General features: G+C 48.3%; 1 protein-coding gene across 2 annotated transcripts; it reads right to left on the minus strand.

Moving 5' to 3' along the window:
* Positions 1–2,908: 2,908 nt before the first annotated feature.
* LOC120395604 (cystatin-A1-like) lies at positions 2,909–13,673 on the minus strand. 2 transcript variants are annotated; one of them, XM_039520139.1, is made up of 3 exons: positions 13,578–13,673; positions 12,020–12,127; positions 2,909–3,153 (listed from the first exon to the last, which is right to left on the minus strand). In XM_039520139.1, the coding sequence occupies exons 1-3, from the start codon at positions 13,599–13,601 to the stop codon at positions 3,019–3,021; spliced, it is 267 nt and encodes an 88-aa protein (XP_039376073.1). In that variant the 5' UTR covers positions 13,602–13,673; the 3' UTR covers positions 2,909–3,018. The 2 variants fall into 2 exon arrangements, with proteins under 2 accessions (XP_039376073.1, XP_039376071.1); XM_039520137.1 differs by lacking the exon at positions 13,578–13,673 and adding an exon at positions 12,850–13,114.
* Positions 13,674–71,516: the final 57,843 nt, after the last annotated feature.

Below are 71,516 nucleotides of genomic sequence, written 5' to 3' on the forward strand. Positions count from 1 at the left end.
CTTTTTTTATTCTTTAATAAATTCTTTTCTATTAAGGACTTGGTTGATCTTTCTTTGGGTGGATTCTCAGGGAAAGGGGAGGGGGAGGTATCCCTCTGTAGTTAAATCCCGGTGTCTCTCCTAGGAAAAGGAAGGGGGGAGGAAGTAGGGGGGAATGGTTTATTTCTCCTGGGTGTAAGAACTCCATGGATTTGGGGCTCTTGGAATCCCCTAGGATTTTGGGGAAGGACTGTGTCTCAATCCACATTTCCTGATTGAGTGGTGGCAGCTTTTACTAGATCTAAACTAGGATTTTAGTTTAGAGGAAAACCAAGGCAGGTCCCCACATTGAAACCCAACAGCTCCAAGTGGGGGTGAGACCTATGACAGTTATAAATTTAAGTTCCCAGACTTGTCATTTGAAGGTGTTGTGCAGGTTTCCTTTGAGAATGAGTATTGAAAGATCAGATATGGAGTGATCGCTTTGTGAAAAGTGTTTGCCTACAGGTGATAAGGTGACTCTCTTATCATTTTTCAGTGTGAGTTCATTCAAGAGAATAGTGATTGTCTACTTTCACCCACATAATTCTTATTGGCCCATTTGATGCACTGGATGAGGTACACCACATGTTGTGATAGGCATGTGCAGGATCCGTGAGTTTTAAAAGGTGTGTTGTGGGTGGTATTGATCACTGTAACAGTGGAGTTATGTATGCAGGTTTTGCATCTATTGTTCTGGCAGGGTCTGATGCCACGGTGAGTTGGTGTTTCCTAGTCTGTGGAAAGCCTGCTTCTGATGATGAGTTTGGTTAGGTTAGGGGGTTGTTTAAAGGCCAGAAGAGGGGGTTCAGGAAAGATTTTCCAGGATGTGGTCCCCAGTTTGGGATGATTGGTGACAACTGGCGGCTGTGGTCAGTGGGTTTTTTGTTTTCTGAATTAAGCAGTTTCTCCCTGGGTATTTGGGTGGCCCTTTCCATGATGTGATCTACATCTCTGGTGGTGTGTCTTTGTTTAGTGAAGGTGTTGTTAAGAGTGTTTAGGTGTGTATCTCAGAGCATATTCTGTGGTATCGGAGTGCCTGGATGTAGATCAGATTTCTTAGTATGTCTGGGTGGTTGCTGAATCTGTGGAGGTAAGTGTGGTGGTCCGAGGGTTTCTGATGTATTACTGTTTGTAGGTTTCCATTGTTGAAGCTAATAGCATTGTCCAGGCAGTTGATGTTGGTGTGGGAGTGTTCTAGAGAGAGTTTGCTGGATGGGTGATAGCTGTTAACATTGTGGTGGAAATCTATGAGGGAGCTCAGGTCATCTGTCCAGAGGATGAAAATGTCATTAGTGTATTTCAGGTATAACAGTTTTGAGGTGCATTCTTCCAGAACTCATTCCTCAAGGTGGTCCATGAAGAGCCTGGCATATTGGGCGGGGCGGGGGTGGCGGGAGAGAAATCCTATTACCCACAGCTATTTATATGGTTTGGACAGTATTTGTTGTTAAATATGAAGGTGTTGTGGATAAGGATAAAATGGATGAGCTTGTTGATGTGTGTTGGGTGCATTTCTGAGTGTTGTGCATTATTTTGTAAGTATTTGAGGCAGGCAGGGATACCATCATGGTGAGGGGATGTTGGTGTATTAGGGAGGTGGCATCCACAATGGCAAGGATGGTGTTCTGAGGGAGATTATTAATGTTGCAGAGTTTCTGGAGGAACTTGGTACTGTTTTGGAAGAAGCTTGCAGTGGTGAGTGGATTGAGGATGGTTTCTATGAGTCCTGATTTTGCTTGAGTGAGAGCGCCATTGTCAGATACGCGAGATCTTCCTGGGTTCCCCTGTTTGGGTATCTTGGGAAGCCCATAGAAGTTCCATGGGGAGGGTTTGTGGGGGATGAGATTATAGAGCCTTTCTTGGAGTTGTTTGGGGAAAGATTTTATAGTGTCTTTAAATTCCTGTGTGAATTATGGTGTGGGGTCATTTTTAAGTTCTTTATAATAGATTAAAAGAACAGGAGTACTTGTGGCACCTTAGGGTAGGTTTACACTTACCTTCCGGGTCGACGCGGTGAGTTTGACTTCTCAGAGTTCGAACTATCGCATCTGATCTAGACGCGATAGTTCGAACTCCGGAAGCGCTGCGGTCGACTCCGGTACTCCACGACTGCAAACGGCAGTGGCAGAGTCGACGGGGGAGCCGCGGAGTTCGACCCCACCGCGTCTGGATGGATGAGTAGGTCGAACTAGGGTACTTCGAATTCAGCTACGCTATTCACGTAGCTGAATTTGCGTACCCTAGTTCGACCCCCCTTCTTAGTGTAGACCAGGCCTTAGAGACTAACACAAGTACTCCTTTTTGCGGATACAGACTAACACGGCTGCTACTCTGAAACCTGTCATTATAATAGATAGTTTAAGAGACTTGTCTATTGATCGTGTTGTCACAGTTATCGTGATTAGGGACTACAATAGTGCCCTTTGTCTACTGGTTTGATCACTATCTGGTGTTTAGATTTCAGGGACTATCCCCTGGGCAGTACAGAGACTGTGGTGGATGTAATGCATATTTGAGGATTTCAGAGTTGATTTTTTTTCCTGAAGCAATCGATGTAATGATCCAGTGTGGGGTGTCCAGTTAGATGACTGTTTTTCTTATGACTGCAGTGGGGATGTGGCAAGTGGGGATGTGAAAGATTTACTTAAGGCAGAGCTGGCAGAAAAATTCTTCTAGTTCTCTAGGTTACTATTATTAGCAGAAAGCAGCAAACTAGGAGAATGGGAGAGTCAAGCGCATGGACTAAGCAGATTCTAATAGAGGCATGTTTTGGGGAAATGCAGTGCTGAACTGTTGGTTCCTTGCAGGCCCATTGTTAGTTAGCAGCAATTAAGTATTGCTGGAATGAAGACAGACCTTCTGTTACATGCAGCACGGAAACACAAACTTAGTTTTCAAAATCAGTTACATTTTATTTTCGTTCATGTATTGGCACTGGTTGTATGAGCTGGGAGTCTGCAGAAAGAGCAACAGAAGAGCCCGTCCCAAGCATCTCAATCAAATTGGCACCAGTGGATCATCTTCGGTTTTGTTCAGCTGATACTTGGTGAGTTCTGAATCCACTGGGGGAGGAAGAACCACTTGTACCACATACAAGTGTACACACTCATGCGCAGGGTTGCTGACGGAGACCTGAAAGACAAGGAGAACGGGACAGCCATGGACTAAGCACATTCCAATAAAAGGATGTTTGGGGAGATGCAGTGCTGAACCTTTGAATAGCTACAAAATAAGAACTAACTTACACCCACTCTCCTTCAATAGCTGTAGAGACTGTTCCCATTTCCTACTACGTGTGATCAGTGACAAGTCTTTGTGCCTATGTGAGTGTGTTCCTCACGATCAGTAGAAGTAAAAATGTTATTCCCCCATTCACAAGGTCAAATTCAACGCTGCTATAAGAATGTCCCACTTCCATTTCCCTATGTTAAGTTCTCCTCACACCTTCTATGGGCCATCTTAATTATCACTTCAAAAAGTTTTTTTTCCTCCTGCTAACGATAGCTCATCTCAATTGATTAGACTCTGCCTGTTGGTATGCATACTTCCACCTTTTCATGTTCTCTGTATGTATAGATATCCCCTGTCCGTGTGTTCCATTCTATGCATCCGAAGAAGTGAGCTTTAGCTCACGAAAGCTCATGCTAAAATAAATTTGTTAGTCTTTAAGGTGCCACAAGTACTCCTGTTTTTTTGGGTTTTTTTCCACTTCCATTGGTTGCTCTGGGAGTAGCACCTGTTTATCCTTGGGCTGAATTGAGGCCTCAGTCTTTATACCCCCAAAATTATCCTTCCCACTCAGTCCCTTCATCTTCTGCTTTTTGCACATAAACCCAAAAGTTTTCAATCAGTTTTTCCTAAGGCAAACTCTCATTGACTTCAATCAGATCTCTGATAGTGAACGAATTAACCCTTTTTTCTCCAAGAAGGCCATATTAGTTTTCAAAGCCACTCAGGAAAGGGCAAAGAAAGTTCGAAAAAAGGAGATGTTTTCATCAGTCTCTGTATAAGAAGTCAGTTGATGAAAGGCAGGGAAGAGGAAGGAGGCACATAGTGGGAAGAAACCCTCCTGTTGGACTTCCCAAGGTCTAAGAGGGGCTGTCTGAGTTTACAGAATGGACTGAAGACTTGTTTGGAATTTTTGCTGGCTACTTGTCTGGCTACCGACCATACCCAAAGCACCCCACCACCAGAGGGGAAATCAAGGCACAGATGACTGGATGCTGGGATTAGGTAAAACACCCCTCCCACATGAGCTAGGTGAAATTTTTTCGGATTAATATTTTATTCACCAAAAATGCCGTTTCAAATCTACCAAAACTGTTTGTGTCAATTTCGACTGTCAGTCAAATCAAAAAATATTTTTTTAACTGGTGACAAACTGTTTCAATATTTCCCAAATGATTCTTTTTGATTTTGGGGGAACAGATTTACAAAATGGCCAGAGAAGGAGATGGTGATATCCCACCTTATCACTTTTAGTCCTGTGGTTGGGAGTAGTCATGTGTAAGGCTACATTTTAGTCACAGGTATTTTTAGTAAAAGTCATGGACAGGTTATGGGCAGGAAACAAAAATTCATGTCCCCTGACTTGTGTGTGTGTGTGGGCGGCTCGGGGGGAAAGCTCTGGGGCTGTGGTAGGCTCCCTAGCTGGCTCCTGAGCTCCATGTGCTACCTCACTCTGCCCCAAGCCTTGGTGCTGCAGCTCCCATTGGCTGGGAATCACGGCAATGGGAGCTGTGAGGGTGATGCTTGCCAGCTGAGGCAGCACATGGAGCTAGGGGATGAGGGAGGGGATTTCCTGTAGTTCTTCTGGGGAGCCCCCCTCGGTAAGCACTGCTCCTCACCCAACCTCCAGCCCTGAGCCCCTCCACACCCAAATTCCTGCTGCTGCAGAGTGGGGGGGAGCAAGACTGCAGCAGCAGCAGCTGGTGCTACCGGCCTAAGGGCTCCATGAGCTGCTCAGGCGGCCCCCGGCCAAGCACCCAAGCCGCTGCAGAAGTCATGGAGGTCACAGAATCCATGACTTCTGTGAGCTGCATGACAAACGCGGAGCCTTACTCACGTGGGATTTGGATGACCTGGGTTCAATATGATCCTCATCTGATGTACTGGGTCTCCTGTTTCTCAGCAGAGTGCTCAAACCGGTGGGATATGAGTAGAGTTGCCAAATGTCTACTCACACAAACCCAAATACCTTGCCTTGCCACCAGCCCTTCCCTTCCCTGAGGCCCCGCCCCTTCTCCAAGGCCCCGCCCCAATCACTTCATTTCCCCCCTCCCTCTGTTGCTCATTCACCCCCACCCTCGGTCACTTTCAATGGGTTGGGGCAGGAGGTTGGGGTGCGGGAGGGAGTGTGGGCTCTGGGCTGGGGCAGAGGGGTTCAGAGTGTGAGAGGGGGCTGAACCTGGGGCAGGGAGTTGGGGTGCAGGAGGGGGTTCATGGTGCAAGCTCTCGGAGGTAGTTTGAGTGCTGGAGATAGCTCAGGGCTGGGCGAGGGGGTTGGGGTGCAGGAGGTGGTGTGTGTTCTGGGAGGGAGTTTGGGTGTGGGAGGGGGCTCAGGGCTGAGGCATGGGGTTGGGGTGCAGAAGGGAGTTTGGGGGGCTGTCTCTGGGAGGGGGCTCATGGTTGAGCATTGGGGTGTGTGAGGGGGTAAGGGGTGCGGGCTCCAGCTGGGTGGCGCATACCTCGGGTGGCTCCCGTTCAGCGGTGCAGCAGGACTAAGGAACTCTCCCTGCCTGCTGTGGTGCCACACCGCTCCCAGAAGTGGCCAGCACATCCCCGTGGCCCCTGGTTGGGGGAAGAGGGCTCCATGCGCTACTCCTGCCTGCAGGAACTGCCCCCCACAGCTCCCGTTGGCCACAGTTCCCGGCCGGTGGGAGCTGCAGAGTCAGCGCTCAGGGTAGGGGCCTTCCTTAGCTCCACTGAGCCACCAGACTTTTAGCACCTAAAATCTCCTGGGTTGGCTTCAGTAGCCTCCAGGAGACAGAGCCCAATTCTGGGAGGCTCCCGGTGAAATCTTGGCAACCCTAGCTATGAGGTATTCAAGAGGAGGTTTCTCTGCCTGGCTTGTTGAAGTTGTTCCACTGGGTATAAATAATCAGTGGGCCAGAAACAAAGTGATTGATTGACTGTCGAGCCTGCTGGCTAGGGCACTGAGGTGGGAAACCCAAGTTCAAGTCACAGCCCCTTCACGTTGTCTCTTCTTGTGGAAAAGACTCCTTTTTACAGTCTCTCTTTCATGCAACTTGTACTGCTTGCTCTCTTCATTGACCTTTGCTGGGCCTTGTCAATCTCTGACCATCCTCCAGTGCTCCTCTGCTGTTCAGAGTCACTAAGGCAGAGCTAGAGGGGATGTAATGTATTTTCTGATATAAGAGGCACCTAGGGTGGCCACTGACGCATCCCCAGAATACCAGGCCGTCTGGTACTTCGGGGATAGCGTGGGCCCGCCCCCACCTGCGTGACAGAGGATGCCATTTTAAAGAGTATGCTGCTCCACCCTCACGTCCTCCTGCATCACATGTGTGGTGTGTGTGAGGTCACGCCAGCAGGGGCAGAGCAGCGTGCTCTTCAAAATGGCATCCTCTGTCCAGTGCAGCATGAAACCAGACAGACCCACATCCAGTTTTACATCTGTACAGGACAGGGGATAAAACCTCGGGGAAGGAAAAACAGAACTGTCTGGCTTATAACTGGACCAATGGCCTGCCTAGCACCACAGTTACCTGTTAGGTGAAATCTGAATGGCTCAAGTGTTTGATTATGATGCACTCAGGGGCGGCTCCAGGCCCCAGCACGCCAAGCGCGTGCTTGGGGCGGCATGCTGCGGGGGGGTGCTCTGCCGGTCGCCGGGAGGGCGGCAGGCGGCTCCGGTGGACCTCCCGCAGACGTGCCTGCGGGAGATCCACTGGAGCTGCGGGACCGGCGACTGGCAAAGCGCCCCCCGCGGTGTGCCGCCGTGCTTGGGGCGGCGAAATTACTAGAGCCGCCCCTGGATGCACTCTAGTGACTGGACCTTCCCAGAGGCTGAAATCCTGAAATCTGCTCAGAACTAATGATAATTTGCCTTGAATTCATGTGGTGGAGGCCTGTACTCTCAGAGCAGATCAGGCCCAGTTTTCTGTTCCCCAAGTCTGTGCACATGTGTCCAAGGACTGCAGTGGTACAAGTTGGCAATTCAGCAGCAGCAGCTTCAGGCACAGCTGTAACCAACCAATATGCCAGTTTTCAGTAACAAAGAGTCAAAGATATTTGATTGCGAGCAGACAGGCGTCTTTGTTTGGGGGCTCAATGTAAATCTGTGTTTCAGGAGCCAGCCCTTCCCAGAATGTGAATAGCAAAAATACACATTTAATCCTCAAGTCTTGGGCCTACATCTTCAAAAATGGGTACCTAATGTGAGGGTCCCGGGAAAGATTTTCAAAAGCACATACGTCACTTAGAAGCACGAGTTCCATAGGCAGTTTTGTGAAACCCTCTCCCCACCAGCAATAACCTATTTGCTCTGGTGCTCTTGAAAATCCCACTCAGCTCTTACATGCCTACATAAGTGACCTGATTTTCAAAACTGCCGAAGTGATGTAAGAGCACGTGTCACTTAAATCCCTTCAGCTTTCTTGAAAATTCCACCTCAGGAGTTTAATTTTAGGCATCATTATAAATCTTTGTCCTGGTCTGTTAGGATATAGATATTCAGGCCTGTCTGCAAAGACCTGTACTAATATTCTTATCACTTAGCTAGTTATAGAGGTATAAAAGAGAGAATCAAAATCACTGTTTGCCAGTGTAAGGGCCTTGTCTTACTGTAACAGTGTAAGGCCTGGTTCTTAGGCTAAGCCTTTGGCTAAGCAGCAGAGGCAGCCATAAATTGGGAAGTGTGTGGTCACATCCTTACATTCCAAACTAGTCACATTGAAATAAGGTGCTCTTGAGTTGTTAGGAATACAATCCTGTCCTAATATTCCTATTGTTAGGCCTGAATGAAAATATAGCAGATAAAACAGTTATGCTAACCTGACTGAAATCAGGCTAGCAAAGGTTTTGGATAATCCCAGAGTGGAAAAGTATTGAAAAACAGCATTGTTTAACAGAGCCCTGGAAAACATGAGACAAGCCTGAGATAAACCAGGGATTGCATGGCTGGCATACCATTAGCTGTGCTAAGGACAGTGTTTGAAGAGCTGATAAGGAACTCTAGCATCCCACGGTTCAGATTCTAACTTTTGGTTGAGTTATAGGTTTGTTTAAAAACTCCCCTGTATTTCTAACTTTTGGGTGTTGTTAAGAGATAATTAATAATCTAAAGTTGTAGACATAAAGTCTAGGCATGTGTATATTAAAAGTGTCTAGTTTTAAGTTGTTAAACAAAGGGGGGTGGGTTTTGCTCAAGTGAGTGATGTATGACGTAATAAAACTGTCTATATAGGCTAATGCTAAGCTGTAAAAAGGGCCTGGTTCTCACTGGAGACAAGCGGTCTTTTGTTGATGCGTGCACTTGTCAATAAAAGGCTTTTGAACGGACCTTGCTGGTGTTGTCTGTCTCTCTAGCTGAACAGACAACGAATTTCGCTGTCGGGGTTAAAGTCCCCAACACTATCACCTCCAGAGAAAGGGAAGAGCCTAAAAGCTGTAAAAGAAGATTTAGTTTGATAGCATCCTGTCTGGCAAGAACTCACTTATCAATAGCTGGGATGTAAAATCCTCATTTCTGTATTGTTCTATCAGTGTAGTCTCCACTTCCCTATTGTTTGTCTGTAATCTCTGTCTGGTTCTGTAATTGTTTGTGTCTGCTGTATAATTAATTTTGTTGGGTGTAAACAGTGATGAGCTGCTAAAATCTTAACAACCAGTTCTCTATAAAGTTCTGATTTAAGGGATGTGCCAGAGCATGTATTTTTTGTACCAATAGGGTTACCATACGTCTGTATTTTCCCGGGAGGAATTTTTAAATTTTAAAAATTCCGCCCAGACAGCGATTTAAGAACCGAAAAGCCTGACATGTCCAGGAAAATACAGATGTATGTTAACCCTACCTAAAGTTCTTTTTTAAAAAGATGGGCCTGAACTAGAAATGAGCTCCTTTTCACATGTGTGGGTCCCCGCCACTCCCTTTGGGTGTGCTAGGGTGACCTGATGTCCCTATTTTATAGGGACAGTCTCAATTTTTGGGTCTTTTTCTTATATAGGCTCCTATTACCCCTCACCCTCCGTCCCGATTTTTCACACTTGCTGTCTGGTCACCCTAGGGTGTGCACATGTGTGGGTACCAGCTGCTCCCTGCCCCCCTCATTGAAGCAGGTGTGCAGGGTTACTGCCCTGAGAACTGCAGGGCACCAGTGGACATGGGGCTGGCTGCAGACAGGGGCGTGGGGCAGGGCTCGCTGGAGGCAGGGAGTGTGACACGGGCTGGCTGCAACAGGGGCTGGCTGTGGGTAGGTGATGCAGACAGGGGCTAGCAGGGGCTGGCTGTGGGCAGAGGGTGGCTGTGGATGGCTGGGGGCAGAGATTGGCTGTGGCAGGGGGTGGCTGGGGCAGGGGCAGGGGCAGGGGCTGTGGGCAGGAGACACAGGTACTCACACGCGGGGAGCGGCTGGGAGCAGCCGGGGACTCACCAGGCAGCAGCAGGAGCCCCAGGGCCAGAGGTCCGAGGAGCAGCAGCAGCAACCGGGCCAGGAGGCAGCCCACATGGCTTCCGCAGCTCAGTTAGGATTGGTTAGTTAAATTTCAGTAAAATAATTGGTTAAGGTGTAGATCGAGGGTTCTCAAACTGGGGATCAGGACCCCTCAGGGGGTCATGAGATTATTATGTAGGGGGTCGTGAGCTGTCAGCCTCCACCCCAAACCCCACTTTGCCCCCAGCATTTTTAATGGTGTTAAATATATAAACAAGTGTTTTTAATTTTTGGGGGGGGAGTGTCACACTCAGAGGCTTGCTATGTGAAAGGGGTCACCAGGACAAAAGTTTGAGAATCACTGGTATAGCTAAACAAAACTCAAGTTTTACTATACAGTCTGCAGTCAATCAGGAAGTAAGGGTGGGAATGGGAACAAGGAATGGGGGTGGGGGAATTGAAATCATGTTTTGCTAAGGAGGAGGGAATAGGAATAGGAAAAGGGAACAGGGACATAGGCAAGGCTCTGTGGTGTCAGAGCTGGGAAGGGGGACACTGAGGAAGGAAACTGAACTCATGTTTGCTGAAAGTTCACCCCAATAAACATCGAATTGTTTGCACCTTCAGACTTTGGGTATTGTTGCTCTCTGTTCATGCGAGAACGACCAGGGAAGTAAAAGGGTGAAGAAATAAGCCCCCTAACATAGTCTACACTGTAAACTTATTGAGACAGGGACTTAGTCACTTACTGTATATCTGTTCAGTGCTGACCTGGCTGAGCCAGGCCTCCAGGAAAAATAAATACCACAATAATGAAAGGCTTAATGCACTCATCTGTAGACGCATGTCTACACAACAAAGAAAAATCTGTGACTGGCCTGTGCCAGCTGACTCAGGCTCCCAGGGCTCGGGCTGTGGGAGGTGTAGACTTCTGGGCTCAGGCTGGAGCCTGAGCTCTGGGACCTCCCACCTCGCAGGGTCCTAGAGCCCAAGCTCTAGCTCAATCCTCAAGCCCAGACATTAGTTATGAAACAGCCCTGCAGCCCAAGCCCTGTGAGCCCGAGTCGGCTGGCATGGGCCAGCCACAGGTGTTAGTTGCTGTGTAGACATATCCTAGGAGGCCTTGGTGAGTTACCACATACCCAACTATTGGCTATTTCTGCAGTGAGATGAACTTGTGAGTACTACAGTGAACCTCCTCTGTATTTTTCTTTTTTTTTGCCTAAAGCAGGTAAATACACAACACCTGCCTTGACAGAGCAGTGTCCTTACCCAGATAGGAAAGAATCCTGTGGCACCTTATAGACTAACAGACGTTTTGCAGCATGAGCTTTCGTGGGTGAATACCCACTTCTTCGGATGCAAGCTTGTATTCACCCACAAAAGCTCATGCTGCAAAACGTCTGTTAGTCTATAAGGTGCCACAGGATTCTTTGCTGCTTCTACAGAACCAGACTAACACGGCTACCCCTCTGATACTTACCCAGATAGCTTGTGCTGGGAGATTCAGGGCTGGGTGGACAAAGGGGCTCAGGAGCCTAAGGAGTTTAAGTCCAATGTTTAAGCACCACTGGTACTCACAAAACCCCCGCTCAGCTGCCACCTAATACTGGAGGTGCCTATATTCCCTAGAAGCAGCAAAGAATCCTATGTCACCTTATAGACTAACAGATGTTTTGCAGCATGAGCTCATGCTGCAAAACATCTGTTAGTCTATAAGGTGCCATAGGATTCTTTGCTGCTTCTACAGAACCAGACTAACACGGCTACCCCTCTGATACTTGACACCTATATTCCCTGAGCACCTACATTTTTGCTGTAATTTTTGCTAGTTGCCTAAGTTTCTGCCACTGGCCATGTGCACTCCTGTCTCAGGCAGGTGCCTAGACACCTAACTCACAGCAAACCTGCAGCGGGATTCTCATATGAGGCTTTGCCCTGCCTATCTTACCTGCAGGGTCTGATCAAGTAGGTGTGCTCAGAGCACACCTGACACCAGAAAAAATAAAGAAGGCAATAACCTCCCTTATGACCTTTGGCCCAGGGGTAAGGGCACTCACCTGGGCCATGAGAGACCCCATTCAGGTCCCCCTTCTGCATGACAAGACAAAGGGAGTTGGTCCTGGGTCTTCTACCTGTCAGCTGAATGTCCTAACTCCTGGGCTATGGGGTAGTCTGAGGCAGGGGGGCACTTTGACTCTCCCATTGAAGCTGTTCACACGAAAGATAGTCCCTACCTTGATTAAAACTTAAATTGGCCCTTTCCCTGCAATGTTTGATCATTATTTCTTGTCTCAAGCCACTCCAAATGACATCTAAGTTCTTCTGCAGGTAGAACACTTGACAAAATCCCTCACTTCTTCCATCCTACATTGAATACTGACCTTAATGAGGTAGTGGCTTGCACCAACTATGTTTTCCAGATATCTATACTTTTTGGCTACAAAGACTGGATATGTCTTGTGCACTTTCTTTTCCAGCTGTGGCTTCACCTATAGAAAAATGAAAGAGGGTTAGATGGTGTAATGGGATCAGCACATCTTGTCTTGTCATATGTCCACTTCCTCAGTTTCCCCCTCTCAGAATGCACATAGACTTAAAGGCAGCATACAGCATTTCCCTTCTTGGACCTTGCTTATTAAATAAACAACTCAACTTAGATCTTTCAGCCTTATTCCCTAGGCTCAACATTTCCTTCTAACCAGGCTTCACAGCCCTGTGAAAACTAGGATTGCTGCCTGGCCTTTCCTGAAAGTCTCTTTCACCTGAAGCTCCTGCTTTCTGCAAACATTTCTCCTCTCAAACCCTTGTCCATCCACTGACCTCAGTCTGTCAGGTCCAGCTCCCTCTTAAAGGAGGCACCACCTCCAGTTTGCCATCACATGGCACTTGGGCACTGCGACATAGCGACCCGTTGGTGCCAACTGTCAAAGGGTCCACTGTTCTTTACAAGCAACTCCTGTCTCAGACCTGACAAACTCACTACACCTAACACACTGCTTTCATGGTATTCATCCATGAAGGGTAGCATGTGAAGTCTCTGTTGAAAACTTGTAATTGATCAGTACCCATAAGCACTGTAAGATGTGTGTGATGGGGTGGACTAGGCCTTGAGGCCCTCTGTTGGAGGCCTAGAGCAGCTGTGTGGGAAGCAGCCAATCGGGGCCCACAGGTCAATATAAGAAGAGCTGCAGGGCCAGCATGAGTTCTGTACCTTGCTAGAATTGGAGGAGTGTGGCTGGTGTGCGGCTGGCTGAGGGAGCTGCAGCACCATGGGGAAGGTAGTGCTGCCAGAAGCCAGGGAGAGCAAGAAGGAATCCTGAGCTGGTTGTGCAGGTTCCATCAGGACAAGGTGCTGAGGTAAAGGTGAAGATGGTGCAGGGCCGCAGGAAAGTGTCCCAGGGAATTAGAGCAGCAGTGTGATTTAGATAAAGGGACACAGCAGACAGCTGCTATCTAAAGGGTCCTTGGTCTGGGACCTGGAGTAGTGGGTGGGCTTTGGTCTCCCTCCCCCCCACCCCTGCCCATTAGCCACAGTGGGGAAGTGGCCTGGACATTGAGGCACCCCCAGAGGGGGAGAACTGCACTGGCCCAGCTGGAGAGTTGTGGTTGGAAAGGCCCTAAGGGGGCAAAGACACTGGCTCAAGAGGAGGAGTGCTGGGGCACTGACCTAGTCCAGAGCAGGGGCAAACTGAGAGAGACCCCTGTTGTACTTGTACCCTGAAAGGGGTTTGCTTTGCTTTATCTCACCCAGGTTGGTCATGACTTGGCCGGAGGGCTGAGTCACTGAAGACTAACCACAAACAGAGAGTGCAGGCACACATGCTTGGCTAGAGGCGCTTGTGAGAGGTGAGTGTGACTCTGTTACAGGGTGATATTTAAGGAATAATGTAACTATATTGAAAAGTATGCCCTTATGGTCAAGGAGGTAAAGTGACTCACCAGGCAATAATATGTCTCAGTCATGGCCAATACAAGCAGGAGGGAGTTGTTTGTCCTGAGCTAGCCGATTATAACTTTCATTACTCATTGTCTTCTGTGGCACCAACCCAGAAAAGCAATGGGAAATCATCAAAGACAAACTATAAGTATCAAAACCACTAGCAAGTGAAAAGGAACAATATGATAGTGAGTGGATCACCCTTTCTGTGGATAAAGACAAAACACTGATCCAGTAGATCACAGGGTAGAGAAAGACACTCTGCAACCATTCACTGAGGTGGCACCTTGATGAGTGGGGGAGCTTCCTGGAAGTCTGGCTCTTTGGGGCTAGCTAATTCTGCAAAGGACTGAACTGTGGGGTGAGAATCTACTCTATTAGATAGGCAAGGTAACTGTTAACAAGTGTTTTGCATTTTATGATTTTTGTTTTATATAGAACTACTTGTACCCATCACTCACACTTGTTTCTCTTTGAATCTGTTCTTCCTTCAATAAATGTTCTTTACTTTTACTGTAAGTGAACTCAATTGCTAGGTGTGCTACAGGAGCTGTCATATAAGGTAAACCTGGGGTCCACTGTTCCTTCTGGAATGGAGGAACTGGGATTTCTGTGGGTATCCAGGGATCGGGGCTGGCTAGCACAGGGGGACACTTGAAAGGGACTCAGGGACTCGGTGCACTTAGTGTCAATCTGCAGGGCAAAGGCAGGGCTGGCACAGCCCAGAGGAGAGCGCCTGAGTGGCTGCCAGGCTGGTTGTGTTAGGAGCTAACACCCAGCTGGCAAAGGCAAGACTCTCTGGAAGCAGGTTTGGGTAGATGTGTTTATGTAGGGGAATAACTTTAAACACTGGAATTTTAAAACTTATTCAGTACCAGTACTTCAAAATATGTGGCATGAAGAGTGTTTCCTATTGTAACATACAACTGAAGGGAAGGGAAGTTTGGGGCTCATCAGTAAATTGACAGTGACATTATCAATAACCTTTTCCCAGGTTAGGGAGTGATTCTCAAACTTTTGTACTGGTGACCCCTTTCACATAGCAAGCCTCTGAGTGCGACTCCCTCCCCATACATTAAAAACACTTTATAAATGCTGGAGGCAAAGCGGGGTTTGGGGTGGAGGCTGACAGCTAACGACCCCACATAATAACCTCACAATCCCAAGGGGTCCTGTTCCCCAGTTTGAGAACAGGGGCGGCTCTAGGCACCAGCAAACCAAGCTGTTGCCTAGGGCGGCCAAATCTAGGGGGCGGCAGGCTGGGCCGGTGGACCTGCCGCAGTCATGCCTGCGGGAGGTCCACCGGAGCCGCGGATGACCGGACCTGCCGCAGGCATGACTGCGGAGGGGGCGCTCGTCCCGCGGCTCGGCTGGACCTCCCGCAGGTATGACTGCGGCAGCTCAAGCGGAGCTGCCGGACCCGCGAACCGTCCGCAGCCGTGCCCGCGGGAGGTCCGCTGTTCCCGCGGCTCCGGTGGAGCTCCGCAGTCATGCCTGCGGCAGGTCCGCTCGTCCGGGCTCGGTGGACCTGCCGCGGGAGCTCAACCGGAGCCGCGGGAAGAGGGGACCCGCCGCGGGACCGAGGAAGGGCGGCGCAGCACACCGCGCTGCCTGGGGCAGCCTATTTTCTAGAGCCGCCCCTGTTTGAGAACCCCTGGTTTAGGACAACTACACCTGCATTCCCTCATTGTGTCCACCAAGGGCACCCACTTATGGGGGAAGGGGGGCAGCTCCTCAGCTGTCACTTCTTTTGGGCAGGCCCATGTCTCTCTCCCTCCTGACCAACGTGTTCAGGCTGCACAGCTTCTTGCGCTATGCTGTGATACCTCCAGCAAGCCAGAGTGCCTAACGAGCCCAGCACCTGTGCTGCTTTCTCTCCACAGGCTATGAACAGTAGAGTGCCAGCAGTGACAGGTTACCCCACAGCTCTTTCTAAGAAGGCACATTTATTCTTAAGGTAAAAACATTACACAGAAAACACAATAAAAACCCAAACACATTCTAGAAAACTTGCCCGAGGTCACCCCAGCTCTACCCTAGGGCTCTAGTAGGTTAAGCCCTTGCACAAGGATTGCATGTCCCCCCCCGCCCCACCTCCTGGCCTTAGGGACCAGACCTTCTGCCTTTGCTGGATAAGGAAAAGGCCCTAAGTCAGTTAAAACTCAGGCTATTTCTTTGTCTGTTGGGCTCTGGAGAATCCAGTTTGTATCAGTAAATGCAAACTTCTTTCCAACTGGTGGTACCTCTCTGGAGGTGTTGCAACCTGAGTGGATTTGCCTAAGCACCCTCCAGTCTTCTTAGTTCCTTGAGGGCTGTGGTTCACCTCCCCCATGGGTATATGTACAATCCCTGAATCGTACATAAGCGTTTGCATTTTTAATACAATGAATGCCTAAAATACTTAAACTTAATTCCATGAGGATAGTCCCAGTTAGTGTCGTATCTGTAACAACCAAGTCACACATTTCCCTAAGACGCTTGTGATCACCCTCACCTGATGGGGTCATTGGAGTGTTGTGGTACATCAGCCTTTCTCAGATACAGAACTTGTTTGCACACCAGATGTACCGTGTCTCAGAGGAAAGCATTAAAGAAACTTCAGCTGTCAGGCACCCTGGGCTGCAAGAGCTACTGGGTCTCAAAAAGCTCTGACATGCAGCACCAATGAAAAGCTAATGTATTTAGGCTGCCAGAAAAGGGCAAATACCCTGGGCTCACTAGTTTAAACAGTTCCTATTAACAATAACAGAGTAGTTCCCAGTTTAACTCTTGGTGTATGTGTGGAGGGGGGATAATTCAAAAGAAGTTAGTGTGCAATCTTAACATCTGAATGCATTCATGCGGTAGAGGTGATTGGCCAAAGTTCAGGTCTGTGGTCTGTCTCATTGGGGGCCCCCCTGCATTGTTCTTCCACACTGATGCAGCATCTTTTGTGTGAGCACCTAACTCTGGAGCAGCTTCAGCTCTATGTCACAGTGTCAGCTCTGGAGCAGCTGTTCCAGTTCCTCACATACTGACACTCACAAGGTGAATGCTGCAATCACTGCACTCCTCCCAGAACCCCAACACACCCTGCCCGCCTGACCCTCTCTTGACTGACCCAGTTCCCAGGAACCTTCCCCTTTTGCTGCTCTCAGCAGAGTCATTGCGCTACCCCCAGGCTTTCCACTTCTGTGGAAGTGTTGAATTAAGTGTCCCCTCAGCACTTCTTGTCCTTGTCTTAGAGAAATAAACTCTGTCTCCCCTCCCCATTCATAATCTTCCCAACCTCCAAGCACTATTTACCCATCAGTTATTTATTGAGAGGGCCCATCCCTTTGAGGGAGGTCAAGCAGCCAGCTGCCTAGTCCTCAAATGGACAGTTTGTTACCCCTGGCTCATGCCTAGCAGATGTAGGACAAGGAGATTTAATAAGTAAGACATTGCTGGGCAAATGCATTGTTGTTTCTGGACTCAGCTAGGCTTTGGGCAGAAATGAAGGTATCGCTCAGGGTCTATGAGAAGACCTTTCCCAAGGTGATAGGACTAGGGATGTTGGGGCCAGATTCACCAGGGATCTTAGCACCCCGCTGACTAGTGGAATTCTTACTCCTGAGTTAAGCACCCAGGTTCCCCAGGCACTGTATGTGGAGGCTTAAGTGCCTAGGAAAGGGATTCCCAGACATCAGCAGGCAGAGTGGGAAGCCATCTAAATTAGCTAGGAGTAAAATGGAGAGAAAAGGGGCAGGCTTTAGGGCCCAGCTCCACAAATGTATGTAAGCATCTGACTGATGGGCCGGAGAGAGGCACTTGTCTCTGCTCATGAGTCATGCTTCCAGATTGCCCATGAAAAGTGCCTTGTACCTGCTGAGAAAATCAGGGTTAAAATCCTTTCCTTTCAGAAGAGCTTTTGGCAAAGCATCATTTCCATTTGCTGTGATTTTAATTGTCTGCTTTGGAACCTCTTTGAGGAGCATTTGCATACTACAGTGATGTCCCACATAGCAACAGCATTACAGATGGGGAAACTGAGGCAGAAAGCTCAGAAGTGACTTCCCCAAAATCAGGCCACACAATGAGTCTGTGGCTGACACAGGAATCACATCTGTCTCATGACTACCCATCCCAGTGCACCAACTGGGGGAGGAATAGCTCAGTGGTTTGAGCATTAGCTTGCTAAACCCACAGTTGTGAGTTCAATCCTTGAGGGGGCCACTTAGGGATCTAGAGCAACAATTGGTCCTGCTAGTGAAGATAGGGGGCTGCACTTGATGACCTTTCAAGGTCCTTTCTAGTTCTAGGAGATTGGCATAATCACTAACCCATTGTGATTGCCAGAGAGCTAATGCATGAACTTTGACCATTTCTTTAAAAACATGTAGCCAATCAATAATGACATTTGTCTGTTAGCAGCCAGTCTCCCTTTCTATAAAGAGATGCATGAAGAAGGGTGGGATCAGAGCCACCACACTCGGATTCTCAGATTTTTTGGACAGAGACCATCTGTTGCGTTTCCACAGTGTATGCACACAACAGCCATAATACTGTGAAGTTCTATAGTGCCTTTCAAGGAAGAATCTCAATGTGCCTTACAAACATGAATTAATGAAATCGCAAGGAAGAGAAGTATTATTCACCTCCCATTTTACAGCTGAGGAAATTGAAGCACAAAGAGGTTAAATGATTTGCCTAGGGTCACAAGCAAGTCCATGGTCGAGACAACCTTCAAGTGGCCCTAAATCTTATCAGAAAGGCCAAAATTATAAATCATAGGAAAATACTGACAAAGTAGCCAATTTTTACATTCTCGAATACTTAAAATCCAAGATTTTCCAGGGATCCAACTATCCCCTGGACTCATAGAAGGTAATTTTTTTTTAAATAGTGACATCTAGGGGCCCTGACATACCCACTCCCCTCCTCTGCCCCCAGTAATGGGACCCTATGCAAGCCCTGGAGCCAGGAACAAAAGCCTGACTGCCTGGCCTGCTCTGCATTAGGAAATGGGACCTCCAGTTCACTGCCAGTGCAGCTCCACTAACCCAAGTACCAGTGTAGGCAGAACATTGATATTTTTACTGCCCTGTCAGCCAGTTCTGTACAGATCAGGGTGCGATGGCACACTTATAAAGACACCTAAAACCCTGTCTGCACAGGTGCTTCTACCACTGCTACTATCAGTGGAACTGCGCTGGTAGTTTATTAGACAGTGAAGACCTTGTCGTTCATATATTGCTATCTGCACCAGAATTTCTCTAGAGCCCCCAAAAGACTGGAAAGCAGAAGCTCAGAAGACTGGAAGAAAACTAATGTGACAGTATTTCAAAAGGATAAATGTGATAACCCAGACCACTATAAGCCTGCCAGTCTGATGTCGATTTCAGGCAAGATATTGGAGCAGTTGATATGGGACTTGATTAATAAGGAATTAAAAGAGGATAATATACTTAATGCCAATCAACATAGCTTTATGGAAAATAGATCCTGTCAGACTAACTTGATAACCCTTTTTGATGAGATTATAAATTTAGTTGATAAAGGTAATAACATTGATGTAATAGATCTAGACTTCTATATGGCATTATACTTGGTACCACATGACATTTCGATTAAAAAACTAGAATGGTACAAAATTAACATGGCACATATTAAATTGATTAAAAGATTGAAAAGTTCTATGTCTGTGTTATACAAGAGGTCAGACTAGATGGTCCCTTCTGGCGTTGGCAGATACAAATCTAAGAATTTCATGGACTTGAGTTAGTGCAGTCACCTTCGAAGCAATTTTTACCTGACGCATACTACATGCTTCCAATCAATTACGGGGGCTTCCATTTAGAATGCTGGATGTTAGATTTTAAAGTAAGTTGTAGCTTCACTCCCTAATCTCTCTAGAATTTGCTTTAAAGACGTCCACTTTTGTTGTATTTGTTTCTGTTGTTCATCTTTCATTGCACGCCACTCACCTTGTCAACAATTTCTTGGATTTTTGGGGTCGCAGGCAAGGTCTCCGACCATTTTCCAATATCTTCTGATGACATGTTGGGAAACGCTGACAAGGAAGATCTAGAGCAAATGTGATCAGAGAATAGTCAAAGATCTGATATTATGTAGTCACAAAGTCCTATGATTTGTACATGTGGCATTTACCATCATCAGGTTTGAGGAGGGGAGAGAAGGGAAGAAAGGAACAACACAAAACAAAAGCAAAATGTTAGTATTGTTAACAGTGAGGGAAAGAGCATTTTAAGTTAATTTTAATTAATGTAAGCAGAGTCAGGATGAGCCCCACCCTGACATCTGGTGGTAAATTATTGGGGAGTGCTGAAAGAAGTTTCAAGTGTTTGCATTGGCATTTCAGTTATTTGCATTGGGACGCCCACCCCACTTAGCATAGCGCACAGCAGCCTGGGATGGTTATTTTCACAGCTGTGGGATCCCCAATTTCTTTGTTATTGGGGCAGAAGGAATAAAATGTTGTCATCCTGATTAAGTAAATGAGGAACTACAAAACTGTCTTATGATAAAGGGTTTCATTATCAACTAAATAGCACTTGCTAGACAAGGGACATGGGTTCCAAAACCCAATCAAGAGAGAGAGGCTGTGGACAGATATCTGTACTTGGTGGTATAGGCTCCTTGTGTGAGTCAGAAGCACCAGTTCCACCTATGCCTCTCTCCACTGTGGAATGTCAGAGTTAATTTTTGATTCCCTTAAGAATCTAGATACAGGTTACTGAGCTGAACTCACTTTGGACTAGTGGTGCACTGGCACTGGGGCTCCCCTACTATGAGCTGGACTCACTAAGAGCTGAAATCACTGAAGAGCTGGACTTGCTGAGCTGAGAGCACTGTGCTAACGATTGGGGGAGCCTGAAGCAATACTGTGGAGCAGAGCAGCTGGCAGAGCGGAGTGGAGCAGTTGGTGCAGCCACTGGGTGAGTGGAGCCAAGCAGCTCGTGAGGACAGCTGGACTGGCTCACAGGACAGCTGGTGGACCAGAGCAGCTGGCAGAGTGGAGCAGCCCACAGAGCAAGCGGAGCTGAGCTGTTTGTGGGGACGACTAGTGGAAGCAGAACCCCACGGAGAGGCAGGGCAGTTGGCCCCGAACCACGTAAGGTGCCCCTTTCTACCCAGGCTGGGGAGGGGGACCTCTGCAGAGAGACTCTCGAACTCTGGGGCTGCACTGACCCGGGACAGAGACTTTTGGATTGTGGGACTTTGGGGACTGTGGGTGATTTGGGGGTTGCTGGACTCAAGGGCCCAGAGAGAAGGACACGGCCCAATTTGCTGGGGTGGGTCTTTGCTCACGGTTTAATCTATGAACTCTAGTTGAGGTATTTTCCCAATTTAATGCTTGTTGTTTATCTCATGTAATTAAATCTTTTCTGCTACACCAAAAGTCTGTGCTTGTGAGAGGGGAAGTATTGCCTCCTCGAGGCGCCCAGGGGTGTGTGTAAGATTTTCTCAGGTCACTGGGTGGGGGCTCAAGCTGGTTTTGCATTAGGTTGTGGGGAAGGGACCCCTATGTATTGAACCCGGCCCTTGCTGTTATCGTTTCAGCCTGGCAGAGGGGTTACATTAATAAAATGCTCTGGGGCCATGTGAGGGGGGAGGGGTAGCTCAGTGGTTTGCGCACTGACCTGCTAAACCCAGGGTTGTGAGCTCAGTCTTTGAGGGGCCCATTTAGGGATCTGGGACAAAAATCCATCTGGGGATTGGTCCTGCTTTGACCTCCTCAGGTCCCTTCCAACCCTGATAGTCTATGAAAAGCAAAACAAAACCCAACTCCCATGGTTCTGGTAATTGGTTCAGTCTAGGATGGTAATTTCTGAATTTACCACTAGTTTGAACACATGTAATGGGTGGGTGACTCTTTGTGCTTAGGGAAGTGATTGTAAACTCTGAGCTACACTGAAGTATATCCCAATGTTAGCCTTAAAACTACCATACATTCTCCCTCATTTTCATTGCGGCAATTCCTGTTTAACTTAAACTGTGGTTTTCTCTGTATCCTTAGATGGGCAAAGGCAGCAGGCCTTTTAGTGTAATAATTTTATTTCTCTATTTTTCATTATGAAGCGTAAACATTTTCCATCTCTTTAAAGGACAGAGTTAAGAATGCTGGTATATGCTGCCTCCTTACCTCTCCACCCTCACCTCCTTTTTTCCCCCATGTTGTAGTTTTTATTTGCAGAAATATGACCCAGTCTTCAAAAGAAGGATGCAAGTAAATTTCTCCCTCAAACTTTTTGCAAAACCTATGGACATTTAGCAGTCGCCTTTGTTTTCAGTTTTGGGCCAGGAATAAAGTCGTCTTTTTCTGTGTAATTCCTTTAGCATTTATCTAACTGTCCTGATAGTGCCCATCACCACCAGATAAAGATGGTTAAAGAAAACTTAGTTTGATAGCATCCTGTCTGGCAAGAAATCACTTCTCAACAGTTGTGATTGTGAAACTCTCGTTTCTGTATGTTTTATCTTTATGGCCCTCACTTTTCTATTGTTCATCTGTCTGGTTCTCTAATTGTTCCTGTCTGTTGTATAATTAATGTTGATAGGTGTAAGTTAAGTAGGGTAGTGGGGTCTAATTTGTTAGAGAATTATGTTACAATATGTTAGGATTGGTTAGATAGATTTCAGTAAAATGATCGGTTAAGGCATAGCTGAGACTATTACTATATAAATTAGGGGAAACAGGAAGTAAGTTGGGATTCAAAAATAAGGAAAAAGGAACTTGGATTTAAGCTTGCTGGAAGTTCACCCCAATAAACATTGAATTGTTTGCACCTTTGGACTTCGAGTCTTGTTGCTCTCTGTTCATGCGAGAAGGACCAGGGAACTGGGAGGGTGAAGGAATAAGCCCTCTAACATGGCCCAGTTCTCTGGCTTGGGCAGACAGCAGACAAACACAGCCTAGGGGTAGGGTTGGCAGCAGGGCATAGGTGGACCCTTGCCTACCCTACTCCACCAGGTCCCAACCCAGGGCCCTATTAGTGGTGGGGAATCCTGCCACTGGGTCAGTGGGGATCCTGCGGAAAGATGCTGACTGGTTTCACCAAACACAACTGGACTAATGTCTGGTTTCCCTGAGCTACTTTCTATCACTACCTGTTCGTAGGGTTTCGTTGCTCCTGGGTCCTCAGTCTCCTTTGGGTACACGGCACCCAGCAGTCCCAGCAGCTCCTCGGGGTACTCAGCCAACGGCAGGCTTAACAGCTCCCTTTCCTAGGGGTCCTGCTTCACAGGCAGAGGTTGGCACAGCTCGGTCCCTGGTGCAGGGGTCAGCAGCAAAGCAGAGGCATCCGGCTCCTTTCCTGGCTTTGGCAGCTGGAGGTCCTGCCTTTTATACTTCCTGTTCTGTCCCTCTGTTTCCAGCATGAAGGGCGGGCCTTGTCAGCCTTGGAGGGAGGCCACTCCTCCTCACTATGTGTCTTATAGATAAGTCACCCATTCACACACGTTCAATTGTTGTTCAGTGTTATTTTATACCAAGTGCACATACACACAGCTTAATTTAAAAGAAATCTAACTATGTAAAATTGGCTAATACCCCATGTAAACTTGTAAACTCAAAGGGGAAGAGTGTCTCCTCCAGGCCCATCCAGCAGAACTACCAAAATCAGCTGGGCCATAAAGGAACATTACAATACAAGGCGTTGGCGAATGGCCCTATCACACCTTGGAACTGCTACGTGCAAAGAAGCTCGTCTGATGGACTTGGCAGCTGCATGAAGGAAATAAAACAAAAACACAGGGAAAATTTTCCATCCCTTTGCTGTTTGAACTCTCACAGGGCCAGAGACACCAAACTGAAGCCAGAGAGCCCAACAGGTTACCCCGGGTCTGCCTGGAAAGAAACTTTGAATCAACAGATCACTACAACTCTGTCACTCTTAGGATTTAGAGTGCAACTCATCTGTATATATGTTTGTTTGCTTTAACCGGTAAATAATTCTCTCATTCCTTTTCCCTCTTAATAATCCTTTAAGTTAATTTATTACGGGATTGGCTACAGGCATTGGCTGTGGTGTGACATCTAAGATACAAATTGATCTGGGGCCAAGAACTCGTCCCTTGGGACAGGAAGCAACTTGAATATCTTGTGGGTTTTTTTTTTATCATTGACCATTGGTCTCAGTGACCATTTATCACTAAGCCCAGCTTGTCTGGGTAGCAAGATAGACTGGCAAGTCTAGGGGGACCGTCTGTGACTCCAGAATGAGACTGTTTTAGGGATCCAGCAGTTCACATTTGTTACTGGCTTGGTGAAATCTAATTTTAGAACATAGCAGCAGTGTGGGGTGTCTGCCCTGTTTTTGACAGTCTGCCTTGAGGGAGGCAGCAAGATCATGAGGCACTCCAGATAGCGCAACATCATGCTCTAACCACTAGGCACAACCCCTGTTCTAACCACTAGGCACAGCTGTCCCAGTCCCAGTCTGTAACACAGTCTAGATGGAGCATGATTGTTGACTCTCTTGTCCTCACCCCGCTTCCCTTTAGGGAGTCATCTCCACAATTTCCCCTGCCTGCTGGAATCTCTGGCAGGGACCTTGCAATCTTGGACCCTCCTTTCTTTTCTGGTTCTCACACTACAGCAGTTCAGTGAGCTGGGCCTTTGTCAGCACTGGACAGCTAACTTTTCTCACTAGGCATATCTCAGCCAGCTGAATTTTCTTCAGCTGCTCTGTATTCATCTCTCCTGTTTATTCTTCTTTTTTCCTTTCCTGAATAGCTGGGAGACACTTTTTCTTTGTGCTTTTTCCTCCCACTATACTTGCTTTTACTGTCGTTGGCACATATTGGCAATTCCTCTTCACTGTCACAAATCCACACACACTGCCACCGGGTCACAGTTCCTGAGGTAACTACACCAATGACTCCTTCGTGGCTGGCTGGAGGACACCCCACTTAGGTCTCAGGCCTCTAGCTGTCACCTTTCTCATGGCGGACCAATGTTCTTCGCAGTCCAGATCAGAGATTTAGGCAACTCCTCCTGCCCTTCATTGGAGTCACCTGAACAGGTCTGAAGCATGTTTACGCTACAACAGTACAATGGCACAACTGTAGTGCTGTAGCTACACTGCTGTAGCTAAGCAGCTGTAGCACTGTCGTGTAAATACGCCCTACACTGACGGAAGGGGCTTTCTGTCCATGTAGGTAATCCGCCTCTCCAAGAGGAGGTAGCTGGGTAGATGGAAGAATCCTTTCATCAGACTAGCTGCATCTACCCTGGGGGTCAGGTCGACCTAACTAGGTCACATAGGGCACGACATATTTCACAGGCCTGAGAGATGAAGCTAGATTGACCTAAATTTTAGGTGTAGACCAGGCCCGAGTTTGGTCCAGCACCTGCCAACCTGCTGTCTGCGAGGCAGTGACAGAGTTAACCAGTGACCAGCCAGCCTTCATACAGCAGAGTGCTATTTATTCAGAACAAAACTATTACAGAGAAAGGAGATCATAAACCAATAAACTCTTCACGCCCAGGCTTATCACGCAATACCTGTCTGCCACATGAGACCCCACTAGGCTTCAAAGTAATTCAGGTTCTCTCACAGGCCCTGGTTCTGTTTGGGTCACAACCTAATGTCAGATTTTGGATGGGGTGACAGTGGCCCCGTCCCCATTTCCTCAGTCAGTGGACCATTAGATTATTTTCAGGTCTTTGTTTGACAGTCTCCTGAACCAGGGTTTTCACATGTAGGTCACCGGTCTGTATCCAGCCTGACTTGGAGACTTTAAGGCCAGACAGGACCAGGCTGATCATATGTACCTAGGGCCCTGGGTAGGCAGAGCTAGCCTGTCCTGCTGAGACCTCACGGCTGTTGTTACTTGCGTTAGCTTTGATCTAGCTAGGTCAAAGCGCGCTGCGGTCTGTTTACGCATACTGCAATCACAGCCCCCAGTTGCAGTGCAGGGTGCTGGAACAAATTTTATAGTGGGGGTGCTAAGAGTCATTGAACCAAACTGTAATCCCTATATATAATGGAAACCACTTCAAGCCAGGGGGTGCTGCAACACTCCCAGCACCCCTAGCTCCAGTTCCTGTGTTGCAGTCTAGACGTACCCTTAGTGAGAGCTGTTTCGGTGGAGTGGAGAGGGTGAAAGCCAGACTGGAGGGGCTGCGGGATGAGGTTGGAGATGAACAGTCGTAAATGGCTTCCGGAAGCAGAGGCATGTCCCCCCTTCGGCTCCTACATGTAGGGGCAGTCAGAGGATTCTGGTCTGCACATTGCCCCTGCCCCAAGCGCCGCCCCTGCAGCTCCCATTGGCCGGAAACCGCAGCCAATGGGAGCAGTGGGGCAGCACCTGAAGACAGAGCAGCATGCAGCAGAGGCGCCTGGCCGCGTCTCCACCTAGGAGCCGGAGAGAGGACATGCCACTGCTTCTGGAAGCTGTTTGAGGTAAGCGCCGTCCAGAGCCTGCACCTTTGAGCCACCCCCCACCACCATGCCCCAGCCCCCTGCCCCAGCCCTGATCCCCCTCCTGCCCTCAGAACCCCTTGGCCCCAGCCCAGAGCACCCTCCTGCATCCCAAACCCTTCATCCCCAGCTATACTCCAGAGCCCGCACTCCCAGCCAGAGCCCTCCCCCCTCCCACATCCCAACCCCAATTTCACAGTTGCATTGGATGGGGGGACCTCCTGATTATTCCTCTGGGGGAAGGAGGCCAATTCCAAGGGAAGGGTGGGCAAATGCACCCACGAGCGCTTGTGAGGCTCAGTCTCTGACTCACTACTGCAAACAGTCTTAGCTGTTAGTGGGAACGAAGCAAGCGGCCCCTCTGAGGGATGAGCAGCAGGTCCCAATGGTAATCTGGGTTAGTGGAGGTGGCAGTGGGAGTGGAAAGGGGGGGCATCTGGGCTAGCGGGAGGACTCCGTCCCTCTTCCCTGGCCCCCCACAGTGGCAGAGGCTACCACCACCCCAGAAGTAAGGTATTATAGTCACTCAGTCCAATAACTTCAACAAAACCTCTCCACAGTATCTCGCACAAGTCTTCCTCCTCCTCAGTGAAGCAGCAAGCTCAGAAGCAGCATCAAGCAGGCATGGACTCAGGCATGAGAGGTGGTTGTGGGATCCTCACTTCTCCCTCCAGAGGGGTGGGGATGGGGCAGGCCAGCAGGGCCGTCCCTTCCCAAGAACAACAGCAGCTCACAGAAGGGGTCTCAGCCAGCAGCAACAGCCCAGGGAGGGAGCTCCAGCGATCAGGACAGCCAGAGCAGACTGGCCAGTTGCTGTAGTGAAGTGGTGTGGCCTCCCTCCATGGCTGACAGGGAGAAACCACTCCACTGCACTACTAATCATATACAGCTACTTTGAATGTGTGTTTCCAATGGTTTATCTATCAAATAGGACACAAGTTGGCTCGAATGCATGCTGAATTGTTTGGGAAATAAAAGGGCAGAATGGCGGGTGGGCAGGTGTTGTGTTTGTGTGTTGTATGTTTTGCTAAAATATTATTTTAAATTTATCTGTCCTTCAAAAACTTTACTAAAATTAAGAGGCCTCTGATACAGTTTAAGCCAATAGGTGCTAATTTCCAATAAATATAAAAGGCTGTGAAGAACTACATCACTTTGAGTAAATGAAATAAAGGAAATTGTTCTAAAGATTAGGCACCTCTTTCATTGGGGTCTATCTACCAGTTAGACAAACACTAAAGGAATTACGCACAAAAAGAACACTTTATGCCTGGTTCAAAATTGAAAACGAAGGTGACTAATTGCTAAATGTCCATAGGTTTTGTAAAAAGTTTGAGAGAGAAATTTACTTGCATCCTTCTTTTGAAGACTGGGTCATATTTCTGCAAATAAAAACTACAACACGGGGAAACGCAGGCGGTGAGGGTGGGGAGGTAAGGAAGCAGCATAAACCAGCATTCTTAACTCTGTCCTTTAAAGAGATGGAAAATCTTTCTGCTTTGTAATAAACAATAGAGAAAAGAAATAATTTAAATAAAAGGCCTGCTGCCTTTGTGCATTTAAGGATACTGAGAAAACCACATTTTAAGTTAAACAGGAATTGTTGCAATGAAAGCGAGGGAGAACATGTGGTGGTTTTAAAGCTAATGTTCAGCTGTAATTGGGCATAGCTCAGTGCTTACAATCACTTCCCTAAGCACAAGAACAGTTGCCTACCCATTGCATGTGTTTAAACTGGTGGTAAATCCAGAAATTACCATCTCAGGCTGAACCAATTACCATAACTATGGGAGTTGGGTGTTATTTGTTTTCTGCTTTTCCTCTGTCCACAGAGCATTTTACACATAGTGATATTTAACTATTAACTATACTATTAACAATATTGCTTTTGTTTGTTTCTTTCTTTCTTCCCATCTCTCCCTTGTTCAAATCTGATGATGGTAAACTCCACATATACAAATTACATGACTGTGTGACTATATAATATAATATGTCTGACTATTCTCTGATCATATTTGCTCTAGATCTTCCTTGTCAGAGTTTCCAAACATGTCATCTGCCATTATGATTCCTGGAGGCTGCTCCAAGACCGTTCCTGCGACCCCAGAAGTCCAAGGGATTGCTGGCAAGGTGAGTGGCATGCAATGAAAGATGAACAACAGAAACTAATATAACAAAAGTGTACGTTTTTAAAGCAAATTCTAGAGAGATTAGGGAATGAAGCTAAAACTTATTTTAAAATCTAACATCCAGCACTGAAAATGGAAGCCCTCTTGACTGATTGGCAGCATGTAGTACAGGAGTGGGCAAACTTTTTGGCCAAGGGGAGGGGAAATTGTATGCGGGGCCATGAATGTAGGGCCATGTAGGGCCATGAATGTAGGGCCGTTTCGGTGAAGTGAAGAGGGTGGAAGCCAGACTGGAGGGGCTGCGGGATGAGGTTGGAGATGAACAGTCGTAAATGGCTCATTATTTGGATCCCGTGAAGAAGGGAAGGGAAGGTGTATATCCCTGTGATGTACACTTCTTTAGGATTGGTATCAATTATTTATTTTATCTATTTTTGGTCAGGGAGCAGAGTTTCTACAACTGCTCCAAATTCATAAACCTGTAAGTAAAGCTGAGTGTAATGTTCCAGTCCAATAGAACTTCATCAAAAATGCAGTTTTGTGGGAGCTGAAACTGTTCATGAACTTGGGTAAAATTTGATGAGTAGTTTCATCCAAATATAAAATGAGGAAAAAATTTTTGAAAGAACTCAAAATGGTTCATTCTGACATTTGTGAAATGAATTGTTTTCACTTTTCATTTCAAAACATTTTGAAACAATGATTTGTTTCAACTATAACCATATTTTTAAAAAGGCACAAAAAAGATGAAACAAACAAACAAAACACTGATTTCTTTTGTTTCAGATCGAACAAAGTGGTTTGTTCAACCCATATTGATTTTATGTTTTTTTAGTTTTTTGTTTTATGAAGAAAAACCAAAATAATCAGTTTCATAAAATAGAATAATAGAATGTCAGGATTGGAAGGGATCTCAGAAGGTCATCTAGTCCAACCCCCTGCTCAAAGCAGGCCCAATCCCCAACTAATCTCCTGAATTGTTTTATGGATTTTTCAGTTTGGCCACCAGACCAAACCAAAAAAAAAAAAAAAATCTGGTCATCAGACACATCAGTCATGGTAACTCCCCAACCTACCCCTGTTTTTGTACATTAACACCTCATGTGGGTTGCAACCTCAGCTTGTCCTCCACACAGCCCAGCAGGAACAGTCACCTCTGAATGTCCCCTTAATAAAATTCCCCTATTTCAACCATGAATGATATCACTCCCCTGAGGATAACACAGAGAGATAATGAATGGATGTTGCTTGACTGTGTTCCAGTAGCTTTACTGGCCGCAAATATATACCAAGTCTTCAGGGCAAATTAATCATTAAACACACTTGCTGTTAAACCATGTATTATATTTACAAAGGTACACTCACCAGAGGGGCCTTCTCTGCCTTCAAGGTTGAGGATTCTGGATTGGGAGGGTAATGTCTCCAGAGTGATAAACAGTTCCTGGCTGTTGGGGAGAACGGTTTCTCCACTTGCCTGTTGTGCATTATCTTCCTCGTCCCCCAAATTCTCATCCCTCTTGCATGAGACCCCCGTGCAGAAGTCCACGTACAGGGGTGGGGTAGTTGTAGAGGCACCCCTAGAATTGCATGCAGCTCATGATAGAAGCGGCATGTCTGGGGGTCTGAACCAGAGTGGCCGTTTGCCTCTTTGGTAGGCTTGCCTGAGCTCCTTAAGTTTCACACGGCACTGCTGCGGGTCCCTGTTATAGTCTCTGTCCTTCATGCCCTTGGAGATTTTTTCAAATATTCTGGCATTTCGTCTTTTGGAACGGAGTTTGGATAGCATGGATTCATCTCCCCATACAGCGATCAGATCCAGTACCTCCTGTTTGGTCCAAGCTGGAGCTCTTTTGCGATTCTGGGACTGCATGGTCCCCTCTACTGATGAGCTCTGCACGGTCACCTGTGTTGATCAGCTCTCCACACTGGCCAAACAGGAAATAAAATTCAAAAGTTCGCGGGGCTTTTCCTGTCTACCTGGCCAGTGCATCCGAGTTGAGAGTGACGTCCAGAGCAGTCACAATGGAGCACTCTGGGATAGCTCCCGGAGGCCAATACCATCAAATTACATCCACACTGCCCCCAAATTTGACCCGGTGATGTCGATTTGAGCGCTAATCCCCTCGTCGGGGAGGAGTACAGGAGTACAGAAACCGATGTTAAGACCCCTTTAAGTCGACTTAAGTTGTGTGGACAGGTGCAGGGTGAAATCAATCTAACGCTGCTAAATTTGACCTAAACTCGTAGTGTAGACCAGGGCTTAGACTTGCTTCCCATGGGATCTTACGTACCAGTTCACTGAGTTTGCTGAAGTCTGCCTTCTTGAAGTCCATTGTCTTTATTCTGCTGCTTCCACTCCGACCATTCCCTCTATCATTTCATGTCACTTTCACCCATGCTGCCTTCCACCACAATCCCCAACTGACCACTCTGTGAACTTTCCACAAGCTAAAAGAAAAGCCAAACGGACAAACAAGCTGGCCACTCACTCCAAATATTAGTGCTGGCTCCTTCTTCAGTAAGGCTTTCCCTCTCATACTCCCCTGTGTGCTGTCCCCTGTTCTCAGAGAAGCAACCAAGCTGAGCAATGGAAATTTTAATGGCAGAGCAGTGCCTGGCTAGTGTGTGAGCATGGTGATGGAAGTGGCTTCTGTTATGTTGCCCAGAAAGCTGAATGGCTTCTGAACTGTCCCAACAACAAGCTTGCATTGCTGTGTCCCCTGAGACCCATCCAGCATTAGGTCTGACGAGCTGCAGACCTTGCCATCTTGAGGTCCCATGGATCAGGGGGAGCCCCCACGGGGAGGTGCAGAGATAGAGCTCTGCCCATGCTTGCACTTCGTTGCTCCACACACCACAGAATCAGTGGATTTGGGAAAGCGCAGCTCATCCTGTGCAGTGCTTCATAGCCTGGTATCCTGCTCTTTGTCCCCCAAGGCCCTGCCGGAACCTCACCCTTCCAGTCTCCTTCATGCTCTCCCTGATTGGCAGCTTCCTCTGGGGTGTTCCCTCCCCTCCCAGACCCTTCACACAGCTCTAACTAAGAGGCTTATTCAGGGATCTGCTGGTCTCTGTCTGCCATTTATTTTCCTATCAATCTCTTCTTCCTGGATTAGATGATCTCTGGAGGTCCCTCCAAACTCTACATTTCTATGGTTCTATGAGTTATGGCGTCACACAGGCGGCCTCAGAGGTGCTAGAACTGACACTGGAACTAGCTGCCCCATTATCACTGTGGCACCCAAAGACAGGTTGAAAGGAATGTCATCATAGATGAAACAGAAGGAATCAACCAAACAGATTGTGAGCAAACATAGATGACCACAATCTAAAGACAGTGTGAGAGCTCCAGTTTCTAGAGCAGGAGTGGGCAAACTATGGCCCATAGGCCAGATCCGGCCCACCCGCCATTTTAATCCAGCCCTTGAGCTCCCACTGGGGAGTGAGGTCTGGGGCTTGCCCCGCTCTGGTGCTCCTGCCGGGGAGCAGGGTTGGAGGCCACTCTGCGCAACTCCTGGAAGCAGAGGCATGTCCCCACTCCAGCTCCTACATGTAGGGGCAGTCAGAGGGCTCTGCTTCTCACATTGCCCCGTCCCCAAGGGCTGCCTCTGCAGCTCCCATTGGTACTGGGGGTTGCAGAGGGCAGCCCAGGGGTAGGCCAAGGCAGCAGGTCCAAACCCTGCTTGCCAGTGATGAGTAGGTTGATACTACAGTCTGCCCCATGGCGTGGGGGCTAGACTATGACTGGCAGTAACCATATACTGAGGGGAGGTGGGGATAGTGGGTGGGGGTTCTCTGGGGAGGGGAGACCCTGAGAGAAAGGGGTTACTGCTAGGGGCAGCACCCCATGTAAAAGGGCACTGGGTCCAGGGAGGGACACGGGGAGAGGACAGGCAAATCACCGGCCTGCAGAGGGTGCTCCAGAGCTGGAACAAACTAATTCCCAGGAGTCACCAGCAGGAGGCACCACAGGGGTGAGTCCGCTCCGTCTATAGGGCGTCACACAGAAACACAGCACAAGTTTGGAAATACAGATATACCTACATATCTATAGCTCATAATCCAACACTGATACAAACATATAAACAAGTTTATCATACTTGGCAAATAACATTTTCACTAACACAGCATATCTAGCACAATTCATTGCAATTGTATAATATTGGTATTAATAATAATATAAAGTGTCTCACATATTCCATACACTGTCACACTAATTCCATTCCATCCTGGTTAGCTTTTCTATCAAACTATCCACCAAATGATTTGCAAGTTTCCCTGTGATGTCTACCAGCAGAACTACCAAAATCAGCTTGGCCATAAAGGAACATCACAATATAAGGCATTCCTATGGACTTGGCAGCTGCATAAAGGAAATAAAACAAAGACAAAGGTGCAGGCTTTAGCTAAGAACTGACAAACTCATAGCTGGAAACCAAACCAGTTCATTGATGTGTTAGTGTTCTAACCACTAGGCACATCAGTCATGGTAACTCCCCAACCTACCCCCCTTTTCTGATGTAACACCTCATGTGGGTTGCAACCTCAGCTCAGCCTCCACTCACCCCAGCAGGAACAGTCACCTCTGAATGTCCCCTTAATAAAATTCCCCTATTTCAACCAGGTGACCATGAATAACACAGAGAGATAAAGAATGGATGTTGCTTGACTGCATTCCAGTAGCTTTACTGGCTGTGAGTACATGCCAAGTCTTCAGGACAAATTACAAATTGATCTGGGGCCAGGGACTTGTCTCTTGGGACAGGAAGCAACTTGAATATCTTGTGATTTTTTTTGCTCTCAGTGACCATTTAACACTAAGCCCAGCTTGTCTGGGTAGCAAGATAGACTAGCGAGTCTAGGGGGACCGTCTGTGACTCCAGAATGAGACTGTTTTAGGGATCCAGCAGTTCACATTTGTTACTGGCTTGGTGAAATCTAATTTTAGAACATAGCAGCAGTGTGGGGTGTCTGCCCTGTTTTTGACAGTCTGCCCTGAGGGAGGCAGCAAGATCGTGAGGCACTCCAGACAGCAGAACACCATGCTCTAACCATTAGGCACAACCCCTGTTCTAAACCGCTAGACACAGCTGCCTCAGTCCCAGTCTGTGACACAGTCTAGATGGAGCATGATTGTTGACTCTCTTGTCCTCACCCCGCTTCCCTTTAGGGAGTCATCTCCACAATTTCCCCTGCCTGCTGGAATCTCTGTCAGGGACCTTGTGATCCTGGACCCTTCTTTCTTTTCTGGTTCTCACACTACAGCAGTTCAGTGAGCTGGGCCTTTGTTAGCCCTGGACAGCTTACTTTTCTCACTAGGCATATCTCAGCCAGCTGAATTTTCTTCAGCTGCTCCGTATTCATCTCTCCTGTTTATTCTTCCTTTTTCCTTTCCTGATCAGGCCGGGAGACACTTTTTTCTTTGTGCTTTTTCCTCCCACTATACTTGCTTTTACTACCATTGGCACATATTGACAATTCCTCTTCACTGTCACAGATCCCACACACACTGCCACCGGGTCACAGTTCCTGAGGTACCTGTAGGTACCACCCCCAAAGCTCCCATTGACCATGGTTCCCTGTTCTGGCCAATGGGATTTGCGGGGGCGGTGCCTGCAGGCACTGGCAGCACACAGAGCCCTCTGACCCCCTTCCTCTCCTAGGGGCCGCAGGGACATGGTGCTGCCACTTCCGGGAGCAGCACGGGGCCAGGGCAGGCAGGGAGCCTGCCTTAGCCCCACTGCGCCATGGGGCTGGCAATCCCACAGGCTGGATTGAAAGCCCTAATGGGCCGGATCCAACCCGCAGGCTGTAGTTTTCCTGCCCCTGATGTAATATTCTGTCATGGAAAAATTGCTTAGGAAATGACTGCTCTGACACCAGTCCAGGAAATTCTTAGATTCGTATATGCTGGAGATCGGCAGCCTTTGGCCCATGGCCCGCCAGGGTAAGCCCTCTGGCAGGACAGTTTGTTTACCTGCCGCATCCGCAGGTTCGGCCACTCGCAGTTCTCACTGACCATGGTTCGCTGCCAGTGATGAGCTGCCAAAATATTAACAACCGGTTCCCTCCTCCTCACCCCACGAGGGTGACCCCCCCACCCCCCGGGGACTCCTGCCCTATCCACTCCCTTCCCTGTCCCTTAACTGCCCCCTGCCACCCCTCCAACCCCTCCTCTTATTCCTGATAGCCCCCCGGGACCCCCCCCATCCTACCACCCCTTCTCTCTTTCCCGACTGCCCCTGGAACCCCTGCCCCTGACTGCCTCCCACCGCCCCATCCAACCCCTGGTCCTTCCTGACTGCCCCCCCAGGACCTTTGCCCCCATTCAATTCCCCTGCCCTCTGACCACCCCCAGTCCCGACCCTAATCCACCCCCACCCACTAAACAACACCCTCTCCCGGCTCCGTCCCCCTCACCCTGCTGCTTGGAGATGGGAGCCGTGCCACCCAGAGTCGGGGCTGGGAGCCACAGGCGCTGGGCTGCAGTCGGGGTCCAGGTCGGCGTCTGGGTCCGGCCCGGAGCCTCACCGCCCAGCCGGAGTTGGGGTCCGGCGCGGAGACGCGCCACCCGCCAGCCAGAGTCAGACCAGGGGGCCGGCACGGAGCCGCGCTGCCCAGAGTCGGGGCCGGGGTCAGAGCCGCGCCGCCCACCCGGAGCCACGCCGCCGGCCCGGCCAGAGTCGGCGGCGGGGTCTGGCCCGGCGCCCCCCCACCTGCCCGCCCGCCCGCCTGGGGTCCGAGCCGTGCCGCCTGCCCAGAGATGCGCTGCCAGCCCGCCCGGCCGGGGACTGAGCCGTGCCCGCCCGGGGTCCGAGCCACGCCCACCCGAGGTCCGAGCCGCGCCGCCCGCCCGGCCGGGGTCAGAGCCGGGGGCCGGCCCGGAGTCGCGCCGCCCAGAGTCGGGGCCGGGGGCTGGCCCGGAGCCGCGCTGCCCGCCCGGCCAGAGTCGGGCCGGGTCGGGGTCAGGGTCAGAGCCGGGGGCCAGCCCGGAGCTGCGCCGCCTGGCCGGGGACGCGCATCACCTCCCCCCACCCCACCCAGCTTACCTGCAGGAAGCTGCTGCTGCTTCCTTCTCAGCCCTCCCACCAAGCTTCCCGCGCTAACAGCTGATTGGCGGGAAGCCTGGAGGGAGAGCCTTCAGAGGAGGAGACAAAGCTGGAGCCAGGTGAGCTGGGACTGGGGGCAGGGCAGGGAAGGGAAGGGAAGGGAAGGGAAGGGAAGGGAGCTGCTGGAACCTTTGTTAAATTTAGAAGCCCTTTACAACCGGTTCTAAAAGGGTTTCTAAATTTAACAACCGGTTCCCGCGAACCGGTGCGAACCGGCTGCAGCTCACCACTGTATCGCTGCTCTAGGCCAATGAGGACAACAGGAAGACACAGCCAGCACATCCCTTGGCCCGTGCTGCTTCCTGCAGCCCCCATTGGCCTGGAGCGGTGAACTGCAGCCAGTGGGAACCACGAGTGGCCGAACTTGCAGGTGCGGCAGGTAAACAAACCGGCCCGGCCCACCAGGGTACTTACCCTGGTACTTACCCTGGCAGGCCACGAGCCAAAGGTTGCTGATCCCTGGTATATGCCAAAGCCAGAAGGGACCATGTACTTTGACATCCTGTATAGCACAGGCATAGAACTTTTTAATCTTTTAATCCTTTAAGAACATAAGAACATAAGAAAGGCCGTACCGGGTCAGACCAAAGGTCCATCTAGCCCAGTATCTGTCTACCGACAGTGGCCAATGCCAGGTGCCCCAGAGGGAGTGAACATAACAGGCAATGATCAAGTGATCTCTCTCCTGCCATCCATCTCCATCCTCTGACGAACAGAGGCTAGGGACACCATTCTTACCCATCCTGGCTAATAGCCATTTATGGACTTAGCCACCATGAATGTATCCAGTCCCCTTTTAAACATTGTTATAGTCATAGCCTTCACAACCTCCTCAGGTAAGGAGTTCCACAAGTTGACTGTGCGCTGCGTGAAGAAGAACTTCCTTTTATTTGTTTTAAACCTGCTGCCTATTAATTTCATTGGGTAAGCCCTAGTTCTTGTATTATGGGAATAAGTAAATAACTTTTCCTTATCCACTTTCTCAACATCACTCATGATTTTATATACCTCTATCATATCCCCCCTTAGTCTTCTCTTTTCCAAGCTGAAGAGTCCTAGCCTCTTTAATCTTTCCTCGTATGGGACCCTCTCTAAACCCCTAATCATTTTAGTTGCCCTTTTCTGAACCTTTTCTAGTGCTAGAATATCTTTTTTGAGGTGAGGAGACCACATCTGTACACAGTATTCGAGATGTGGGCGTACCATGGATTTATATAAGGGCAATAATATATTCTCAGTCTTATTTTCTATCCCCTTTTTAATGATTCCTAACATCCAGTTTGCTTTTTTGACCGCCTCTGCACACTGCGTGGACATCTTCAGAGAACTATCCACAATGACTCCAAGATCTTTTTCCTGACTCGTTGTAGCTAAATTAGCCCCCATCATGTTGTATGTATAGTTGGGGTTATTTTTTCCAATGTGCATTACTTTACATTTATCCACATTAAATTTCATTTGCCATTTTCTTGCCCAATCACTTAGTTTTGTGAGATCTTTTTGAAGTTCTTCACAATCTGCTTTGGTCTTAACTATCTTGATTAGTTTAGTATCATCTGCAAACTTTGCCACCTCACTGTTTACCCCTTTCTCCAGATCATTTATGAATAAATTGAATAGGATTGGTCCTAGGACTGACCCTTGGGGAACACCACTAGTTACCCCTCTCCATTCTAAGAATTTACCATTAATTCCTACCCTTTGTTCCCTGTCCTTTAACCAGTTCTCAGTCCATGAAAGGACCTTCCCTTTTATCCCATGACAGTTTAATTTACGTAAGAGCCTTTGGTGAGGGACCTTGTCAAAGGCTTTCTGGAAATCTAAGTACACTATGTCCACCGGATCCCCCTTGTCCACATGTTTGTTGACCCCTTCAAAGAACTCTAGTAGATTAGTAAGACACGATTTCCCTTTACAGAAACCATGTTGACTGTTGCTCAAGAGTTTATGCTTTTCTATGTGTCTGAAAATTTTATTTTTTACTATTGTTTCAACTAAATTGCCCGGTACCGACGTTAGACTTACTGGTCTGTAATTGCCGGGATCACTCCTAGAGCCCTTTTTAAATATTGGCGTTACATTAGCTAATTTCCAGTCATTGGGTACCGAAGCCGATTTAAAGGACAGGTTACAAACCTTAGTTAATAGTTCCGCAACTTCACATTTGAGTTCTTTCAGAACTTTTGGGTGAATGCCATCTGGTCCCGGTGACTTGTTAATGTTGAGTTTATCAATTAATTCCAAAACCTCCTCTAGTGACACTTCAATCTGTGACAGTTCCTCAGATTTGTCACCTACAAAAGCCAGCTCAGGTTTGGGAATCTCCCTAACATCCTCAGCCGTGAAGACTGAAGCAAAGAATCCATTTAGTTTCTCCGCAATGACTTTATTGTCTTTAAGCGCTCCTTTTGTATTTTGATCGTCAAGGGGCCCCACTGGTTGTTTAGCAGGCTTCCTGCTTCTGATGTACTTAAAAAACATTTTGTTATTACCTTTAGAGTTTTTGGCTAGCTGTTCTTCAAACTCCTCTTTGGCTTTTCTTATTACACTCTTGCACTTAAGTTGGCAGTGTTTGTGCTCCGTTCTATTTGCCTCACTAGGATTTGACTTCCACTTTTTAAAGGAAGTCTTTTTATCTCTCACTGCTTCTTTTACATGGTTGTTAAGCCACAGTGGCTCTTTTTTAGTTCTTTTACTGTTTTTCTTAATTTGGGGTATACATTGAAGTTGGGCCTCTAGTATGGTGTCTTTAAAAAGGGCCCATGCAACTTGCAGGGATTTCACTTTAGTCACTGTACCTTTTAACTTTTGTCTAACTAACCCCCTCATTTTTGTATAGTTCCCCCTTTTGAAATTAAAGGCCACAGTGTTGGGCAGTTGAGGTGTTCTTCCCACCACAGGGATGTTGAATGCTATTGTATTATGGTCACTATTTCCAAGCGGTCCTGCTATAGTTACCTCTTGGACCAGCTCCTGCGCTCCACTCAGGATTAAATCTAGAGTTGCCTCTCCCCTTGTGGGTTCCCGTACCAGCTGCTCCATGAAGCAGTCATTTAAAGTATCGAGAAATTTTATCTCTGCATTTCGTCCTGAAGTGAAATGTTCCCAGTCAATAGGGGGATAATTGAAATCCCCCACTATTATTGGGTTCTTAATTTTGATAGCCTCTCTAATTTCCCTTAGCATTTCATCATCACTATTACTGTCCTGGTCAGGTGGTTGATAATAGATCCCTAATGGTATATTTTTACCAGAGCATGAAATTTCTATCCATAGAGATTCTATGGAACATGTGGATTCGTTTAAGATTTTTACTTCATTTGAATCTACACTTTCTTTCACATATAGTGCCACTCCTCCCCCTGCACGGCCTGTTCTGTCCTTCCGATATTTTTTGTACGCTGGAATGATTGTGTCCCATTGATTGCTCTCAGTCCACCAGGTTTCTGTGATGCCTATTATATCAATATCCTCCTTTATCACAAGGCACTCTAGTTCACCCATCTTATTATTTAGACTTCTCGCATTTGTGTACAAGCACTTTAAAAACTTGTCCCTGTTTATTAGCCTGCCTTTTTCTGATGTGCCAGATTCTTTTTTATGTGACTGTTTATCATCTGATCCGGCCCTTACATTATACTTTTCAGTCCCCTGCTCCTGACTATAACCTGGAGATTCTCTATCAGACTCTCCCCTAAGAAAAGTCTGTGTCCGATCCACACGCTCCTCTGCAGCAGTCTTTCCCTCATCTCCTAGTTGTAAAACTGCTCTACAACCTTTTTAATGTTTAGTGCCAGCAGTCTGGTTCCACTTTGGTTTAGGTGGAGCCCATCTCTCCTGTATAGGCTCCTTCCATCCCAGAAGTTTCCCCAGTTCCTAATGAACGTGAACCCCTCCTCTCTACACCATCGTCTCATCCACGCATTGAGACTCTGAAGCTCTGCCTGCCTGCCTGGCCCTGCGCGTGGAACTGGGAGCATTTCTGAGAATGCCACCACAGAGGTCCTGGATTTCAGTCTCTTCCCTAGCAGCCTAAATTTGGCTTCCAGGACATCTCTCCTACACTTCCCTATGTCATTGGTACCTACATGTACCATGACCACTGGCTCCTCCCCAGCACTACACATAAGTCTATCTAGATGCCTCGAGAGATCCGCAACCTTCGCACCAGGCAGGCGAGTCACAAGTGGCCATGTTAATTTTGTATCATTCAAGGTTTTTTAATCAAAATGTCATACAGAATTCTATTACATTAACGATATTACCTTTTTATCAACCAAATTTATAATCCCATTAAAAAGATATCAAGTTAGTCTGACAAGATCTATTTTCCATAAAGCCATGCTGATTGGCATTAAGTATATTATCCTCTTCTAATTCTTTATTAATTGAATCCCATATTAGCTGCTCCAATATCTTGCCTGACAGCGATGTCAAACTGGCAGGCCTATAGTTGTCTGTATTATCCCATTTATCCTTTGAAATACTGGTACATTAGTTTTCTTCCAGTCTTCTGGGAGCTCTAGAGACAGTCACAGCTGTGGTGCAGATAGAAATATATGAACGACAGGAAGGTTTAGTGATCAGTACAGGCACCTGAAGCTGAGTCTATCCTGCCTAATTAACTACCAGGCAGTTCCACTGATAGTAGCAGTGGTAGAAGCACCTGTGCAGACAGGGTTTTAGGTGTCTTTACAAGTGTGTCATCGCACCTGGATCTGTACAGAACTGGCTGACAGGGCAATAAAAATATCAGTGTTCTGCCTACACTGGTACTTGAGCTAGTGGAGCTGCACTGGCAGTGACTTGGAGGTCCCATTTGCTAATGGAGAGCAGGCCAGGGAGTCAGGCTTTTGTTCCTGGTGTCAGGGCTGGTTCTAGGGACCCATTACTGGGGAGTAGAGAGGGCGAGTGGATATTTTGGGGGCCCTGTAAACAAATAACCCTCTAGGAATCCAGGGGCAAGTTGGATCCTTAGAAAATCTTGGATTTTAAGAGTTTAAGAAAGTAGAAATTAGCTACTTTGTCAGTATTTTTCTGTGATTAATAACTTTGGCCTTTCTGACGATGATTTAGGGCCCCTTGAAGGTTATTTGGGCTGGAGGGAGGGGGTGAGGGGGAAATGTCTTGGGCCTGCCTGGCTCTGCTGTGGACTCACTGTGTGACCCTGGTCACATCACTTCACCTCTTGGTGCTTCAATTTCCTCAGCTGTAAAATGGAGTGGTCTGGGAGATAACACTTCCCTTCCTGACATGGGGACTGTTTAATTCATATTTGTAAGGCACATTGAGATTCTTCCTCGAAAGGCACTATCGACCTACAAAATGTTACTGCTGTTGTGTGTATGCTCACTGTAGAAATGTAACAGATGGTCTCTGTCCAAAAAATCCAAGTTTAAATGTGCATCCAGCATGTGTCAGAAATGAGGCCACAATACTTAGTTTTCAGTGGACACAGATATGGCGCAAAAGGTGAATCTTCAAGTCAGATTCTGCTTTCATTTACACAGGGGTCAATTGAGGTTTTTAAATTTATTCCCCTGTTAAGTGAGAGCAGAATCTAGCCTCTGGAGGGCAGATGTGCATGATACCTGAACTACTTTCAGGAAAGTGTCATGTACTTGGAATGATTTAAACCAGCAGTTCTCAACCAGGGGTCTGGGGCCCCCTGTGGGGCTGCAAGCAGGTTTCAGGGGGTCTGCCTAAATAAACCAGAGAGCAGGGCTGGCATTAGACTTGCTGGGGCCCAAGGGAGAAAGCCCAAGCCCTGCCACTCGGTGCCGAAGCTGAAGCCTGAGCAACTTAGCTTTGCAGGGCCCCTGCGACCTGGGGTCCCAGGCAGTTGGCCTGCTTGCCACCCCCTACCGCCTGCCCTGGCTCTTAATCTACCGAATATGCGGAAAAACACTTGTGGCACCCGTGGGCTGTGGAATTTTTATAGCATGTTGCGGGGGTCCTCAGACAGAAAAAGGTTGAGACCCCCTCATTTAAAGCACTTACCTGTTTGGTGAGCTTTAAAAAATGTAAACAAAATTATTCATTGCTCTTTTATTTTCTAAAAGGTGAAACTTTTGCCTTGTGCTTAGATTTGTGGGTGCCTTGGAGAGGTAGATTTTGAATAGTATCTGGCATTTGAGAGTCAACTGGGAACTCCCTGGTGTTCTTTAGCAACACAGGGCACCTGATAACTAAGCTTCTGGTGGCTCTCACCCCACCATTCATAGAATCATAGACTATCAGGGTTGGAAGGGACTTCAGAAGATCATCTAGTCCAACTCCCTGCTCAAAGGAAGAGCAATCCCTAGACAGATTTTTCCCCCCAAATGACCCCCTCTTCTCTCCATTTTACTTCTAGCTAGCTTAGATGGCTCCCCACTCTGCCTACTGGCTTCTTAGGCAATTAAGTCTCCCCATACAATACAGGGGGAGCCTATAACAATAGTAATTGGAGATATACCTATCTCCTAGAACTGGAAGGGACCTTGAAAGGTCATTGAGTCCAGCCCCCTGCCTTCACTAGCAGGACCAAGTACTGATTTTTGCCCCAGATCTCTAAGTGGCCCTCTCAAGGATTGAACTCACAACCTTGGGTTTAACAGGCCAATGCTCAAACCACTCAGAAGTAAGAATTTCACTAGTCAGCAGGCTGCCTAAGATCCCTGGTGAAATTTAACCCCAGCAGCCCTAGTCCTATCAATTTTGGGGAGGTTTTCTTGTAGCATTGTTGAGCCCTGAGCATTACCTTCATTTCTGCCCTAATCTTAGCTGAGTCCAGAAACAACAACCAACAATACATTTGATCAGGAATGTCTTATTAAATTGCCTTCTCCTACATCTGTTAGGCCTGGTCTACACTACGAGTTTATTTCAAATTTAGCAGCATTAAACCAAATTAACGCTGAACCCGTCCACACAACAAAGCCCTTTATTTCGATATAAAGGCTCTTAATATCGATATCTGTAATCCTCCCCGACGAGGGGAGTTGCGCTGAAATCGATATTGCCATTTCAGATTAGGGTTAGTGTGGCCACAGTTCAACAGTATTGGCCTCTGGGTGCTATCCCACAGTGCACCATTGTGACCGCTCTGGACAGCAATCTGAACTCGGATGCACTGGCCAGGTAGACAGGAAAAGCTCCGCGAACTTTGGAATTTCATTTACTGTTTGCCCAGCGTGGAGTGCTGATCAGCAGAGGTGACCATGCAGTCCCAGAATCAAAAAAGAGCTCCAGCATGGACCGTATGGGAGATACTGAATCTGATCTCTGCATGGGGAGATGAATCTGTTCTATCAGAACTCCGTTCCAATAGATGAAATGCCAAAACATTTTTAAAAAATCTCCAAGGCTATGATGGACAGAGGCCACAACAGAGACTCAACACAGTGCTGCATAAAACTTAAGGAGCTGAGACAAGCGTACCAGAAAGCCAAGAATGAAATGGACGCTCACGGAGGGAGAAGCGACTGATGACTGTAGCTATCTCACAGTTCCCGCACTCTCCGAAAACCATTTGAATTCTTGGCTAAGCTCCCAAAGCCTGAAGGGTCAAAAACATTGTCGCAAGTGGTTCAGGGTATATGTCGTCAGCCCAACCCCAGGAAACCAAAGGGGAAAAAATTGTTTCTCACCTTTTTTCAATGTCACTGTATGTCTACTGGATGCTGCAGGCAGATGCTGTGCTGCAGTGCTCCACAGCAGCATCCCCTTCCCTTCCCTTCCCTTGCGAATGGCAGATGGTGCAGTATGACTGATATCCGTCATCGTCGTCCTGTGAGTGCTCCTGGCTGGCCTCGGTGAGGTTGACCGGGGGCACCTGGGCAAAAATGGGAATGGCTCCCGTTCATTCTCTTCTTTAAGTTTTGTCTCCTGGAGATTCACTCCTGCCTAGAATATCATAGCAGCTGGAGGCTGCCCTCCCCTCCTCCCTTTGCTCTCTGCTTGCAGAGACGGTAAAGTCAGTGTTGTTTCTTATTCATGCATTCTTTATTACTTCATCACATAAATGCGGGGATAACTGCCATGGTAGCCCAGGAGGGGTGGGGGAGGAGGGAAGCAACAGGTGGGGTTGTTGCAGGGGCACTGCCTAGAATGGCATGCAGCTCATCATTTCTGCGGGATGTCTGGGGCTCTGACCCGGAGCGATAGTTTGCCTCTCAGGTTCTTTAGTAGGCTTGCCTGGTATTCTAGGAAGGACTCAAGTATCAGAGGGGTAGCCGTGTTAGTCTGGTTCTGTAAAAGCAGCAAAGAATTCTGTGGCACCTTATAGACTAACAGACGTTTTGCAGCATGAGCTTTCGTGGGTGAATACCCACTTCGTCGGTTGCATCCGATGAAGTGGGTATTCACCCACGAAAGCTCATGCTGCAAAATGTCTGTTAGTCTATAAGGTGCCACAAGATTCTTTGCTGCTTAGGCAGGACTGACTCTCACTTTAGACCTGGGGAGTCATTCCCATTTTTGTCCACGTGTCCCCGGCCGACCTCACTGAGGCCGGCCAGGAGCACCTATGACAGCAGCAGACGGTACAGTATGACTGGTAACAGTCATTGTCAATTTGCAAAGCAGCAGACGGTACAGTCGAGCTGGTAACTGTCTTTGCTAACTTGCAAAAGGCAAGGGGATGCTGCTGTGTAGCGCTTCAGTACCGCTTCTGTCAGCAGCATCCAGTAGACATACGGTGACAGTGAAAAAAGGCTGAACGGGCTCTATGGTTGCCGTGCTATGGCGTCTGCCTGGGCAATCCAGGGAAAAGGGCGCAAAATGATTGTCTGCCGTTGTTTTCACAGAGGGAGGATTGTCTGATGACATTAACACCCAGAATCACCCACAACACTGTTTTTGCCCCATCATGCATTGGTATCCAAACCCAGAATTCCAGTGGGAGGGGGAGACTGTGGGAACTATAGGATAGCTATTGAATAGGTACCCACAGTGCCTCGGTGCTAGCCTCGGACCGTGGACGCACACCACCGAATTAATTTGCTTAGTGTGGCCGCGTGCACTCGACTTTATACAATCTGTTTCCAAAAATCGGTTTCTGTAAAATCGGAATAATCCCATAGTGCAGACATACCCTTAGGCATGAGCCAAGGGTTTCAAACTGTCCATTTGGGGACTAGGTACCTGGCTGCTTGACCTCCCTCAAAGGGATGGGCCCTCTCAATAAATAACTGATGGGAAAGTAGTGCTTAGACGTTGGGAAGGTCATTGATGGTGGTGGTGGGGGACAGCAGTTTATTTGTCTGAGACAAGGACAGATGGGGCTGAGGGAACACTTAATTCAACACTTCCAAAGAAGTGGGAAGCCTGGGGGTAGTGTGGTGAATCTGCTGAGAGCAGCAGAAAGGAAAGGTTCCATGGGAACTTGGAGAGTAGTTAGTCAAGAGTGGGTGTATTGGGATTGCGGGAGGAGCATAGTGATTGCAGCATTTGGATTGAGAGTGGCAGCATGTGAAGCACTGGAACAACTGCTGCAGAGTTTACACTCAAGCAGAAGATGCTGCATCAATGTGGAAGAGCAATGCAGAGGGGCCTCCAGTGAGTCATACCACAGAACTGAACTCTGACCAGTTACCTCTACTGCATGAATGGATCAAGATATTAAGATAGTGAGGCCTGAGGACCCCAACCTTCTTTTGAACTGTCCCACAAAAGTTAAGCTGAGAACTACTTTGAACTGTTTAGTGAGCCTAGGGTATTTTTCCGTTTCTGGCACCCTTCGTAAATTAGTATTTCATTTGCATTGTGTGTCAGAGCTTTTTGGGACCCACTAGTTGTTGCAGTACATGATGCCTCTCAGCTGAAGTTTCTTTAATGCTTTCCTCTGCGACACAATACATCTGTATGTGAGAAGGGTTGATGTACCATAGCACTCCAGTGACCCTATCATGTAAGTGTGATCACAATAGTCTTAGGGAAAATTTAAAAAAGTCACTTGATTGTGACAGATATGACACTAACCTGCAATATTCTGGACAAACCATACTGAATTAAACAAGTATTATAGGAGTTCATTGAATTAAAAATGCAAAAAATTATGTACGATTGAGGGAATTTACGTAATTCCATGGGGAAGGGGAACCACAGCCCTTTAGGAACTAAGAACAGTGTGGGGAGGTGAGGCAAATTCATTCAGATTGTAACACCTCCAGAGAGGTACCACCACCTGGAGAGATACTTGCATTTACTGGTTCCAAGGATTTTTAGATAATTAGTTAAAACTGACTTGAGGCCTTTTTTCTGGTCCAGCAAATGGACAGGACCTTCTGTCCAATCTCTGGGGAAAGGTTGGAAGGACTTAACCTACCAGAGCCCTAGGTTAGAGCTGAGGTGACCTCTAGTAAATTTTTTAACATGTATGTAGGTTTTTATTGTGTTCATGTTTCTTGTGTAATGCTCTTATCTTATGAATAAATGTGCTTGCTTAGAAAGAGTTGTGTGATAACCTGTCACTGCTGGCACTCCATTTTCAGAGCCTGTGGAGAGAAAGCAGCACAGACACTGGCCTGTTTAGACAGTCTGGAGATATCTCCACGTAGATTAGGAAGCTGTGCAGCCTGAACTCACTGGTCAGGAAGGAGAGAGACATGAACCTTTGCCCAAGACAGGTGATGGCTGAAAAGCTGGGGTCCTCCCCTTAGTGGACACAAGGGGGGAATGCAGGTGCAGTTGCCCTGAACTGTCACAGTGGTACTTAGCCTTTGAAAAGGTCATTGATAATGTCACTGTCAATTCACTGATGAGCCCCAAACTTCCCTTCCCTTCAGCTGTATGTTACAATAGGAAACACTCTTCATGCCACATATTTTGAAGTACTGGCACTGAATGCATTTTAAAAATCCACAGTGTTTAAAGTTGTTCCCCTGCATAAACACATCTACCCAAACCTGCCTCCAGAATGAGGGAGTCTTGCCTTTGCCAGCTGGGTGTTAGCTCCCTAACACAACCAGCCTGTCAACCACTCAGGCACTCTCCTCTGGGCTGTACCAGCCTTGCCTTTGCCCTGCAGATTGAACATATGTGCACCCCAGCCTCCGAGTCACTTTGAAGTGTTGGTGTCACTAGGCATAAATCTAGGTAACTCGGGAGGATGGAAGACCACAAATGTCGATGAAGTCTTCTTGCTCTAGGCCTATGTGAACCAAAGTACTTCCATGTTAAGCGCTTCTGTTAGCCTTACTGAACTTTTGTAACCTTCTGTGCTATGCGCTGACTGCTAGCAGATGCAAGGCCGGTTAGCACTAGATGCAGCCAATATTAGATAAAATAGGCAGAAAGCAGATGCTGTAATCAAGGTTATATGCATGAGAAAATAGCCCACACAGTGGGAAAGTACAGATAAAGAAAAACAAAGGGGGTATAAATACTGGGACCCCGCCTGCGTGTGGGTGTGCAGGATTTCAGATAGCTATTTCTCCCTTGCACCTTATTTGAGCTCAAATAAACTTGGTTTGCTTCTCCACCCTGGTGTGTTAATTATTGCAATGCACACCGGGCAACGAACCCCGCTGTTGCCCCCTCGGGCCCTCTGGGCCGGGAACAGAGGTGTCCCCCTGTGGTATCCAGACCCTGATCCCTGGACACCACAGAAATCTCAGTTCCTCCATTCCCAAAGGAACAGTGGACCCCAGGTTTACCAGGTCGCTGCTCCTGTAGCACACCCAGGACTTCAGTTCACTTACAGTAAAACAAAAGAAAATGTATTTAAGAAAGAACAGATTCATTGGAAACCAGTGTGAGTGATGTAAACAAATGGTTCCATATTAACCGCAAACTAGGGCCTACACTTAAGTTACCTTTCCTATCTAACAATGTAGATTATTAGCCTACAGTTCAGTCTTTTGCTGCATTTGCTAGCCCTAAGGAGCCAGGACCCAACCTTTCAGGAAGCACCCCTGCTCATCAAGGTGCTTCCTTAGTCAATGTATTGTGACAAAGTTCCTCCTCAACCTTGGTGGGTCCTGCGCTTATTGGTGGATTTGCTCGCCTCAGACATTTTCCCCTCTGGTGGAACCTGTTGTGTATTTGGTTGTGTCCCCATTCACATTCTATGGCTACCCACCAAGTGTGGAGGTGTTTATGTATGTCTTGAGACAGGACAAGCAATGCAGCGACTGAGCGGAAGGAATATAAGCACTGCTGAGCTATCGAAAACTGACAACATGTGACTTAGTTTGGAATCATGAACTACCAAATTCTGTAGAATCAACATCATTAAAGTTATCTTTCTTGCTAGCGATTGCACCCGGACTCAATGGGTGAGTGCAGGAGTTTGCTGGGAAGTTAAAGTCACTTGTGTGTAATTTAACAAATCGTTAGGCTGATAAGCCTCCCATCCCAGGGGAATTTGCATATGGTGGTTTGACTTCACAAGAGTAAGGTTCAGGAACGGCTTTCCAAGGAGATTAGTGCAGGCAAATAAACTCACTTGTTCCAAGACTGATCTTGATATGGAGGGGATGGTACAATGAGGCTCTCTACTGTGGCATATGGCCCACCTGCCACTGCTATTAGCAGAGATCTCCTGCAGACAGCGACGGGACTCTAGCTAGGGAGGGCTCTGAGTTACTACAGACAACTCTTTCCCAGCTGTCTAGTTGGTGGGTCTCACGAACATGCCCAGGGTCTAACTTAGGGGTTCTCAAAGTGGGGGTTGAGACCCCTCAGGGGGTTGCAAGGTTATTACATGGGGGATTGCGAGCTGCCAGCCTCCACCTGAAACCCCGCTTTGCCTCCGGCATTTATAATGGTGTTAAATTTATAAAAAAAGTGTTTTTAATTTATTAGGGGGGTCGCACTCAGAGGCTTGCTGTGTGAAAGGGGTCACCAGTACAAAAGTTGGAGAACCACTGGTCTAACTGATCACCAATCTTTGGTCAGGAAGGAATTTGCCCCCAGGTCAGATGGGCAGGCAGCCTGGGGAGTTTTCACCTTCCTCCACAGCATGGGGCACAGGTGGTTTTCTGGTTTGAACTAGAATAAGTGGTAGATTCTCTGTAACTTGAAATCTTTATATGAATAGCTGAGGACTTCAACAGCTCAGCCAGAGGTTTCCACCCTGTTGCAGGGGTGGGCGGGTGAGGTTCTGTGGTCTGCAAAGTCTCCGAGTCCAGGTGGATTCAGACTGGTGACCTACATGGGAAAGACCTGGTTCACGAGACTGGCACGGAACGGAAACTGTTATAAAATAGCCATCCTGACCAAGGCGGGGGGGGGGGGGTGGCTTTCACCCAATCCAAAAACTGACAATGTGCGACCGAAACAGAACCAGGTCCTGCGAGAGAACCTGAATTACTTTGAAATGTACCAGGTTCCTTCGTGGGAGACAGGCATTGCATAGTAAGCGTGGGTGTGAACTGTTCATTGTGATATGTTTACTCTATTATGCTTCTGTTCCGAATAAATAATTCTCTGCTGTATGCAGGATGGCTGGTCACTGGTTAACTCTGTCCCTGCCTCAGATAGAGCAGGGTGGCAGGTGCAGGACTAAACTCAGACTTGACCACCACAGTGGCTTGCAGGTGGAAGTGTAGCCTAAATTGCTTGCCTGGCAGGAGGGTAATGCAGGTTCCTTCCCCAGGAATGGGAACAGCAGGAGACCTATGTGAGGTGTCCTCAGTGAAGCCAGGAAAGGATCAAAGGCGCATTTACCTCATGATCTGGGATAACTGGATCCCAGGCTCCAAACACCTCCCTGGGGAAGAGATTTCTCTGAGGCTACAGCCCGTCAGTCGAGCAGGAAGAGGTATAGTAAGAGACAATGGTTAGCAGCAGATGCTAGATCAATTCAGACTAGAAATATGGCTCACAGTTTGGACAATGAGGGTAAATTCTTAGAGCTATTTATCAGGAGCTTTCAAGGTTTCCAAGTCTGTTTTTGTTTTGTATTGGAACAAAACCCAAATAGTTTAAACATTTACAGAACAATGGTATAGTATCCAGCTGCTGGCTTTCCATTCAGGAGAACGTGTCAATGTCTGGGGAGGGGAAAGAGAGACTGTGTGTGTGCTGGGTGGGGTGTGGTCTAGTATGTGGGAAACCTGAGTTCCAGCCACTCCTCTCCTGGTCTAGAGTGGCCTGGGTGGGTGCTATGCCCCAATTTGCTCTGGTGCATTTCATGTTCAGTTCTCCTTTTCCCATCCTAGGGGGTGATCAGCACCAGCAAGACTGAGATGGCACCTCAGGGCCTGGATGATGAGCTCTGTGTGAGGAGAGATCTTGGCCAGTAGAGAGACCTTGACAGTTTCCCGATTAGCAGGTGGCCCATTTATCCCCTGGGAAGGGTTAGAGGTTCCTATCTCCACAAAGGAACTGAACCCCCCCCCCCATCACCTTTCCTACCCGCTTGAGCTAGAGAAGCTAGAACTTGTTGTGATGTAGTTTGCTGACAATCTCTTTGGTTGACTCCTTCTCTTTCATCCATGTGGACATTCCTTTCAATGTCTTTGGATGCCATGGTGTCTTGGCAGAGATAATGGGGCAGCTTCTCCAAGATCTGGCCAAGCACTTGTGGGGGGGCCCCTGTGTGGTCATTGATAGAATGATAGAACTGTCAGGATGGAAGAAACTTCAAGAGGTCATCTAGTTTTATAAATATACAGTCAAACCTCGCAATAACGCACCTCACCGTAACGCGAAATCGCATATAACGCGATCATAAGTTGGCTCCCCTTTAAGGCCTAATACCAGTGGTCCCCAACACCATGGTGCCCGCCGGGACATTGATGTGCCCCCGCCTAGTGCCCAGCAGGGGAGAGAAGCTGCGGCCCCACGCCTGCCGGAGACAGAGAGCACCGGCACCTGCAGCCTCAGTGCTCTCTGTCCCCGGCAGGCGCGGGGACGCGGCTCGTTTTGAAGCCGGAGAGAAGCCGTGGCCCCGCACCTGCTGGGGACAGAGAGCACTGGCGCCAGCAGCCTCGGAGTTCTCTGTCCCCGGCAGGCGCACGGCTGTGGTGTATTTGATTGTCATGGTTTTTGTTCCTATGGCAACTGAGTTAGCTTATTAGGGGATAGCCCAGCCAGCTTTGGCCGGTTGGGTGAGCTCTATGTCTGTAAATAAAATGGTAGTTTTGTTAGCTGTCTGCTGTCTGGCCTCAAGTGATTTCTTCCTAAACCGGCTGCCCCCAAGGATATAACAAGTGGTGACAATGGATGGGATTCCGGTGCTGCTCCAGTAACAGAAGGAAGTAGAAGTCAAGGTAAAGAACAAACAAACAAAAAAAACAGTTTGTTTGCACTGACTGTGAAAGTGAAACTAAAAATCATGGCTACTCTGACCAGGCCACTGGAACCTTTTGATGAGAATATAGAGCAGTGGCATGTGGCATGTGTATACTGAGCGTTTTGAGCTTTTTGTTATTGCAAATGACATTACAGAAGCGAAGAAGGTGCCAATGTTCTTAAGTGTTGTAGGGGCTAAAACCTACTCCCTGCTACGCAGCCTGAGACTAAATCTTACAGTGACATTGTGGAAATCCTGGGGTCCCATTTTTCCCCAAAACCACTGGTAATTGCTGAAAAATATAGGTTCCACAAAAGAGACCAAAAGGAAGATGAAACAGTTGTACAATTTGTAGCAATTTTAAAAAAGCTAGCACAACACTGTGAATTTAAAGAGATGTTACATGATGCCCTGCGTGACAGGTTAGTGTGTGGCCTGTACAGTGAAGCTATACGGAAGCGCCTACTGACAAAGGCTCAGCTTACATTACAGAAGGCTGTTGATATTGCTGTCTCCATTGAACTGGCTACAAGAGAGCCGCAATACATGGGTGCATCCCCTAGGGTACAAAAAGTGTCACAAGAACCGACCCACAAAACTGTGCAGAGTCAAGAATGTTATCGCTGTGGTAAGCCGGGTCACCAGGCATCAGAATGCTGGTGTAAGGACCTGGTGTGTCGACACTGTGGCAAAAAGGGACACATTGAGTGTGCCTGTAAACAAAAGAAAAAGAGGCCTGTGATCTGGCTGACAAAAAGAGGAACCCTTCATACCCTAGAGCAGACCCAGGATGATCAAGGTGACACCTCATCGCAAGAGGAAGTGCCACTGCATGTTTTGTCTTTGGCAGTGGACTCACATGAATACTGGGTAACCCCGTTGTTGGATGGCAAACCTATACGCATGGAACTGGACACCGGTGCAGCCGTCTCGCTGGTCTCCGAGACTGTGTATAAAGAAAAGCTACAGTATCTTCTGCTTAAGGCAACAAAAACTGTTCTGAAGACGTATATGGGAGAAGCTGTGCCCATGTTGGGCACTATGGATGTTAAGGTGGAGCTCAATGGACAGGCTGCTAAATTGCCTCTGTTTGTGATGAGAGGTAATTACCCAGCCTTAATGGGTAGGTCTTGGCTTGGAAAGGTTCAGCTGAACTGGGCGGAAGTGCACCAGATGACTAAAGAAGAAACCAGACTAACCCCTATACTAAGGAAACATGCTGCTGTTTTTGGAGAGAATCTCGGAAGTATGAAGGGAATCACTGTGACATTGAACATTAAACCTGACGGTCCACCAAAATATCTGAAAGCCCGAACTGTGCCATATGCCATCAGGCCAAAAGTTGAAGCAGACCTGGAGCGCCTGGTCACCAATGGAGTCCTAATACCAGTTACCCATAGCTCATGGGCCACTCCTATCATTCCAAAAGTGAAGAAAGATGGCTCACTCCGGATTTGCAGTGATTTTAAAGTCACTGTCAACCTAGTGTTGTGTGCAGAGCAATACCCGCTTCCCCACATCGATGACCTCTTCGCAGGCCTGGCTGGGGGACAAAAGTTCAGTAAGATTGATCTGAGTCAAGCATATTTACAGGTGCACGTCAATGAAAAGTCCCAAGAGCTGTTGACTATTGTGACTCATAAGGGGCTTTATCGATACTGTTGCCTACCCTTCGGAATAACGTCTGCTCCCGCTCTGTTCCAGAGGGCTATGGACCAAATCTTGTGTGGCTTGTCAGGAGTTCAGTGCTATCTGGATGATATGCTGGTCACTGGAAGAAATGAAGAGGATCACTTAAAGAATTTAGAGGCTACGCTACAAAGACTGGAAGAGTATGGCCTACGAGTTCGCAAAGACAAGTGTGAATTCTTCAAGCCCTGTGTTGAATATTTGGGACACATCATTGATGCTGCAGGTCTTCATAAGGCCCCTACAAAAGTTAAAGCTATTGTGGAGGCTCCCCCACCTTGAAATGTAAGCCAGCTGTGCTCGTTTCTAGGACAACTGAACTATCATGGAAAGTTCATCTCACAGTTAGCCACAGTGCTATAACCACATCATGAGCTCCTTGGGCAGAACAAGGCCTGGAAGTGGACTGAAGCCTGTGATGTTGCATTTAACAAAGCTAAGGATGCATTGCTAAGTTCTGAAGTTCTAACGCACTTTGATCTATCCTTACCCCTGCAACTGGCCTGCGATGCCTCCCCTTATGGAGTGGGAGCAGTCGTGTCACATATTATGTCTTCGGGAGAAGAGAGACCTATTGCTTTTGCTTCACGCACTCTAAGCAAAGCAGAAACTAACTACGCCCAAATCGAACGTGGGGCATTAGGAATTGTTTTTGGAATTCGGAAGTTTCATCAGTACCTGTTTGGGCAAAAGTTTACCCTTCTCACTGACCATCGACCTCTGACGTCAATTTTTGGACCCTACACAGGCATTCCCCCATTAGCTGCTAGTCGTATGTAACGTTGGGCATTGTTACTTTCAGCACACGCATATGAAATCAAATATTGGAAATCCACTCTGCACGGCAATGCAGATGGCCTCTCAAGATTGCCTTTGCCAGTCAAACATCAAGATAGTGCCCAAAAGGAAATCTTCTACTTTGAACAGGTAGAGAATACACCCATCACTGCTACTCAGATAAAGAAGGCAACTCGCATTGACCCAGTATTGTCCCAAGTTATGGACCTGGTGATGCATGGAAAATCTCAATAAACCTCTCCGGTCTCACCCGACCTTGTTACCTACATGTCCAGGAGGACGGAGTTATCGGTCCAATCTGGTTGTTTGTTGTGGGAGAGACGTGTCATTATTCCACCACCACTGAGATCACAGATGTTAGAACAGCTCCATTCCGGTCACTGTGGAATAGTGCACATGAAGGAAATTTCACGAAGCTATTTTTGGTGGCCTGGATTGGACAGTGCTATTTAAGAGAAGGCAAAAGCTTGTATGTCATGTCAGGGTATGAGGAATGCACCCCAATGGGCACCCCTACACCCATTGGACTGGCCTGAAAACCAGTGGCAACGTATTCACATTGACTTCGCAGGCCCCCTTGAAGGAAGCATGTTCTTGGTGGCAATAGATGCCCATTCTAAATGGCCAGAAGTCTCTATAATGCAATCCACTACTGCAGAAAGTACTATCCAAAAACTACGAGGACTCATTAGTCATTTTGGTCTGCCAGAACAACTTGTGAGCGACAATGGACCGCAGTTCGTCTCTCAGGAATTTCAAAATTTTATGAAGGCAAATGGGATACACCACATCACGTCAGCACCATATCATCCATCTACCAACGGATTAGCTGAAAGATTTGTGCAGACAATGAAATCAGCAAGGGGACAACACTCCATTCAAAAGCATCTGGATACCTTCTTACTTTCCTACAGAAACACACCTCATGCTCGACCCAGGCATCCCTGGCCTTTCTAATGATGGGATGACAGCTGCACACTTGCTTTGATCTGCTGAAACCTTCTTAACCCCGACAAATTGTGCAACATCAACGGCAATATCAAGTCATCAGAATGGCATCCAGAGCAAAAGACCAAACCTTTAGCCTGGGACAGCCAGTTTTGGCTCGGAATTATAATTCCAGAGCTAAATGGGTCCGTGTCACAATCATCACTTAAACAGGACCTGTTTCCTACACAGTCCGGACTGCAGAGAATCTTACTTGGCAGCGACATGTAGATCAGCTTTTGCCAGGTCATGCCAGTCCTCAGGATACATATGCAGTTGAGTGGTCTGACTTCACCTCTTCTGGTGAGACACCGAATCACAAATCACCTGTTCCTGACTGTTCTTCTCCATTACTGCCAGCGGCTGAGATACTACTTTGCCCATCACGAGCTGATACCACCTCCTCACCTGTTCGTGCTGCGGACCCTAAGCCCAATGTACTTTCGGGTGCAACAACACTAGAAGTTCGCCGTAATCCACCTAGAGACAGAAGACCTCCTCATCGGCTGGAAGTTAGCTAGGGCGATCCCACGGTTCTGGGGCAAAATAATCCCCAGGGTTTAGCCGGGAATGGAGGCAGTCTACCCTCCTTCTCGAGTCTAGTGTATGTTTTATTTAAGGGATGTTCTTATTACGGGGGGAGGAATGTGTTGTGTATTTGGTTGTCATGGTTTTTGTTCCTATGCCAACTGAGTTAGATTATTAGGGGATAGCCCAGCCAGCTTCGGCTGGTTGGGTGAGCTATGTGTCTGTAAATAAAATGGTAGTTTTGTTAGCTGTCTGCTGTCTGGCCTCAAGTGATTTCTTCCTAAACTGGCTGCCCCCAAGGATATAACAAGGGCTGCGGCTCCTCTTGAGGCTGGAGAGAAGCTGCGGCCCTGCACCTGCCACGTGAGGGAGGGACAAGACGAAGTCAAGTGTAAGACAACTGCCATGGCTCCTGAAGAGGTAGCAGGAGCCTTGAGGAGGAGGGCCGGAATTTCTCCCCCAAGTCTGTGAAAGAGTGCATGCCTCTGAGCGGGGTGGGGGAAGAAATACAGCTCAGCTCAGCTCATCTCAGCATATGGGACAAAGGACAAATCCAGTGGAGCAGGAGCACAGCGGGCAGGGGCGGCTCTACGTTTTTGGCCGCCCCAAGCAGTCATGCGCGGGAGGCGCCCCGGAGCCGCGGGAGCAGCGGACCTCCCGCGGGCATGACTGCATGAGGGTCCGCTGGTCCCGCGTGGCTCGGCTGGACCTCCCGCGGCTGCGGACGGTTCGCGGGTCCGGCGGCTCCGCTTGAGCTGCCGCAGTCATGCCTGCGGGAGGTCCAGCCGAGCCGCGGGACGAGCGCCCCCTCCGCAGTCATGCCTGCGGCAGGTCCGGTGGTCCCGGGGCTCCGGTGAACCTCCCGCAGGCATGACTGCGGCAGGTCCGCCGGCCCAGCCTGCCGCCCCCCCCGGCCGCAGGGGACGCCCCCTGGATTTTGCCACCCTAGGCACCAGCTTGTTTTGCTGGTGCCTAGAGCCGCCCCTGACAGCGGGGCATGTGCAACCTCCCCTTGATGGGGGAACTGCGGGGTGCCATGGTGTCATCAGGCCCTGGCCTATGAGGAGATGGGCAGAAGAAGAAATTTGGCTCTGGAGAAGACATGCAAATTCTCGATTGCAGAGGCTCGGGATTCCTCAGCTGGTAACAGACCTGCATGATTAACAGCAGTGTGGCCCTCTCCCAGTGATGGAGTGGGTGCTCCCCACCCCCCACCAGTGAGCGGGAACTCCAGCGGACAGCCTGGGTGAGTGGCACATCTCGGCCTGAGAGGGCACCACTCCCCTCTATCCCTCGTAGATGAAAGGGAGGAGGGAGGTCCTGATTCAGGTCCTCATTTCAGTCCCAGGGGTTTTACAGTCTTGGGGGCCATGTGAGGGCATGTGTGGGCTCCCCTGGGGCACTGCACTGACAGCCTGGCTGAGCCCGCTTTCAAGGCAGGGAGATGTGGAGACCTGGGAAATTTGTGGTTGATTTTTATGCAACAAATGTGTGACTTGCTTTCCCCATTCACATTCTATGGCTACCCACCAAGTGTGGCAGGGCCGCCCAGAGGGGGGGGCAAGCGGGGCAATTTGCCCCAGGCCCCAGGTCCCGCTGGGGCCCCCATGAAATTTTTTGGGGCCCCTGGAGCGGGGTCCTTCAGTTGCTCTGGGGATCCCAGAAAACTCTTGCGGGGCCCAGGCCCCCGGAGCTTCTTCCGCTTCCTGTCTTCGCTGGTGGGGGGTCCTTCCGCTCTGGGGCAGAAGGACCCACCCGCTTCCAAATTACCACCGAAGCGGGGGCCCGCCGCCGCCAAAGACCCCAGGCCCTCGGAATCCTCTGGGTGGCCCAGAAGTGTGGAGGTGTTTATGTATGTCTTGAGACAGGACAAGCAATGCAGCGACTGAGCGGAAGGAATATAATCACTGCTGAGCTATCGAAAACTGACAACATGTGACTTAGTTTGGAATCATGAACTACCAAATTCTGTAGAATCAACATCATTAAAGTTATCTTTCTTGCTAGCGATTGCACCCGGACTCAATGGGTGAGTGCAAGAGTTTGCTGGGAAGTTAAAGTCACTTGTGTGTAATTTAACAAATCGTTAGGCTGATAAGCCTCCCATCCCAGGGGAATTTGCATATGGTGGTTTGACTTCACAAGAGTAAGGTTCAGGAACGGCTTTCCAAGGAGATTAGTGCAGGCAAATAAACTCACTTGTTCCAAGACTGATCTTAATATGGAGGGGATGGTACGATGAGGCTCTCTATTGTGGCATATGGCCCACCTGCCACTGCTATTAGCAGAGATCTCCTGCAGACAGCGACGGGACTCTAGCTAGGGAGGGCTCTGAGTTACTACAGACAACTCTTTCCCAGCTGTCTAGTTGGTGGGTCTCACGAACATGCCCAGGGTCTAACTTAGGGGTTCTCAAAGTGGGGGTTGAGACCCCTCAGGGGGTTGCAAGGTTATTACATGGGGGGTTGCGAGCTGCCAGCCTCCACCTGAAACCCCGCTTTGCCTCCGGCATTTATAATGGTGTTAAATATATATTTAAAAAGTGTTTTTAATTTATTAGGGGGGTCGCACTCAGAAGCTTGCTGTGTGAAAGGGGTCACCAGTACAAAAGTTGGAGACCCACTGGTCTAACTGATCACCAATCTTTGGTCAGGAAGGAATTTGCCCCCAGGTCAGATGGGCAGGCAGCCTGGGGAGTTTTCACCTTCCTCCACAGCATGGGGCACAGGTGGTTTTCTGGTTTGAACTAGAATAAGTGGTAGATTCTCTGTAACTTGAAATCTTTATATGAATAGCTGAGGACTTCAACAGCTCAGCCAGAGGTTTCCACCCTGTTGCAGGGGTGGGCGGGTGAGGTTCTGTGGTCTGCAAAGTCTCCGAGTCCAGCTGGATTCAGACTGGTGACCTACATGGGAAAGACCTGGTTCACGAGACTGGCACGGAACGGAAACTGTTATAAAATAGCCATCCTGACCAAGGCGGGGGGGGGGGGGGTGGCTTTCACCCAATCCAAAAACTGACAATGTGCGACCGAAACAGAACCAGGTCCTGCGAGAGAACCTGAATTACTTTGAAATGTACCAGGTTCCTTCGTGGGAGACAGGCATTGCATAGTAAGCGTGGGTGTGAACTGTTCATTGTGATATGTTTACTCTATTATGCTTCTGTTCTGAATAAATAATTCTCTGCTGTATGCAGGATGGCTGGTCACTGGTTAACTCTGTCCCTGCCTCAGATAGAGCAGGGTGGCAGGTGCAGGACTAAACTCAGACTTGACCACCACAGTGGCTTGCAGGTGGAAGTGTAGCCTAAATTGCTTGCCTGGCAGGAGGGTAATGCAGGTTCCTTCCCCAGGAATGGGAACAGCAGGAGACCTATGTGAGGTGTCCTCAGTGAAGCCAGGAAAGGATCAAAGGCGCATTTACCTCATGATCTGGGATAACTGGATCCCAGGCTCCAAACACCTCCCCGGGGAAGAGATTTCTCTGAGGCTACAGCCCGTCAGTCGAGCAGGAAGAGGTATAGTAAGAGACAATGGTTAGCAGCAGATGCTAGATCAATTCAGACTAGAAATATGGCTCACAAATTGGACAATGGGGGTAAATTCTTAGAGCTATTTATCAGGAGCTTTCAAGGTTTCCAAGTCTGTTTTTGTTTTGCACTGGAACAAAACCCAAATAGTTTAAACATTTACAGAACAATGGAATTGTGTCCAGCTGCTGGCTTTCCATTCAGGAGAACGTGTCAATGTCTGGGGAGGGGAAAGAGAGACTGTGTTTGGGGGGGGAGGTCGGGGGGGGCTGGTATGTGGGAAACCTGAGTTCCAGCCACTCCTCTCCTGGTCTAGAGTGGCCTGGGCGGGTGCAACACCCCAATGTGCTCTGGTGCATCTCATGTTCAGTTCTCCTTTTCCCATCCTAGGGGGTGATCAGCACCAGCAAGACTGAGATGGCACCTCAGGGCCTGGATGATGAGCTCTGTGTGAGGAGAGATCTTGGTCAGTAGAGAGACCTTGACAGTTTCCCGATTAGCAGGTGGCTCATTTATCCCCTGGGAAGGGTTAGAGCTTCCTATCTCCACAAAGGAACTGAACCCCCTCCCCATCACCTTTCCTACCCGCTTGAGCTAGAGAAGCTAGAGCTTGTTGTGATGTAGTTTGCCGACAATCTCTTTGATTGACTCCTTCTCTTTCATCCATGTGGACATTCCTTTCAATGTCTTTGGATGCCATGGTGTCTTGGCAGAGATAATGGGGCAGCTTCTCCAAGATCTTGCCAAGCACTTGTGGGGGGGCCCCTGTGTGGTCATTGATAGAATGATAGAACTGTCAGAATGGAAGAAACTTCAAGAGGTCATCTAGTTTTATAAATATACAGTCAAACCTCGCAATAACGCACCCCTCCATAACGCGAAATCACATATAATGTGATAATATGTTGGCTCCCCTTTAAGGCCTAATACCAGTGGTTCCCAACACCATGGCGTCCACCGGGACATCAATGTGCCCCTGCCTAGTGCCCAGCAGGGGAGAGAAGCTGCAGCCCATGCCTGCCGGAGAAAGAGAGCACTGGCACCTGAAGCCCTGGAGTTCTCTGTCTCCGGCAGGCGCGGGGCAGCGGCTTCTCTCCAAGCTGGAGAGGAGCCACTTCCCCGCCCGTCCCTGGGACAGAGAGCACCGGCGCAGCCTCAGTGCTCTCTGAACCCGGCAGGCCTGGGGCCGCGGCTCCTTTTGAAGCTAGAGAGAAGCCGTGGCCCTGCACCTACTGCGTGAGGGAGGGACAAGACGAAGTCAAGTGTAAGACAGCTGCCATGGCTCCTGAAGAGGTAGCAGGAGCCTTGCAGGGGGGGAGGTGGGGCTATGAAAGGGTGCATGCCTCTGAGCGGGGTGGGGGAAGAAATACAGCTCAGCTCATCTCAGCGTATGGGACAAAGGACAAATCCAGTGGAGCAGGAGCACAGCGGGGCATGTGCAACCTCCCCTTGATGGGGGAACTGCGGGATGCCATGGGTGTCACCAGGCCCTGGCCTGCGAGAAGATGGGCAGAAGAAGGAATTTGGCTCTGAGGAAGACATGCAGATTCTCAATTGCAGAGGCTTGGGATCCCTCAGCTGGTAACAGACCTGCATGATTAACAGCAGTGTGGCCCTCTCCCAGTGATGGAGTGGGTGCTCCCCACCCCCCACCAGTGAGCGGGAACTCCAGCGGACAGCCTGGGTGACTGTCACTTCTCGGACTGAGAGGGCACCACTCCCCTCTATCCCTCGCAGATGAAAGGGAGGAGGGAGGTGCTGATTCAGGTCCTCATTTCAGTCCTAGGGGTTTTACAGTTTTGGGGGCTATGTGACGGCATGTGTGGGCTCCCCTGGGGCACTGCACTGGCAACCTGGCTGAGCCCGCTTTCAAGGCGGGGAGATGTGGAGACCTGGGAAATTTGATTTTTATGCAACAGATGTGTGACTTGCTTTCCCCATTCACATTCTATGGCTACCCACCAAGTGTGGAGGTGTTAATATATGTCTTGAGACAGGACAATTAATGCAGTGACTGGGCAGAAAGAATATAATCACTGCTGAGCTATCAGGAACTGACAACATGTGGACTTCGCTTTAGAAACATGAACTTCTGTGGAATCAACATCATTAAAGTTATCTTTATTGCTAGCGATTGCACCCGGACTCAGTGGGCAATCCTTAAGCTGATAAGATGGCAAACCTCTCACCCCAGAGGAATTTGCATATTGTGGTTTGACTTCAGAGGCATGAGGTTCTGGAGCAGCCCTCCAAGGGGAGCAGTGAGGACAACCTAGGAGTCCTGGTTGATCGTAGGATGACTATGAGTAGGCAATGTGGTGTGGCCGTTAAAAAAGCTAATGCGGTCTTGGGATGCATTAGGCGAGGTATTTCTAGTAGGGATAAGGAGGTGCTAGTCCCGTTATATCAGGCGTTGGTAAGACCTCATTTGGAGTATTGTGTGCAGTTTTGGTCTCCCATGTTTAAGAAGGATGAATTCAAACTGGAACGGGTACAAAGAAGGGCCACTAGAATGATCCAAGGAATGGAAAGCCTGTCGTATGAAAGGAGACTTGAGGAGCTCGGTTTGTTTTCCTTAACCAAAAGAAGGATAAGAGGAGATATGATTGCACTCTTTAAATATATCAGAGGGATAAATACCAGGGAAGGAGAGGAATTATTTCAGCTCAGTGCTAATGTGGACACGAGGACAAACGGATATAAATTCTCAGTCAGGAAATTTAGGCTTGAAATTAGACGAAGGTTTCTAACCATCAGAGGAGTGCAATTCTGGAACAGCCTACCAAAGGAAACAGTGGGGGCGAAGGACCTCCATGACTTTAAGATTAAGCTAGATAAGTTTATGGAGGAGATGGTATGATAGGATAACGGGCTTAGTCAATAGGTCAATTAAGTGCCACACTGGTAATTAGTACAATGGGTCAATGATAGGATATTGTTAGCCTTTTTCCAGAGGGTCTGGCTGGAGAGTCTTGCCCGCATGCTCGGGGTTCAGCTGACCGCCATATTTGGGGTCGGGAAGGAATTTTCCTCCAGGGTAGATTGGCAGTGGCCCTGGAGGTTTTTCGCCTTCCTCCGAAGCATGGGGCAGGGGTTGCTTGCTTAAGGAGTGGGTGGATCGGCTTATGTGGCCTGCATCTTGCAGGAGGTCAGACTAGATGATCATAATGGTCCCTTCTGATCTTGAATTCTATGATTCTATGATTCTATGATTAAACTCACTCGTTTCAAGACTGAGCTTGATAAACGTATGGAGGGGGTGGTATGATGAGGTTGCCTACTGTGGCATATGGCCAATCTGCCACCGCTGTCAGCAGAGATCTCCTGCAGCCAGAGATGGGACTCTAGATGGGGAGGTCTTGAATTACTATGGAGAATTCTTTCCCAGCTGTCTAGCTGGTGGGTCTCACCCACACGCTCAGGGTCTAACTGATCGTTATACTGGGGTCTTGAATAGTGTGACCAGACGAGTGTGAAAAATTGGGATGGGGGGGGTGGGGTGGGGAATACGAGCCTATATAAGAAAACGACCCCAAAATCAGGACTGTCCCTATAAAATCTGGACACCTTAGTCTTGAAGCAATTGTCCCCCAGGCCAGATTGGCAGGGAGCCTGGTTTTTTTTCATCTTTCTCTGCAGCATGGGGCATGGGTCACTTGCTGGTTTGAACTAGACTAAGTGGTAGATTTTCTGTAACTTGAAATCTTCATATGAAGAGTTGAAGACCTCTGTAACTCATCCAGAGGTTACCACCCTGCTGCAGGGGGCCTGGTAAGGTTGTGTGGCCTGAAATTGCTTCTCATCCATAGTGCTTAGGCATTTCTTGTGTGTCTCTGAGATTGTGGTGACCTTTTTTGTGGGAGAAGATTTCTTTATACATGTTCTTGTGACCACAATTCTGTGACGTTATTGACATAAGCTGGGACCGTATAGATAACCGCTGCAAGCAAGGTCCTGTAGTGGCACCAAATCTGGTATGGGGAGGGGGGTGTCAAATAATGTGTCTAAGACAAGGTTATGGGTTGCTGGTTAAGATTATGCTATCTGTGTGCATGTATCATTTTTGTATTTAAAGTTATAAGTATTGGCTCTATACTGTCTGTATCTCAAACTTATGCTGTGCTTTTGGGTGACATCCCAGACAAGTTGGTGTCAGCTCTGCCTAGCCTGCTTAATGGCCCATTAAGGACCATCAGCTGTACAACTGACTCACTGATAGAAGGCAGAAACACCATGTGACTCAGCAAAGTACCTATTGGGTTTCCGGGAAACTGGGCGGGTGGATTCACTCCCCCAGTCTAAGGGGAGGATCTACAGGACATCAGAAACCCACTACTTGCGGGGGACAACCAATAAAAGAACAGGGACAGGAGTGCGGTCAAAGGGTCATAAGAAGGGAGCCTGACGGGGACACTCAGCAGAGAACCCCGGACAGCGCCCACTGCTCCTCGAAGGTGTTAAGGGAGCCAGTGGACGCCGCCCAGACGAACTCTGCCCAGAGACGTGAACGGACTAAGGATCGGAAACAAGCCCCACAGTCGCAGGAGTTTCCATTGGCCAACCGCCTCTCCCTGGTCACGTAGATGGCCATTTTGGCCAGGGCAAGGGGGAGGTTGACCAGGAGGTCCCATGACTTCATGGGGACTCAGCAAAGTATGCAGGGACTTGCCCATGTGACTCCAAACTCCATTTTGCTGTAATTTTCTACAGTAAGAACAAAGAGGTGTTCTTACACCTGGAAAAGACTATAAAAGCCTGATGCCTCATCTCCATCTTGTCTTCAATCCTGATTCTTACCGCTGGAGGGACTTTTCTACAATCAGAAGCTCTACACAAAGGACTGATGACCCATCCTAGCTGTGGATGTTCTCCAGAGACTTGATTTGAACCTGCAGTGTAATCCATCACTGCTACAAGTCTGAACTAAGAACTTTGCCATTACTATATGTAATTGATTCCATTTAACCAATTCTAGGTCTCATCTCTATCTTTTCCTTTTATGAATAAACCTTTAGATTTTAGATTCTAAAGGATTGGTATCAGGGTGATTTGTGGCTCTGGGGCTTGGTCCTTTGGGATCAGGAGAACCCTTTTTCTTTTACTTGGATATTGGTTTTCATAACCATTCATCTCCATAACGAGTGGCCCTGGTGGTGATACTGGGAAACTGAGTATCTAAGGGAATTGCTTGTGTGACTTGTGGTTAGCCAGTGGGGTAAAATTTGCCTTGGTGTGCATAGAAACCCCAGCCCTGGGCTGTAACTGCCCTGTTTTAAGCAATTTGCCCTGAATTGGCACTCTCAGTTGGATCCTGCCGACCACTGTAATGATTCTGGTTCTGGTCCCAGCTTATGTCAATAACATCACAGATTCCCACTCAGGGTAGGCTCCAGTCACCTTCTCTCAACAACCCAATCTTACAAACCAAAGGTTTATACTCTCCAGAGGGTCAGTGTGAAAATTCCAGTTTAAGATTCAAGAGATCAATTATAAAAAATTAATTAGGAATTGTAGCAGGGTGCTGGTGCAAAGGCACCTAATTAGCCCCTGCTCAGCCAGCCACAATCAGGGGAAATAGAATGGGGCTGGGAAAAAGTCTGGTGCCTGGCCTTTAGACTTGGCTTCAAGGGCTATAAAGGCTGGCTGGCAGCCAGATGAAGTGGGAATGGCCTGGGGAAGGTCAGTCTGTCTCCAGGCTGAGGGCAGACTCTGGGTAGGAGAGGAGATTGTCAGGCCTGCAAGCTTTGTAAATAGTATCACTGGTGGTGGGAACTTGTGTAAATAAAGCCATGGGTGCTGCAGCAAGAGAAGCCTCTCTGTGCTTTATTGGGGCAGCAGAGAGCCTCAGGAACAGGGGTGAGCAGAGGACCCTTTTACAGGAATAGAGAGAGAGAAAAAAAATCTGATTATGCAGAACTGCAGCCCTCCTGTAGCTAAGGTTGAAAGTCACTTACTGTTTAAAAGACAATTATGTTCAGTCTGCATGCTGTATCAAATTGTGTTGAATTTTGCAGTGGCAGTCACTGCCAATCTGACCCTGGGGGTAAACTCCTTCCCGAACCACATATAGTGATCACTGAGCATGAGAGCAAGAACCAGCCAGCTAAGCACCTGAAAGAGAGGCTGCTTAGTGCCACTTCAGACACTGGGCCTACCCTGCCCAGTGTCCCATTCCCAGCCATGACCACCCTGTTAACCTGGAAAGGGTATTCAACAGGGAGCCACTGTATTTAGCCACCAGCCTCCACCCTACAGACTTGTCTTCCCTCCTGTATCTGTCACCGGGGGTGATATTCACAGGAATAACACAAAGCAAACAGGATATAAAATATGAATAAAGTCAAATTTATTAAACAAGACTCCCAACTAAATAACCGTTCACATAAAAGGGTAGGACAAAGCATTTGGTTGTTAATTCAGCAAATTGACCTTAAACCAGGGAACCCAAACAAACATAAGGTAGGTATACAACTAATTCCGGTAAGTCAGTACATCACTGGATCAGAGGCTACCACAGACAGGGAACACACACACGGATCCAGGGGCACAGCGGGGTCACCAGCAACGTCAGGAACTGGAGACACATGACCACACAACACTGGGATTTAGGAGCAAACACACTCAAGATCAGGAACAGGAATGACAGGCAGCTGTTCCCTTCTTTTGTTGACACATAGTCTCAGCTAGGACACGCTAAACACTAGACTCCCAAAATACATTGGGCGAAAAATCTGTTCCTCTCTCCAGCCAGTGGCTGCCTGAAACCCTGAAGCAAGAGGTATAGAAACGTAAGACTTATCGTCTGTGACTCCCTAACAAGGATTCCTTATTGATAACATCTGATATCTAATCATTAGAGTTCAGATCGATTACTCTTCTATATGTTGCTCCACCTAGGGTGACCACTTAGCAAGTGTGAAAAATCGGGACAGAGTGTGGGGGGTAATAGCAGCCCATATAAAAAAGATCCAGAAATATCAGGACTGTCCTTATAAAATCGGGACATCCGATCACCCTAGCTCCACCACACTGACTGTTCTGCACAATCTGTTGCAAAGGGATGCACCATAACACATGTGGGATATGAGGCCACCTTGCTCCTGCTCTTAACCTGACCCAGCTCCATGCATGGGCCTGATCCTTGTGAACCACCCACACAAAATATTTTGTGGGATCTAGGAGAGGGAGGCATAATGCAGCAAAGTCAGAGGTTCCCCTCCAGTTGTGCCTTTCCCAGGGGAAATGTGCCGGCTCCGGTCTTCTTCTGCTCTCAGAAGCAAAGTCCACTCTGGATCAAGGCAGTTCATAGGCAGGATGGCGCTGTCCTTGGGATTGAAATTTAACTGGCTATTAGAACAGGAGATCATTAGCCCAAGTTTCACTGTAAATGAGTTTCACTTTATTAGAGCAGGTTGATACTCTGTCACTCAGTGAAGCTAGCAGACTGAAAACTCTTCAGCCCTTTCTCAGAATCAAACAGGTGTTCCTGTGTTGGGAAGGAAGGGGCAGGAAACACAGTGGGTTTGTGGAGCCACTTCTGGGCTGGAGCTTACTCCTGTTTCTGAACAATGCCCTGGGGGGGACGGGTGGGGTGCTAAGTGTTATATCCTTGGGGCAGCCGGTGTAGGAAGCAATCACTTGAGGCCAGAGAGCAGGCAGCTAACCAAAACCTCCATTTTATTTACATATATACAGAGAGCATACAGAGAGCTCCTCAACCGGTTGGAACCGGTTGAGCTAACCCATAATAGTCTAACTCAGTTGCCATAGCAACAAAACCATGACAACCAAATACACAACATATTCCTCCCCCCCTAATAAGAACATCCCCTAAATAAAACACACACTAGACTAGAGAAGGAGGGTAGACTGCCTCCATTCCCGGCTAAACCCTGGGGATTATTTTGCCCCATAACCGTGGGTTCGCCCTAGCTAAAGATCCAGCCGATGAGGAGGTCTTCTGTCTCTAGGTGGATTACGGCGAACTACTGGTGTTGTTGCACCCGAAAGCACTAGGGGCTCAGGGTCCACAGCACGAACAGGTGAGGAGGGGGTATCAGCTCGTGCTGGGCAAAGGGGTATCTCAGCCGGCAGAAATGGAGGAGAACAGTCAGAAACAGGTGACTCGAGATTCGATCCCTCACCAGAAGAGGTGAAGTCAGACCACTCAACTGCAGATGGGTCCTGAGGACTGGCATGACCTGGCAACAGCTGATCTACATGTCGCCAGGTAAGATTCTCTGCAGTCCGGACTGTGTAGGAAACAGGTCCTGTTTGAGTGATGACTGTGGCCGGAACCCATTTAGCTCTGGAAGTATAATTCCGAGCCAAAACTGGCTGTCCCGGGCTAAAGGTTCGGTCTTTTGCTCTGGGTGCCCGTCTGATGACTTGATATTGCTGCTGATGTTGCACAATTTGTCGGGGTTCAGAAGGTTTCAGCAGATCAAAGCAAGTGCGCAGCTGTCGTCACATCATTAGAAAGGCCGGAGATGCGTGGGTCGTAGCATGAGGTGTGTTTCTGTAGGAAAGTAAAAAGGTATCCAGACGCTTTTGAATGGAGTGATGTCCCCTTGCTGATTTCAAAGCGTTTTTCATTGTCTGCACAAATCTTTCAGCTAATCCGTTGGTGGACGGATGATATGGTGCTGACGTGATGTGGTGTATCCCATTTGCTTTCATAAAATTTTGAAACTCCTGAGAAACAAACTGCGGTCCGTTGTCGCTCACAAGTTGTTCTGGCAGACCAAAACGACTAAAGAGTCCTCGTAGTTTTTGGATAGTACTCTCTGCAGAAGTGGACTGCATTATAGAGACTTCTGGCCATTTAGAATGGGCATCTATTGCCACCAAGAACATGCTTCCTTCAAGGGGCCAGCAAAGTCAACGTGAATACGTTGCCACGGGTTTTCAGGCCAGTCCCATGGGTGTAGGGGTGCCCACTGGGGTGCATTCCTCACACCCTGACATGACATACAAGCTTTTGCCTTCTCTTCAATAGCGCTGTCCAGTCCAGGCCACCAAAAATAGCTTTGTGCAATTTCCTTCATGCGCACTATTCCACAGTGACCGGAATGTAGCTGTTCTAACATCTGTGATCTCAGTGGTGGTGGAATAATGACACGTCTCCCCCACAACAAACAACCAGATTGGACCGATAACTCCGTCCGCTTGGACATGTAGGGAACAAGGTCGGATGAGACCGGAGAGGTTTGTCGAGATGTTCCATGCATCACCAGGTCCATAACGTGGGACAATACTGGGTCAACGCGAGTTGCCTTCTTTATCTGAGTAGCAGTGATGGGTGTATTCTCTACCTGTTCAAAGTAGAAGATTTCCTTGTGGGCACTATCATGGTGTTTGACCGGCAAAGGCAATCTTGAGAGGCCATCTGCATTGCCGTGTAGAGTGGATTTCCGATATTTGATTTCATATGTGTGTGCTGAAAGTAACAATGCCCAACGTTGCATACGACTAGCAGCTAATGGGGGAATGCCTGTGTAAGGTCCAAAAATTGATGTCAGAGGTCGATGGTCTGTGAGAAGAGTAAATTTTCACCCAAACAGGTACTGATGAAACTTCCGAATTCCAAAAACAATTCCTAATGCCTCACGTTCGATTTGGGCGTAGTTAGTTTCTGCTTTGCTTAGAGTGCGTGAAGCAAAAGCAATAGGTCTCTCTTCTGTAATGTCATTTGCAATACCAAAAAGCTCAAAACGCTCAGTATACACATGCCACTGCTCTGTATTCTCATCAAAAGGCTCCAGGGGCCTGGTCAGAGTAGCCATGATTTTTAGTTTCACTTTCACAGTCAGTGCAAAGAAGCAGCTTTTTTCCTTTGTTTGGTCTTTACCTTGACTTCTACTTCCTTCTGTTACTGGAGCAGCACCGGAATCCCACCCTCGTCGCCAGTGTTATATCCTTGGGGCAGCCGGTGTAGGAAGCAATCACTTGAGGCCAGAGAGCAGGCAGCTAACCAAAACCTCCATTTTATTTACATATATACAGAGAGCATACAGAGAGCTCCTCAACCGGTTGGAACCGGTTGAGCTAACCCATAATAGTCTAACTCAGTTGCCATAGCAACAAAACCATGACAACCAAATACACAACACTAAGCCCTGATGTGCTCTGGTGCATCTCATGTTCGGGTTTCCTTTTCCCCACCCTAGGGGGTGATCAGCACCAGCAAGACTGAGGTGGCACCTCAGGCCCTGGACGATCATCTCTGTGTGAGGAGAGATCTTGACCAACAGAGAAACCTTGACAGTTTCCCTGTGAGTGGGTGGCTCACTTATCCCCTGGGAAGGGTTAGAGGTTCCTATCTCCACAAAGGAACTGAACCCCTCCCCATCACCTTTCCTACCTGCTTGAGGGTATAGGAGCTAGAACTCTCTGCTCTCTTTAGATTGTGTGCTAAGATTTCCCTTCTTGCAGCTGTTCAAACAGCCCGGAGTTCCTAAAGATGCGAGCGTCATGCACCTTTCTGGGCCATCCCACGCTGGTGTCGGTGAAACGTCCCCTTTGATCCAGCAGTGCTTGCAGCACCATTGAGAAGTAACCCTGGCGGTTTATGTACTGGTTGGCAAGGTGCTCCGGTGCCAAGATGGGGATATGCGTTCCGTCTATCGCCCCGCCACAGTTAGGGAATCCCATTGCAGCAAATCCATCCACTATGACCTGCACATTTCCCAGAGTCACTTCCCTTGTTAGCAGAAGGTTATTGATTGCCTTGGCTACCCGGACCACAGCAGCCCCCACAATAGATTTGCCCATTGCAAATTGAGTCCCGACTGACCGGTAGCTGTCAGGCGTTGTAAGCTTCCACAGGGCTATGGCCACTCGCTTCTCAACTGTCAGGGCAGTTCTCATCTTGGTATTTCTGCACTTCAGGGTGGGGGAAAGCAAGTCACAAAGTTCCATGAAAGTGCCCTTACAGATGAAAAAGTTTTGCAGCCACTGAGAATCATCAAATACCTGCAACCAGGGCCGACTTTAGCCACTGCGGGGCCAATTCGTGGGGCATGTACTCTCCCTGCAGCACTTCGGATTTCCGCGCTCTGACGGTGGTAGCAGGGCCGTGGCATTGCCGGGTGCCTGCAGGCACTGGCAGCACACAGAGCCCTCTGACCCCCGTCCTCTCCTAGCGGCCTCAGGGACATGGTGCTGGCCACTTCCAGGAGCAGCACAGGGCCAGGGCAGGCAGGGAGCCTGCCTTAGCCCCACTGCGCCATGGGGCTGGCAATCCCACGGGCTGGATTGAAAGCCCTAATGGGCCGGATCCAACCCGCAGGCTGTAGTTTTCCTGCCCCTGATGTAGTATTCTGTCATGGAAAAGTTGCTTAGGAAATGACTGCACTGACACCAGTCCAGGAAATTCTTAGATTCGTATATGCTGGAGATTGGCAACCTTTGGCCCATGGCCCGCCAGGGTAAGCCCTCTGGCGGGATGCTTTGTTTACCTGCCGCATCTGCAGGTTCGGCCACTAGCAGTTCCCACTGACCATGGTTCGCTGCTCTAGGCCAATGAGGGCAACGGGAAGACACAGCCAGCACATCCCTTGGCCCGTGCTGCTTCTGCAGCCCCCATTGGCCTGGAGCAGTGAACTGCGGCGAGTGGAATTTGCGGATGCGGCAGGTAAACAAACCAGCCCGGCCCACCAGGGTACTTACCCTGGTACTTACCCTGGCGGGCCACGAGCCAAAGGTTGCCGATCCCTGGTATATGCCAAAGCCAGAAGGGACCATGTAGTTTGACATCCTGTATAGCACAGGCATAGAACTTTTAATCCTTTAAAGTGGCCATGTTAAATTTGTATAGTTCAAGGTTTTTTAATCAAAATGCCATGCAGAATTCTATTACATTAACGATATTACCTTTTTATCAACCAAATTTGTAATCCCATTAAAAAGATATCAAGTTAGTCTGACAAGACCTATTTTCCATAAAGCCATGTTGATTGGCATTAAGTATATTATCCTCTTCTAATTCTTTATTAACTGAGTCCCATATCAGCCGCTCCAATATCTTGCCTGACAGCGATGTCAAACTGGCAGGCCTATAGTTGTCTGTATTATCCCATTTATCCTTTTGAAATACTGGCACATTAGTTTTCTTCCAGTCTTCTGGGAGCTCTAGAGACATTGAGAGCTGTGGTGCAGATAGCAATATATGAACGACAGGAAGGTCTAGTGACCAGTACAGGCACCTGAAGCTGAGTCTACCCTGCCTAATTAACTACCAGAGCAGTTCCACTGATAGTAGCAGTGGTAGAAGCACCTGTGCAGACAGGGTTTTAGGTGTCTTTACAAGTGTGTCATTGCACCCTGATCTGTACAGAACTGGCTGACAGGGCAGTAAAAATATCAGTGTTCTGCCTACACTTGTACTTGGGCTAGTGGAGCTGCACTGGCAGTGAACTGGAGGTCCCATTTGCTAATGCAGAGCAGGCCAGGGAGTCAGGCTTTTGTTCCTGGTGCCAGAGCCGGCTCTAGGGACCCATTACTGGGGAGTAGAGGGGGCGACTGGGTATTTTGGGGGCCCTGTAAACAAATAACCTTCTAGGAGTCCAGGGGCTAGTTGGATCCCTAGAAAATCTTGGATTTTAAGAGTTTAAGAAAGTAGAAATTAGCTACTTCTCAGTATTTTCCTGTGATTTATAATTTTTGACCTTTCTGACAATGATTTAGGGCCCCTTGAAGGTTATTTGGGCTGGAGGGAGGGGGTGAGGGGGAAATGTCCTGGGCCTGCCTGGCTCTGCTGTGGACTCACTATGTGACCCTGGTCAAATCACTTCACCTCTTGTATCAGAGGGGTAGCCGTATTAGTCTGGTTCTGTAGAAGCAGCAAAGAATCCTGTGGCACCTTATAGACTAACAGATGTTTTGCAGCATGAGCTTTCGTGGGTGAATACCCACTTCTTCGGATGCAAGCAGTGGAAATTTCCAGGGGCAGGTGTGTATATATAAGCAAGCAAGAAGCAAGCTAGAGATAACGAGGTTAGATCAATCAGGGAGGATGGGGCCCTGTTCCAGCAGCTGAGGTGTGAAAACCAAGGGAGGAGAAACTGGTTCTGTAATTGGCAAGCCATTCACAGTCTTTGTTTAGTCCTAAACTGATGGTGTTAAATTTGCAGATGAACTGGAGCTCAGCAGTTTCTCTTTGGAGTCTGGTCCTAAAGTTTTTTTGCTGTAGGATGGCCACCTTAAAATCTGCTGTTGTGTGGCCAGGGAAGTTGAAGTGTTCTCCTACAGGTTTTTGTATATTGCCATTCCTAATGTCTGATTTGTGTCCATTTATCCTTTTCCTTAGAGACTGTCCAGTTTGGCCGATGTACATAGCAGAGGGGCATTGCTGGCATATGATGGCATATATTACATTGGTGGACGTGCAGGTGAATGAACCGGTGATGGTGTGGCTGATCTGGTTAGGTCCTGTGATGGTGTCGCTGGTGTAGATATGTGGGCAGAGTTGGCATTGAGGTTTGTTGCATGGGTTGGTTCCTGAGCTAGAGTTACTATGGTGCGGTGTGCAGTTGCTGGT

Source organism: Mauremys reevesii, linkage group 1, assembly GCF_016161935.1.
Source record: "Mauremys reevesii isolate NIE-2019 linkage group 1, ASM1616193v1, whole genome shotgun sequence".
In the NCBI taxonomy this organism is placed as follows: domain Eukaryota; kingdom Metazoa; phylum Chordata; order Testudines; family Geoemydidae; genus Mauremys; species Mauremys reevesii.

Bases quoted from the DNA above. Each gene is read 5' to 3' on its own strand.
- LOC120395604 (XM_039520137.1), bottom strand. From the start codon at position 12,978: ATGGAACCTGCACAACCAGCTCAGGATTCCTTCTTGCTCTCCCTGGCT. The intron at 12,128-12,849 runs GTACAGAACTCA...ATTTTTCTATAG, and splicing joins ACTCCTCCAATTCTAGCAAG to GTGAAGCCACAGCTGGAAAA. The intron at 3,154-12,019 runs GTCAGTATTCAA...CTTGTCTTTCAG, and splicing joins CAAGCCACTACCTCATTAAG to GTCTCCGTCAGCAACCCTGC.